Consider the following 72,089-nt stretch of genomic DNA (forward strand, 5'->3'; position numbering starts at 1 on the left):
CACCAGGCCTATTTTCCAAATGGCAGAAATTGGCTGGAGCTGAGTAAGAACTTCCCCCTTTAGATAAGATCTGTGCTCTACCATTTGCTGAAGACCTCCTCTGGCCCAATCCACTCATGTATGTTGTTGCCTGGGCCCCATGGGCATCTGAATTCCTGAATACATGCTGTTAAGACACACAATAGAAAAAGAAGTATAATTATTGAAGGGGGACAAAACTGTCATTACTAGTTTTGAATGAAGTGATGCCTTATCTGTAAAGAATCAACTGAAATACCACTGAAATGAAAAAGAATTCTGTAAGAGAGTCAGTCATAAAATCCATAAAAATTAATATAGCAAAATGACTAGGGGTTGGGAAGGAAAGAGAGTTTCGTCATGATCTGCAATAACAACAAATAACTTTGAACTGAATTAGCAAGAAATGTGCCGCATTTATGGCTCAAACCACAAAATACGGAAGGACATGAACAATGACTTCAACACAAGTTAAACAAACCATTTTCCTAATATTGTAAGGATATCCATTATTACCAAAATAACATACATGCAATGCAATGCCAATAAAGTCTAAGCATAACCTTTTTTTATGGGAAATTGGACCAAAAGAGTTTTAGCTATTCATCTGGAAGACTACCTAAGGATAACAAGTTAGCCAATAAAAATTTCAAAGAACATAATAATAAGGAAGCATCTGTCCAACAAATTATATGATAATCAAACACAGAAGATACAATTGTAGGAACAATCAACATAATAAGAACAAAATTGGTAGCATGGAATTGTATCCAAGTGTAAGCATAAAGGTACTAATTCAAATCAGCAGGTAAAGAGAATATTTTCAGCAAATAGTGTTAGGTTAACCATTTCGAAACAGTTAGCTACCTACCCCACATCACAAACAGACCTACGTTATCAATAGCACAGAAATTTAAATGTAAAAAAAACAAAACAAAACAAAAATGAAACGCATACCAGAACATTTAGGTGAGTTTTATATATTCTCAAGTAAGAAAGTAAAATTTTAAAATACTGAACAATTTGACAATATATACAATTTTAAAAATCTGCAAGGCAAAAGCATAGAAAAAGAAAAAGACAAATTTAAAAGAACATATGACACTCGAGAAACCCCTCAAAGATATAATTCTCACAAATAAATAAATATTTGCTAGATTAAAGAGGAAATGACTCCAAAGGCAATTCACACACACAAAGAAAGAAAGGCAGAGACAGAGATGGAGAAATATATACTAAAAGAATGGTCAAGAATCATGTGAAAACATTTAACCTCAATAGTAAATGATGAAATACAAATTAAAATAAAGAAATGGAATCTGAACTTAGCATGCTGATGATGGATGATAAAAGGCACAACAATATTATTTTAGTGAGAGTGTGGAAAAATAGGCTTTTTTTTATACACTGCTAATCAATTTACAAATTCATAAAACCTCCTTGAAGAGCAATGCAGCCATATATATATATGACATATGATATATATTTTTTAAAACATGTTTTTAATCCATAATTAGGAATTCCCATTTATCAGAATTTATCCTGATAATATTATCATGGATGTGCTCAAAGGTTTAGTGTGAAAAAGTCTCATGTCATCGCTGCCTCTGACAGGAAACAATTAGAAATGTTAGAGAAATGATTTAACAACAGAGAAATGGTTTAGCAACACCCAGGGCAGACAGGAAGTGTGAGAGCACTAGGCATCATCAGTTTAGATTGTGGCTGTGATGCACATTTTATAAGTATTTAGATTTCACCAGCAAGAGAAAGTACGCTGTATCACTCAAATAATGATGTGGAAGAACATTTGTCACATTAAAAAAAAAACAAAAAAACACACAAATAAACAAACAAAAAAACTATACAATGTCAGGCAAAAATTTACAAAATGGCATATATATAGAAAGATTCCATTTTAAATTATATATATAAACAATGAAAGAAAAGATGCCAGAAATATATCTCTGGCTAGTAAAATTAGATACAGTTATTTTTGCCTACTCTTATTCTCCAACAATCACAGAAGAGTCTAAGTATACTTTCCTTTTAAGTTTTTAAAACTGTTTTTATTGATTTTGTTGTTGTTTTTTGAGAGAGAGAGAAAGGAAGGGGGAGGGACAGAGAGATAGAAGCACCGATGAGAGAGAAAAACATCATCTATCAGCTGCCTCCTGCACACCCCTGACTGGGGATCAAACCCATAACACGGGCATGTGTCCTGATTGAGAGACAAACTAGTCACCTCAATGCTCAACCACTGAGCCACACCAGCTTGTCCTAAGTATAATTTCTTTAATAAAAGTTCACTGTTTTTTAAGGTAATGGTCAACACTGGTATGTCAAGGACAGTAATATCTGGAAAGTGTCCATGGCTAGGGTTAGGGTGCTGGTGACCAGGTGAAGGGTTAGAGACTTTTAAAATATATATATATTTTATTTATTTATTTATTTATTTGTTTGTTTATTTGTTTATTTATTTATTTATTTTACAGAGAGGAAGGGAAGGGGATAGAGAGTTAGAAACATCAAGAGAGAGAAACATTGATCAGCTGCCTCCTGCACACCTCCTACTGGGGATGTGCCCGCAACCACAGTACATGCCCTTGACCAGAATCAAACCTGGGACCCCTCAGTCTGCAGGCCGACACTCTATCCACTGAGCCACACTGTCAGGGCAGGGTTAGAGGCTTTTAAGAGAACAAGATACGTGTGTGTCAGGAGACTTGCATATGAATAAGTACTATAGAAAACACCCGAGTGACAGGAGGATGGTTTTCTTTTCTTTTCTACACTCTTTTCCATAGCCCACATTGGACAAGATTATGTTTGTTTGTGGCCAAAGGAAAAAATACAGCTGACCCCGAACAACACAGGTTTGAACTGTGCCAGTCCATTTACACACAGGTTTCTTTCAATAAATACTGTAAATATATTTTATCTTCCTTATGATGTTCTTAACATTTTATTTTCTCTAGCTAACTTTATTGTAAGAATACAGTATGTAATACATATAACTTAGAAAACATGTGTGAGTTGATTGTTTACGTTAGCAGTAAGGCTTCTAGTCAATGGTAGACCATTAGTCATTGAGTTTTTCGGGGCGTTATAGATGGATTTCTGACTGCATTGGGGGTTGGGAGGTCAGCACTCCTAATTCCCGCATTGCTCAAAGGTCAACTGTACACAACTAATTAACATTGAAAAAGTCTACTATGGCCGAAACCGGTTTGGCTCAGTGAATAGAGTGTTGGCCTCTGGACTGAAAGGTCCCGGGTTCAATTCTGATCAAGGGCATGTACCTTGGTTGCGGGCACATCCCTGGTAGGGGGTGTGCAAGAGGCAGCTGATTGATGTTTCTTTCTCATCCATGTTTCTAACTTTCTATTCCTCTCTGTAAAAATCAATTTAAAAATTTATATATATATATATATATATATATATATATATATATATATATATATATATATATATTTTTTTAAGCCTACCGTGGCTATAAATGTCACCAGGGTCTGGCACTGCCACTCACCACATTCCAACCCCTGTGCCCTGCAGGTTGCTGGGCACCAATGCCTGGAATTCAGTTGCTGCCTCTTTCCCACTGGTACTTACACAGGTTCTTAGCCTTTTCATTTTCAGTGAAAATACAGATAGATACCTTGTAGACATGATGATAGGAGAAGATTTATGAAATAATTTTTTAAAAAGCTTTCTTAAATAAAAAGCTTTTTATTTACTATAAAAGATTGATGCATTTTACTATATTAAGAACTTTTATTCATAAGTGATACCTCAAAGTGGGTAACAAAGGATCAGTGTTGAGAATATGGTAAGTACTCCTTTAACAAGAAAGTCACAACTTGAGGAAAATGGACCAAAAACCTGAACAGATATTTCTCAGAAGAAGAGAGATCTGTTTGGCCAAACACATAAACGAGATGCTCAGCATTATAGGTCACAATGCAAATCAGGACCATAAGGAGGTACTATTTCATGCATAATCAATCAAGAAAAATGAAAATGTCTGACATTAGCCAGTGTTGGAGAACCGATGGATCCATCGGTTCTCATACACATCATTGATGGAGTGCAGATTGGTACAACCTCTTCAGACAATAGCTTGGCGTGGTTGAACATACACATATGCTATTCCACGGAACAATTCCACGTGTAGGTATGTACTCAAGAGAAATGTTTGCACGTGTGTAAGACTAGGTTCAAGGATGTTCATAAAAGTACTGTTTACATGACCAGAAGGACCTGGTGATCTCTACCCGACTACCCTCTTTCCCCACAGGGACCTTTGCTGACCTTTCTTTCTCCATGCAAATCGCTCTTGGGATTTGAGGCTATGGGGCCAGCAGGAACCCACACAGAAGCACAGTGGAGAAATTGTGCCCCTGCTCAAGTGATTCAAAAGGAGTTTTTTTCTAGCATATATCCTGCAATCCCTCACTGGGTAGATACCCAAATGAAGAGAAATCAGCACCTCATCAGCGTCCCTATGTTCGTTGCAGCATTATTCACTGTAGCCAAGATGAGAAAACATTCTAAGTGTCCATCCAGGGATGAGCAAATAAAGAAATCATGGTGCATATACACAATGAAATATTATTCGGCCTTAGAAAAGAAAGAGACCCTGACATTTGCAACAACGTGGCTGGGCCTTCAGGGCATTGTGCTGAGTGAAATGAGCTAGACACAGAAAGAAAAGAGCTGCATGACCTCATTCATGAGTGGGATATAAAAAAGTTGAGTCCATAGAAGCAGAGACTAAACTAGTGGTCGGCAAACTCATTAGTCAACAGAGGCAAATATCAACAGTACAATGATTGAAATTTCTTTTGAGAGCCAAATTTTTTAAACTTAAACTTCTTCTAACGTCACTTCTTCAAAATAGACTCACCCAGGCCGTGGTATTTTGTGGAAGAGCCACACTTAAGGGGCCAAAGAGCTGCACGTGGCCCCTGAGCCGCAGTTTGCCAACCACGGGACTAAATGGTGGTTGTCAGGGGCAGGGAAGTGGGTGACATGGGGAGATACTGATCAAAGGCATAAAGTGGCAGCTCTGGCTGATGAATAAAGCTAGAGCCCTCATGTACAGCGCACACACACACACACACACACACACACAAGCACTGTATATTATCAAGAACCTGTGAGCAATCCAAATGACCAAAATAAAATATTATAGGATGAAATATAGAGGAGCCAAAACAAATGCGTGACAGCCACATGCGACAGTAGGATGAATCTTAACATTATTAGTCTTATCAATAAACATTCATGACATCTTTTCTATAAAGAACGAGACGCCCACACATTTTTGGAATGCATATAAGAAACAAATAGACTAGACAAAAAAGAAAGCAAGGAGATATTGAACAAAAACCAGGAGGAAGATCCACTTTGGCTTGGGAGAAGCAGGGAGATAGGGTGGGGGTGAACGTATATGGTTATATGTGAATTATAAACTTATTGGCAAGGTTCCAGTCCTTTGTGTGTGTGAGGGGGGTGGGGAGGGGGGGTGGAGATTGGTAGCTTCGTGAGTACTTTCTTGATTATTAAATATAAAGCTAAATAGATGAAAGCAGGTCATGCATGAGTCAACAGTGGGCATGTTTCATGACCTGAGGGTTAGAGTTACTCCAGTCCTATGCACTAGTGGTCCAATGAGAGAAACTCACGGTAAACAAACGCACAGGAAAGGAGACTGTTCATCAGAGGAACCTTGGAAGCAATGACAGATTGAAGAGTCAGTTTGAAGGGATAGATCCAAGGTTTGGAGCGCCAACTAAAAGCCACATACAAAGGTTTCCCCTAAAATGCTCCAAGGAAGAAGTTGCACAGACCTACCTGGAGAACGTCTTTTCGTTTACAAACATTTTCGTCCATTTCAAACGTATTCTCCAACACCACTCAGCGAGACCAGGGAGAGCCTGAAGATCTTCAACAACTGAGGGCCTGGGCTCCGCGGCGTTTCAAGATAACTAAGCTCTCTCGTCTGCAAAGACGGGTCTCACACTATCTTATTCCTACAAGGCATTAAATGTGAAATAAGGCCTTGCTTGGCAGCTTGCCACGAAGGATCCTTTTACAACTTCTGTAACCTATGCTCATGGCACCCAGAACTCTGTAATGCATATCACAGTGCTTTGAGGGCTTGGTCATTTCCAGGCAAGGAGTGCGTGTTTTGTAAATATACGTAATCTTTACTGTAATTCCATGATTATACAAATAGGAAAGCTGGCTCTGCTTTTCAGACTCTCTAGGATCTGGAAAAAAACAACCATCTGTAACTTCAACCTCTGGGCTGTGCAAAACTATTTTGGCACACAGTAGGCACTTCATGAATGTTGGTTGAGTAAACTGGCATTGTTTTCCAGATAATACTTTTGAAGACCCTGGGTTGCAAGAGGAAAACACCTGTCGAGTGAACATGCACTTTTCTACAGATCATATCTGATACAGCAAAACTAGATGCCTGATGCAGGAAGATTCGTTCAAGAATGGGCTTTCCTTTCCCTGGCTGCCGGCACTGCCTTTGCTTGGGCCCAGAGCTGCCTTTCTGCCTTCCCATGCTGCCCAGAGGTCTGGAGTGGCTGGGGCAGTATGGAACCCTGCGTCCTGCCCCCGGCAGCTCAGTGACTGTGCATGCAAATTAACCCACCATCTTTGTTGGGTTAATTTGAATACTCACTCCTGGTGGGCATCACGAAGGTATGCTCATTTTGCATCTTTCTCTCTTATTAGTGTAGATGTGACCTAAAAAGATGTCCTTCTGGGGCCCTGTCAAAAGAATAGTTGAAATTTGGGACTGTCTCTGAAATTAAGGACACAGCTATTATCATCAGTCACTGTGGCAAAGACACGCCTTCAAAGTGTATACAGAATCCAGGGAGTCAGAAAATAACACACATACACCCTGCCACCCAGATTTAGCAACAGTGACCGAGAGATTACAAAATTAATAAAACCAAAACCCTCCTCAAGGAAGGACCATCTTGTTAAACCACTTTGACGTGTATGTTGACTCTGTTAACCAAAGGTCAGCAACAGGAACAGACAGCTGGGAAAATGGAGGAATGAATGCAGACCTTTCCCATGAGGTTATCAGTCAGAAGTAGGCTTTGGTGAGAGACTATAGCAAGAGGAAGATGAGTCACATTTCCGGCCCACTCAGGGCTTATTATCTGAGAGGAGAAAACTCGCACGTACTTTGCAAAAGATCATAACCAAGTCTGTGCATAAACACGTGATCACACTTTCCCAACTGAGGTCGTTACATTACAAAGAAGAAGAAAAAAGCCACAACAGTAAAACTCTGGGCTCCCCCTCCCCTCATTGCTGCTCTTTCTCCTGTCAGTCCCACTTGCCATCCATGCACATGTGTGTTCATTTCCCCCTACATGAACTTGCTCCCTGGTTTGTTCGTTTCCAAGTATTAAGTCATTTCACCTGTGTGTGTGTTCGTAGTTTGCCTGCACGGCCCCTCAGCCAGGCTCTTCCTTGAGCTGTTGGCTTGACCTGACTTGTATTTGCTGTAATATGAAGGCACCAGAGGCATAAACAGACTTCTCCTGGCTCCCGGCTTCCTGGGAGAGGGTGGGGCCCACACAGTAAAGGCGCTTCTTTAATCCTCGGCTCTCCAGTATTCAGGCCCCCTCCCCACCCCCGCCCTAAATTGGTTGCCAACCTATGTTTTATGCGCCTTTCCCGACTGGCTCCATTCAGTAAAAATAAACCCACCTACCAACGCACCCTCGGGGAGCTCGGGATCAGCATGTCAGTATTAGATGATATGACATCGTGGGTCCTTCAGGCATGTCCCCTCTGTCTGTGTTTGCACCCCAAAAACAAAGCCACAGAGGCGGAAGGAGGGGGTAAATCACAATGAACATAGGTTGGCGGGAGTCCCCCCCTTAAAACTGTTAGTATAATTTACATACAATAAGTGACACATACTTCAAGCGTAGGCTCTGAGGGCTTTTGGCATCTGTGTATGTTGTGAAACAGTCCCCGTGGAATTTCTAATATTCCTACCAACGCCAAACCAGTTACCTTGGGAGTATGGCCAGTTTTTTTTCTTCAACTTGGGAGCCCTTTAGGTTGTAAGGGAAATTTGACCTCACCTAGAAACCTAGGGCTTATCCTGGGGCCACTGATGGTATTTAAGATAGCAATAGTACACGCTCATCTCTCCCTTCCCCCCCAGCTCCCAACCTCCTCTTCCGCATGGGAAAAAAAAAAAATCTCTGCAATCAACAGAAGACTTGCGACTTGCAGTCAGTCTGACTCACCCTCAGTCCTGGGACGGCATACTCAGGCTCTGATAAGAGGCAGTCAATCTGTCCTCTCTTTGTTTATAATGAGTCATGTTGGAAGTCAGCTACTTTTTTTTTCTCCCCCCTGTCACGGTTAGGCAAGAATCAGAGGCAGACACTTCCCCATTCAAAGTGCAGTCACCTTGTGTCCGGGCCCCCGGAGCTAGGTCGGGAGCTGCGACTCCAGGGAGACGCCTACCGGCGGAGACGGGCAGCGCCACGCCTTGGCGCTGAGACCTGCCTGCCAGCCTTTCTTCCAGCGCCTCAAGGACAGATCTCAGGGAGTGCAGATTGGCAAGAAGAATGGAAGAAGCAGCTGACATTTTTTGTGTGCATCCTGTCCCCTCTTCCCCTTGATTATTAGTGACAGAATGGGGCGTGAGTCACAACTTTCAGGTTATGCCCACACTGGAGCAATGAAACAGCTTAATTGCTTCAATGATGAACCTTCTGCAGCTGCAACCGCCCCCGTGGTGGAGCTCTGGGCTGTGAGCCAGCAGCGCTCTGCGGTACAGATTGTGAAGGCCCGGGTTTAAAAAGCCGCAGTTGCGATTCTTTCAGCCAATGCTGCCTTGGCACCAAGGCGACAGTCCTCACACACACACACACACACACACACACACACACACACACACACGTCCTGATGAGAGCATGGGGGATGTTTCCACCAGCATCAATGTCACCATCAAGCCAACACAAAGTAGAGTCATCTGCTTGTTTCAAGGTATTATGGCAAAGGGCTGTTTTGAAAACAAATCACCATAGCAACGTGGCCACCCCAGCTATAGTAAGCTCAGGACAACCAAAATAAAAACCCTCACCAAGTCTTAGGATTGGCTAGTGACTTTCAGTTTCCAGAAAACATTAGCCAGCACATATTTCGGTTTCATAAAATTGCTGAAAGTGACGCTTTACATAATAATAAAACTCTACGGGGCCGGGCTCCAAACAGAGGGGATTCAGGCCATGCCCTCTGCGGGCTCAAACACAGGCAGGCCTCACTGCCAAACGGCAGCATCGCGGTGTGCAAACAGAGGCCCCAGAAGAAGGCTCCGTGTACTTGATTGTTCTCTAGATGCTGGTTTTAAGCAGAGACACGTCAATACAGAAACAGGTTTTCTGTGGAGGTGGAAGGAAGACAAGCAAAACCCCTTTTTTTCCCCTCCACCCCCAACACTGGGTTTTGGTTCCATTAATTATCTGTTCTCTCTCTAGCATCTTCCTTCACTCTCCCCTCTCTGTTCCTTCCTTCTGACCACCAGTAGGCAGAACCACCTTTGACGTGCTGCTCACCCCATCTCACCCCTTCTCTTTTTCTGCTTCGGCTGTCTCAGGGCTTCCCAGGCCTCAGCGAGGCATTTGCCTGAGGGCTTCCCGGACCCCCAGCCAGGGTGACCTGAGCTCTCTGCAGTTCTGTGCCCTGAGGCCACCCGTGTTCATGCTGTTCGACTCTTAAGCCTGTGACTCACTCCCTCGAAACTCTCACTCTCCCCTGTTTTGATCCTGGTTGTCGCATGATTCAGATTCTTCTTCTAATAGTCTGTCTCCTCCATCTTCTCACCTAAACCTTGGCACGTTCTGAAATTCTGTCTCATTTGTACTTCTTTGCTCTTTACATCATCTGATGTCTTCGATTCTCACTTCTATTCGGATGCCTACTTCGTCTTCACTTGAGACGGTCTGCCTGGTGATGGGTGATCTCGCAAACAACTTGATAAAAGTGGAACTTCATCGTCTTCCCAACACGATCAGGTCCTTCTCCAGACGCTGCTTCTGTGAGCAACTCCATCATCTCCTGAGCCTGGGCTTACCTTCTCCCTGTCATTTAGACTCTTCAGAGGGGTGTATTTTCGTTACCACTTCCCACAGGCTGTCCTTTGATACGTCTTTAATTTACATCCTTCTTTCCATTTTCAGAGCTATGGTCTATAGTCTCGGTCCTGGCCCTCGTCACCTGTCGCTTAGAGTGTGGCCGCAGTTTCCAATATGGTCCTTGCACCTCCAGTCCTTGCTTCCAGGTAGCAAAGGTTTGGTAGAAAGCAAGTAGGCTTCGGAGTTGGAGCCTATCTCTGCCATTTCCTTGAGCTGTGGCTTTATTTTTTAATCTCTCCTTATCTGTAGAGCAGGTGTAATCCCTACTTGGGGAGGGGTGTGTGAGGGTTTAAGGGGGAAACACATCTAAAATAGCTGGCTCAGGATCGATTCCTTTCCGTTTCAAAAGCACTACTGCCAGATGGAAATGTTAAAACAGACTTCTTGATTCCTTATTCAGACATTCATTTTTCTACCGAAATAAGAACAAACTCCCCAAGCCTAGCACTAAAGAGATTCCTACCGCCTGGCGCATGTACTGCTCCCGTTCTGTCGTTCAGGATTCTTTCTTAAACACCGCCATTCTAGTTCCCATCTGTCTCTTTCTAACTCTCTGATCTTGGGCTGAAGGACTTGGCCTACATCTCTGTCTGATAAAATACTAGCTCTTCTTCTTTTTTCGAAAAATATATTTTATTGATTTTTTACAGAGAGGAAGAGAGAGGGATGGAGAGCTAGAAACATCGATGAGAGAGAAACACTGATCAGCTGCCTCCTGCACACACACACCCCCCCCCACTGGGGATGTGCCCACAACCAAGTTACATGCCCTTGACTGGAATTGAACCTGGGACCCCTCAGTCCGCAGGCCAACGCTCTATCCACTGAGCCAAACCAGTTTTGGCTACTAACTCTTCTTTAGGTCAAGATTCCAGTCAAGATTCATCTTAAAGCCTACCTTCTCCCAAGGCCATTCCTGGTTCCTACAAGTGGACACATCATCTTCCTCTGACCTCCAGGGCACGTACACCTACCTCTTGGAGGCATTTATTATTATTATTATTATTATTATTATTATTATTATTCCACTTGCTCACATTCTTCCTGTGGCGTGTCTTCACGGCAAGACTGAACACCCCTTGATGTCAGGGACCATGTCAGCCTCAGGCCCAGAGAGCCCTCTGCCCTGTGCGATGACTGCCGTATGCCAAACACAAACCTGCAATTCACACTCCCCTCCGTCTATGAAACCATCTTTCCCCCGAAGCTTCTGCTGAGTGTCAACCTTCCCAGAAACTACACAGGGAAGCACATCTCTTAGTGAGAGTCATTCTCTCACCACCACCAAATTCCTGAGCTCATAATTACAGAAAAGTATCCCCAAATACCATCATCTCAAATATATGGCGCCATCATTTCATTGGACACAGTTTACTTACTAGTTTCCTGAATCCCTTGGTTGGAATCACAAGCCGGTTTTGTTGACCTGTCTCCTGGGCCCTGAGGGAGCAACATTCTTTTGATGAACGAACATCGTCATCAGGCAAATCGACCCTTGAGAACATCTAAACTTACTTTTCTTTCTGATACATGTGTCAGTGTCTTTAATACAGATCATCAATGGTACACAGAAAAAAATCAAACTCAGATGATTCAGTTGTGCTTCTGAAAATAAAAAGAAAAAAAGAAACAGGGGTCCATAGAATCAGTTTCTTAAAATGAGTCCATATTTCTTAAGTATTTGATCAATTTATAGTTTTTAGGATTGAGATCTTTATAGTCTTTCATATTGAGTTTCAAAGTATCATCTTTAAAATATGCAGGTTTATGTTATCCATCTTGTAGTTTACAAGGTTTAACTTTAGGATGAATGAGGCTGGAAATATATGAGAGCTCCTGTTGCCAATACCATTTGCAAAGTATAATTTTCAAGAAGTGCATTGACTCATACAAACAGAAAGAAAAAAAAAGTCAACGATTTTATTCCATTCGATTAACGAGGAAACCATAAGATGTTAAGACTGATTCAAAAGAATATTCAAGGACATAGAGATTGGTAGTTGTTCAAAGGAATGCAGAAATAAAAATACAAAAACTGTTTCATATCCCTTCAGGCTACGGCTTTTGCGATGCTACTGGACAAGAACCCGCCCTCGGAAGGGAGAGCGTCCCTATGAGACCTTCCTTAGGCTGAAATGGCTAAAGCGAAGAAGCGAAGACCGTTATTTTATGTGGAGAAGTTTTTGAGCATTCCCAGACCTGAATTTGACAGGCACGTAATATCTCACTTTGTTTAACACGATCAAGACACTTAATTATGCCCAGTTTTCCGATAAGAGTAACACCCTGACCCGCTCTCTCAGGCTTTTCCTGACACCTTAAGGCCTCCTCTTGCTGACGGATGTGCAGAGTGGATCCAGACGAAGATCAGAGGCTCCCAGACACCGTTCAACGCTGTCTGGCTGAGTGGGCTCCTGGGGGAAGGAGCTGACGGGCTGCTCTCACTGCTTGGGGTGCTGGCTGCCTCAGGGAGAGCTTGCTGCGAAATAATGCTAAATGCTATTTTTGTTTTTGCCTTTTTCTGTAAAAGTGAAAATCCTCGGGTACTAGGAAGGTCTTTTGTAAAAGCGAAGTGGCGTATTGTGAACTTTCCCAAAGTGTATGCCTGTATTGCTATCAGGTTTTCTACAGGTTAGTCTGTCTATTCTTACAAAGTTGCACAATAGCCTTCCTGATCAGTCAGCGTGAGGTTTATACCCTAGAAAATCAAAGTCCCCCGGAAGCACAGAGAGGGTGCTCAGAGTTCACTTTGACCTCTTGCCAAGTTTTGCATACTTGCTCCTGACACTATTATAATAACTAAGAGCTGTAAGAAAATGGCCCTGGCCAGTTTGGCTCCGTGGATAGAGCATCGGCCTAGGGACTGAAGGGTCCCAGGTTCAATTCCAGTCAAGGGCATGTACCTTGGCTGCCGGAACATCCCCAGTTGGGGGGTATGCAGGAGGCAGCTGATGGATGTTTCTAACTCTCTATCCCTCTCCCTTCTTCTCTGTAAAAAATCAGTAAGATATATATATATATATATATATATATATATATATATATATATATATATATTTTAAAAAGAGAGGTGCATGAAAACAAACCAATCTGCTTTTCCCATGACTACCTACAATTAGATATATAAACCTGGATGCTAACCAATCTCCCATTCTCCTCCCACCGCTCACCACTGTTTCATCAGGAACTCTGGAGTCAGACCCTAGGGTTCCATCGTTACAATGTTAGGTAAATTACTTAGCATCTCTATGCCTCAGTTTCAGAGTAAAACATTATTTATTTATTTATTGTTTTTTTCCAATGATCGCTCGTATGTATATATGCGTCCTCTGTCGTCAGTACAGGACGCTGCTCTCCCGCGTACATCACCCCCACGTGTGTGCACTCACAGGGGCTGGAAACATTTTAAATAGTAGTATCCTTACAGCTTTGCTATGAGGATTAAATGAAATAACGTACATTACTACTATAAAGAAAGGGTTAATTGTTCTAGTATGATCTTTATTATGACATTACAACATTTTGAGAAATAGCCTGTCTCACCCCTTGTTAAAAAGGGATTTGGTTCTACATTTTATAGCAGAAGCAAAATAATTAAATCACAGTAATGAGCCAATTAGTTAACTAATAATTAACTTGTTATGGGATTAATAGATTCTACATGTGTCAAAGGATAATTCACTTCTTTCAACTTTGACGTTCAAGGAACAAAAATGTATGAGTCAGTGGTGGCAGGAAATTAATCTCTGTTAAGAGGACCAGGCATTGTGCTCACCACATAGTCATTATATGTCAACAAATGAGTATTTTCAGGAGGAGAATAGTTCTGTTTTTTTTCTTCCTTAAGTAGAATTGCTAAAAAATAATAATAAATAAACGCCAAAAGAAAAACATGCTGAAGCCTTAGAAAATGGATTGACCAAGCATGTCACACACAATAGCAGTGGTTCAAAGAGCAGTTCAGCTTTAATCATTTATTCTACAGAACAAAAAAGAAACCAAACTAAATACTCTCTGAATCACAAATTATATTACTAACACAATGATATATATAATGCACTGGGAAATTTATGCCCTTTCAGTATGTATTGTTATTTTTACTTTACCCACAGGGTGCTAAGGAAAATACTGAATAAATACACATTTTATTAAAAACACACAAACTCTGTTACAAATTGATATAAATCACTTGTGTCTCCATCCCACCCCAATGTTGGCTTCCCTACCCGTAAATCAAATCACAGTCCCGTAAGCCATGAAAAACCTGTGGATAAAGACAGTAAATGAAGTACTGAAGTTGAGAATCAAACAGGAAAGAGTTGTAATTCAAAATACACCGCGCAATAATTAAGAAAAAAAAATGACAACTCGTGCAGAAGCCTGGATACATTTTTATATATTATACTTAAGCCCGAGAAAAGAATTTTCCTACAAAGTTGGTTTTTAAGAGGACATTTCTAGTTTCAACTAAACACCAAAGAGAAGGGAATTTCCCTAAAGGGCTTTCTGAGCCAAAGGAAAATCAAATTATGCTTGAAAAACAAAAGCAAAGACTAATGTCTGCCACTTTGCCCCCACCCGTTACTTCGGATCTGCTTCAGTGCAGGCGTTCCTGTTCAAGGCCATTTATTGATTTTACGCTCTCCACACAACCAAATCTAGATTAACCCTCCATGTTCCCAATGGGTTCACGAATGGGACCAACGTTATTTTTAGTCCCCCATGCGCTGGGAAACTGCTTTCTGGCTGCACGAAAACATACGTAGACATATGAAGCCTCAGATGGAAGAAACAGATTGAAGAAACAGCAACTTATTGTCAAAGGACATTATTTACGGCCACTATTAACAATGATTTCTTCTTGTATGATTTTAAGGAAACTCAGCGGCACAACGATGTAAGCAAATCAACGTATCACACTGATTTCATATGCTCAAGTTTTTATGTAGAAAACGTCAAGTAAAATAATGCCGAGCTCAAGTTTTTAAAAAGCTAAGTGTAAGTTCATATGTATACTGGATATCTCTGACTTTCAAAGAAAGAGGCAGAGCTAACAAAATGATGCTAGAATATAAAGTGTTATTGGAATTTTTCAACTGTGCATGTCTAGTTCCTTTGCCACGGATTGTAAACATTTTAAAAAATATTTGATAAAAGTAAACACATGATGGTTCCCACAACTAAAGACACATTTAAAATACATACAAGTAAGTTTGGGAGAGTACACGGCAGGGAGAGTCATTAGACACTATCACTGGTAAGTCAAATATACACAAGGCGATGCACCTGTTTTCAAATGTCCACTCGGTACAATGGCCAGTAACAGAACTTGAGAGTCAGGGGCCACTGCTTTCTAAATACAATGAACACTGTTACCTCAGTTGTACTAATAACTAGAATTGTTTAAAATGGAAGCTTTAAGAGATTATTTTTGGAAATTTAACTTGTAATAAAACCCTTATCAAAGAATGTGCTATGTCAGGTTTTTCCTTTTATGTAACAAAAGAACAATAAAAGGCAGATGGAATGTAAGAGAAGAAATCATAAAATAGAAATTACATACCTCAAGATAAAGTGATGGAATGGGGTGAATAAAAATGATAGTAACCATGATTATTTGAGGTGGCACGGCTAGTTTTGACGCTCCTTTTAATTATGATTTTAATGTAAAATACATGTGTATCTCACATTTTTGCTTTCTGTTCTCAAGGGTATATTTTAAACCCTATTTTAAACAAAATTAGTAGCCCAAATCTTTCATCTACCTTAAACTAATTTTTGTTTTTTGTCCTCTTCTCTCCAAATCTCTCAATAGAGTTCTACAATAACCAATAGGACTCTTTGATGCCCCTCAATTCATTTGTGCAGTATCCTTGCAAAATCCACATATACTTTAACTGTATTAACATTCATTAACATACCAAGAAACCGAGGAATCAGTGAGGTTCCGTTTAGAGAGGGCATTTACCACTGTATCCTCGGAGTTGAGACTTAATGTAACAAACAAAAACATGGCCGACCTAAAGAAACATTACTCTCTGGGACATGGCTAGTGGAACTGATGTCTACATCAGCCCTTGAGGTAGAAATTTTACTACTCATTCTTAAATATGTGAAATACTTAAGTTAATAATGTTTAAATATAAAGTTTAAAAACTGCACAAAGATGTTATGAATGGCCCTTATATACACCTTAAAAGTCAAATAAATCAGGTTTACAATGAGATTGTTTTCTTTATGAATTTTTAAAAAATGTTTTTTATTGTTTTGTGTGTTTTTTTTGAGAGAGGAAGGAAGAGGGAGAGAGAGAAAAACATCACTCGGTTGCCTCCCACACACACCTTGACTGGGGGTCAAATGGGCAACCTTTCAGTGCACAGGATGATACTCAACCAACTCATAAGCCATATCGGCCAGGGCTCTTTATAATGTTTTAAATACATATATATATATTTATTTAGAATTTTATATAATCTACAAATTGATTTTCCAGTTACTTACAGTCCTTTTAACTCAAGGAAGGAAAACGAAACTCTTTAGGACGTTAACTATCAGTAAAAACAGAATTCTAGGCGTTCCTCATCAACACTATAAAATTCTGTAAATAGGTAATTCATTTTATGTTTTAAAAATACTTGTTTGGAACAACTGAGGGCTTCATCTGTATCTATTCAGGTGACTAGAAAACGAACCGGTCAGGTTTAGAGGTGGTTGTCTTAAATTAGGAGGCCGCCCCCATGAGTTTTCTCAGAGGCAGACAGGTGACAGAAGGAGGTCTGAGGAAGATGTGGGGAGAAGCTGGTCAGGAATGGCAAAGAAATGTTTCCTTCTCAGAGTTCCCGGGCCTCTGCAGACAGAGGGTGAAAACACGATCGCGGGCTTTGTCAGTCTGTGCAGGACACGTCAACTTCAGCTTGTCTCAAACGTGGCCTTCTGCAAGCTTATAGAACCTTTACCTGATCCTGATACTCTGTATTTAAAAACTGAACACACGCACCCAGGCATGGACGGACAGCGCAGGGAGGGAGGGAGAGCTGGCACGAGAACGTTAAAAAGGTGCTTAAATGCAAAGCTCAGGGAGAAACCTTGGCTTCTGACCCACTGAACTAGGAAACACAGCACAAACATTAAAAACAAGGGGAGAGAATGAAAGACTGAGCTAATAATTCATAATGACCTATTGCAGCTGGCAGAGAGCAGTCGAAAAGCACAGTCACGGATGGGTAAGTAAACAGCCACCATTGTTCATTTCTTCCCTTTCCCTTTGGATAGGATCTCTGCGTAAGAGGTGTGAATGAAGTCATAAAGCTGCTTCGCATTCGCGGCGTTCCCCAGAACACTAGCGAGCTCGTCTTGTGACAGGCTGGCTAATTCCGCAATGCTCTTCACGTGGTTCATCAAGGAGCGACAGTTTTTGGCATTCACCCCGGGCATCTTCAACAAGAAGTCCTGGGGTCCAGGGTTATACTTGTCTGACTCGGGGAGGGTTCCAGAATCTGCTGTGATGGCCATGGCTGTCGCCGCATCGGGCTGCGGCTTATTCTGTTTCAGCTCCTCGAACAGCTCGGCGGTGGCATGGGGGGACGGGCACCAGAGGATCCGGAGTTTGGGGAAGTGCAGGGTGAGCAGAGTGAGCTTGGAGCTAACGTCGTTGCTGGAGATCTCCTGATGGAAGGCACCTCGGGCGATGAGGGAGAAAGGCTTGCTGGGGTCAAACTCAATCAGCAGCACTGGCCGCTTGTAGTAGCGGGACATGGAGACGCACTGGCTGTAGAGGCGGCCGTTGTTTAGAGAGCCGATCAAGTCACTGATGCTCTTGCGTTCCACACACATTTCCGGAGTCAGAATGTAGTCTCCGACCTCTAAGGTCACCGGCTCAATGTCAATGCCCCGACGATGGATCAGAGATGGAAGTTCACTTCGAAACTCACGCATGTCCACCACTATAGTTTGCTGGACACTTTTCTGTTCTTGGCCACCTATTAAGAAAAAAGTAGCATTTTTATTTATTTATTTATTTATTTATTTATTTATTTATTTTAAATATATATTTTATTGATTTTTTTATAACGCATGTCCACCACTATAGTTTGCTGGACACTTTTCTGTTCTTGGCCACCTATTAAGAAAAAAGTAGCATTTTTATTTATTTATTTATTTATTTATTTATTTATTTATTTATTTATTTTAAATATATATTTTATTGATTTTTTTATAGAGAGGAAGAGAGAGGAATAGAGAGCCAGGTAGAGAGCCAGAAACATCGATGAGAGAGAAACATCGATGAGAGAGAAACATCAGCCAGCTGCCTCTTGCACCCAAGGTACATCCCTTGACCTGAATTGAACCCGGGACTTCTCAGTCCGCAGGCCAACCTGGCTGATCTCAGCTGCTGCCATGGGGAAATGGGATAAGGGGACATGGGATGAGGGGAAATGGGATGGGGAAGTGGGGTGAGGGGAAGTGGGGTGAGGGGAAGTGGGATGAGGGGAAGTGGGATGGGGAAGAGGGTGAGGGGAAGTGGGATGAGGGGAAATGGGGTGAGGGGAAATGGGATGAGGGGAAATGAGGTGAGGGAGAATGGGATGAGGGGAAGTGGGGTGAGGGGAAGTGGGATGAGGGGAAGTGGGGATGGGGAAGAGGGTGAGGGGAAGTGGGATGAGGGGAAATGGGATGAGGGGAAGTGGGATGGGGAAGTGGGATGAGGGGAAGTGGGATGGGGAAGTGGGGTGAGGGGAAGTGGGATGGGGAAGTGGGATGAGGGGAAGTGGGATGAGGGGAAATGGGATGGGGAAGTGGGGTGAGGGGAAGTGGGAGGGGAAGTGGGGTGAGGGGAAGTGGGATGAGGGGAAGGGGGATGAGGGGAAATGGGGTGAGGGGAAGTGGGGTGAGGGGAAGTGGGATGAGGGGAAGTGGGATGAGGGGAAGTGGGATGAGGGGAAATGGGGTGAGGGGAAATGGGATGGGGAAGTGGGGTGAAGGGAAATGGGATGGGGAAGTGGGGTGAGGGGAAATGGGATGAGGGGAAGTGGGGTGAGGGGAAGTGGGATGGGGAAGTGGGATGAGGGGAAGTGGGATGAGGGGAAGTGGGGTGAGGGGAAGTGGGATGGGGAAGTGGGGTGAGGGGAAGTGGGATGGGGAAGTGGGGTGAGGGGAAGTGGGATGGGGAAGTGGGGTGAGGGGAAATGGGATGGGGAAGTGGGGTGAGGGGAAGTGGGATGGGGAAGTGGGGTGAGGGGAAGTGGGGTGAGGGGAAATGGGATGGGGAAGTGGGATGAGGGGAAGTGGGATGGGGGCGTGGAGGGAAGTGGGGTGAGGGCCGTGGGTGCGGGGAAATGGGATGGGGGAAGTGGGGTGAGGGAGTGGGCTTGGGGGCGTGGGATGAGGGAAGTGGGGAGAGGGGTGGGTGGGGGGCGTGGGGTGGGGGGTGGGGTGAGGGGAAGTGGGGTGAGGGGAAGTGGGATGTGGGGAATTATTCCTGGATCAGGGTGCGCTTGGAGTCCAGCACGTCTTGGTGGTGTGCTGCAGTATGGATACTGCACAGTAATGAGAATACACGCCCCTGGGATCTGGAGAAGCTTCAAGAAGCAATAAACAACCCCAGAAAGACAAGTGGGAATGTACCTAAACAACTCCTGCCTATTTATCTCTGGTTAAACCGGCTCCTTCCAGTTAAGATAAGAACCTAATCACCATTTACAAAAATTTCTTTGCAAAAATACATTGAGTCTCAACCAACCACATTGAAAAGCAGTGCTGGAACTTAACTAATTTCCAAGCTGGGGTGCAGCAACTACACCCCTGTATTTTACAGACGAGGAGCCTTAGATTCAGGAAGGACACAGGGTTAATAAATGGCAGAGTGGAGACCAGGGTTTGGGAGCAGACATCATCTTTACGTGTTGAGAAAACCAAGTCTCGGCATAGAAACTCTGGGACCTCACAGCCTCCTTCAGAGGCAGCGGGAGGGCAGGCCTCACCTGCTTTCCGAGTGTCGGCGGGATCCCCTGCGGACACGGAGCCTCTCACCAGGTCCAGGTTTGATTCACTTCTGCCTTCCCTTTCTTCCGGGACAACCATGCTAGCCTTTTCCCTGCGAGAGAAAAACACTTTACACATTTGGAATTAATTTACAAATTCCAGACTTTAATCTTTTGTAAATTATAATATTGAAAATGACCAACGTGACTGTAGTGGTAAAAAAAGAATACAAGAAATACTTTAGAAGTCAATATGCCCAGACAAGTGATGGGCAAGAAAAGGATTTTTTGGTTGGATACTACTTCCAATTTTCCAGAGTTAAAACAGCTGCTGTTTATTTTCTATTTTATATGTTCTTTAACCACTTTCAGACATGAAATAAACATGTAAAAACACTGCAGATAAATTACTGAAACTTTAATAAAAAATATGCTAATGCTATTGAGCATTAAAAATAATTTAAATAATTTGTATTCCAACTAGAGGCCCTGCGCATGACATTTGTGCACTGGAGGGTGTGGTCCCTGAGCTCGGCCTGCACTCTCTCACAGACATCCCTAAGGGGCCCACCTGCCAATTTATAGCCAGACATCCTCCAAGGGTGCTCAGCACTGCTGTGGAGGCAGGAGAGGCTCCTGCCACTGCCATTGTGCTCTCCGACCAAGAGCCCGGCTTCTGTGGGAGCACACTGACCATCAGGGGGCAGCTCCTGCACTGAGCGTCTGCCCCATGGTGGTCAGTGTGCGTCTTAGTGACTGGTCGTTCCACGATTCGGTCGATTTGCATATTAGGGTCTTAGTATATAGGATAAGTCATCATAAATAGGGATGGTTAAAAATCAATGGTTTTAGAAAATGAAAACATACATGATAGAACTCTGATTTTAAAAAACTCCACTAAACACTCAATTTTAAAGGAAAAAATCAGGGTTGATTCAAGAAAGCAAATTTCCAACTGAGATTTAAACAAAAAAATCAGCATCTTAGCACTGATTCACTCACTGGTGAATTTATTTAAAAATATTTATGAGTGTGCCTATGTGCTGTGCTAAGAACTCTAGATGCAAATATAGTTACACGATAATTCTTGTCTTCAAGGTAGCTCAGTACCTTATACTGCACATTCATAACAAAGGTTTGTAATCAGGAACTATAATCATTAACGAAAGAAAAAGTACATTATATTCTTTTTCTTTCGTTAATGATTATATTCCCCCCCCCCCCGCCCCTTTCTATTTCAGAGAGGAAGGGAGAGGGAGAGAGAGATAGAAACATCTATAATGAGAATGATTGATCGGCTGCCTCCTGCACACCCCCTGCTGGGGAATGAGCTCACAACCAGGACATGTGTCCTTGACTGGAACTGAACCCAGGACCCCTCAGTTGGGAGGCTGATGCTCTATCCACTGAGCCAATCTGGCCAGGGCCTTGAAACAGCAAGTACTGCTTGTCCAATTAGTACAAGGTATGGCAGACAAGAAGAACAGGGCTATTCTCTTTCCTTGTAGGGCTTGCAACTGAACTGAGGAAACAAAGGAACCATGAGAGATGGGGGACATGGAACAAACTGCACTAAAAGAGACTAGGGTAAGGTGAAACAGAAGAGGAATCTTCAACGTTAACTAATAATTTCAACAAGGGTTACACAGCAAAGACTTTCCAATGGAAGGAAAGAAACCAGATGGACCAATTCTCCAACCACTCTGGATAACAAAGGAAATTTTATAGCAGAGTAGCAATAAATGATACCACTAAAGAATATTGTAATTTTAATTTCCATACTATTTGAAATGACATACAAATGCACAGTTATAATCACTACATCATTTTAGACGCAAAGTGTTAGACAGTAGTTCCCGTTCAATTTTCCCTCCTTATCCTCAATACCAGTGCCAAGTGCTGCCTGCTGGAAAATTCTTTGCAGTGACAATGGCTCTGGCAGCCGCTCATTACTATTTCATTGTATCTACTAGGATTTAGTTGAGGACAAAGGACCAATCATTCAAAAAAAAAATTATTGCTCTTAAATTTCTTTTTCTTTCATATTTGGGTTAACAATGAGGATTTTCTCTCTCTATTTCGATTCTTTCTCTGGCTAAGCTGCATTATCACCCATGGGAGCACTCCCATCTCCCGATCGATTTGTAATCTGTGAATGGTGGGACAGCATGATGCAAAGCAGACTCTGGAGAATCTTTATTTCCTGGATTTGAAATCACTTTTTGGCTGTATGGTCTTAGGCAAGTCATTTAATGGCTCAGTGCTTCGGTTTCATCTGTAAAATGGGGATAATAAAACCTATCTCAAAAAACTATTATAAGGATTACACATTTTATGTAAGGCACTCAGAACAGTGCCTAGCACATAATTAGTACCATAAAAAAGGCTAGCTGTTATTTTAAGTGCACTTTTCTTTGTTTAATCTGTTTTTATTGATTTTAGTGAGTGAGGACGGAAGAGGGAGAGAAAAATCAATGAAAGAGAAACACTGATAGGCTGCATCTTGCATGCCCCCTCCTGCACAATCAGAGCATGTGCCCTAACAGGGAATCTAACCAGCAACCTTTTAGTGCACAGGAAAATGCCCAATCACTGAGTCATACTGGGCAGACCTAAGTGTACTTTTCTTATAATGTGGTAACTTTATCCCATAATTATCTATGATTATGATAAAAAACTAAAGATTACTTTTAAGTGATTCCACAACTGTTTGAATTAATCTATACTAATAAAAAGGCAATATGCGATGAAACTGGTTTGGCTCAGTGGATAGAGCGTCAGCCTGTGGACTGAAGGGTCCCGGGTTCAATTCTGATCAAGGGCATGTACCTTGGTTGTGGGCACATCCCCAGTAGGGGGTGTACAAGAGGCAGCTGATCAAAGTTTCTCTCTCATTGATGTTTCTAACTTTCTATCCATCTCCCTTCCTCTCTGTAAAAAGTCAATTAAAAAATATATTTAAAAAAAAAGGCAATATGCAAATTGGTCAGGATGCCCTCACAGTAATGACAGAACAGCAGGCTGCATGAGGTGACAAGGCCAGCAGGGGAGTTAGTGAGGGATGACCAAATGACTGAACAGCAAGCTTTGTGGGGTGACCAGGCTGGCGGGGGGACAATGAGGAGTGACCAGGCCAACGGGGGGGGCAGTTGGGGGTGACCAGGCTGGCAGGGGGGCCATGAGGAGCAACTAGGCTGGCAGGGAGGCAGTTGGGGTGACCAGGTTGGCAGGTGGGGCAGTTGGGGACGACCAGGCCTGCAGGGGCGAGGGCAGTTAGGATCAACCAGGCCAGCAGAATTGGGCAGTGAGGGGTGACCAGTTCAGCAGAGGGGGAACAGCTGGGGGCAACCAAACTGGCAGAAGGGGTAGTTGGGGGCGACCAGGCCAGCAGGGAGAGCAGTTAGGGACGAATAGGCCGGCAGAGGGGCACAGTGAAGGATGGCCAGGCTGGCAGAGAAGGGGCAGTTAGAGGTGACCAGGCCAGCAGGTGGGGGTGGGGGAGCAGTTGAAGGCAACCAGGCCAGCAGAGGGGCCAGTTAGAAACAATCAGGCAGGCAGGCAGGTGAGCAGTTAGGAGCCAGTGGTCCCGAATTGTGAGAGGGAAGTCTGACTGCCGGTTTAGGCTCGATCTCAAATTGGGCCTAAACCGGCAGTTGGACATCCCCCGAGGGGTCCCGGCTTGGCTGAGGGACCCCTCTCCCCCACATGAACTTCATGTACCGGGCCTCTAGTATTGTTAAGTAAAAGAGCTAGTTTACCATTAAGTATTATAACGTAACTGCAAACTGGATTTGAGAAAAATTATACTCCTGAAACCAGCTGTGAAGAAAATATTGTCTTTTCACATTAATTTAACAGAAATTTGCCATAATTATATTCAGTCCCTTGCTTTTAGCATTTACATAATTATCCAAGTTACTCTCTATGACAGATACAAAATAATTTAAAAATTCAGATTCCTACTTCCATTTAATCTAAAATACTGGAGTTTCTTATTTTCCCTTCAACATCTTCAATGATATGTGAATTGCTTGTACATGGCAATGCAGGGAGGAGGCAATGAACTGAAATCTCTTCCAATGGGCCTTTACTCAAGCCCTCATGTTAACCCATTTCATGATCGTATTTTCTAGCTGTAATATTTCAGATAATCTTGCCCCTTCCTTTGAAAAGCAGTGACCTTTCCAAAACTATGTGTACTCAGAATGTTATTACTAATTTTCCTATCCAGGGAGCATTTTATTATGCAATCTTTTTTTCTCTTTACTCATCTGTAATCTACTGATCTTCAGTCCCATCAAACCATCTCTTCATCATCAGCTCACTTGCTTGATTCATTCTTCTCTGGTTATTTTAAATAGTTGTACTGCTTTTATTCTTACATCACCCGTGAAGGAGGTCCTGGCAAAAGCACATTAACTGACTCTGACATTAAATTTTTCTCCAAATGCCGAAACTGGTTTGGCTCAGTGGATAGAGCCTCGGTCTGTGGACTGAAAGGTCCCAGGTTCGATTCCGGTCAAGGGCATGTACCTTGGTTGCGGGCACATTCCCAGTAGGGGGTGTGCAGGAGGCAGCTGGTCAATGATTCTCTCGTTTTTAGCTCTCTATCTCTCTCCCTTCCTCTCTGTAAAAAATTAATAAAAAATATATTAAAAATAATTTTTCTCCAACTACAGGTTCAGTGCAAGTGCTCTTTCAGCAATGCACCTTACAAATATTTTGCTTTTCAAAACAAATACTTCTCAAATTACCCAGGAGTATCGGGAAAGTAAATATTTTAAGACTCTAAATAGTATAACTCTGATTGCTATTTAATATGGGAAGATCTAACTAATCGTAAGTAGACAATCACCATTGAGAGAGTTTAGAAAATTATGCCAGACCTTAGATAAAATTACTAATACATTAACATCTGCTATGGAGACTATTGTATAGATGAAAATGTCGGAAACAGTCGACATTCCGGGTTTTGCTGAGTAAGATTTCCAGTAAGTGCCAGGTTTATTTATCCACACCTCATCACTGAGCCCTCTGATCTACAGGATTACTTACATAAACCAGGAGTGACCTGGGATCCCCAATACCATGCTACAATCCGCTAAGTACTCTTCTCCCTGATGTACCAGAGAAGAGACAGCCTCTTGAAGGAAGCCTGGAGCATAAAACTCACCTCCTGAGTACCTTCCTCCCCACGTCCAACCAGGCTCCTCAGGCTCCAGCACTGGGCACGAAAACTGTGAACTCAGCAGGCTTGGGCTGCTCAAACCCTGCACATTCCTAAGAAAGGCCTGTCTCCTGGGGACTGGCCCGTGGCCAGCTTCTGGGAGATAAGCTCTGAGCCCCTGGAGTATTCTGCCTGGTATTTGTATGCCTGAGGCCTGGGGCCGCACAGCACCAGTTGGATTAGATGCTTTATGCATAAATGTGTTTTTGCTCCAGGGTTGGGTAGAGTCTGTCAGGTTGGTACTCTGTGTCTGTGTGACTGACCCTCAGTAAAGATGCTCAGGCCGGGCCCCTGTTGACAACACTGCGCGTACTGTCATGCACTGCTGCTGGGAGAGTTAAGCTCCGCTAGGTGACCCCACTGGGAGAGGACACTCAGAAGCCTGTGCCTGGATCTTCCCGGGCTTTATCCCAGGTGCTCTTTCCCTTGGCTGATTTTAATGGGCATCCTGTTGTTGTAATAAACCATAATTGTGAGAAACCAGCCTGTTTTTATTCTCGTGGGTCCTTCTAGCTAGCGAATCACTGAGCTTAGGGTAGTCTTGGGGATCCTCGACATGAACACCAACGTGAGTAACCTAATCTGAATATTTTAGCTTTATGTGCTCATTTGTAACTTGGTGGCACTTACTTTAATCACAGAAGCCTTAGGCAAAGGATGTTGTAAAAAGAGCGAAGGAGTGTTTAGACGCCCACATCCAGGATCACCAATTCTCTGATTCCATCTCCTAAATATCTCTACGTCTGTGCCCCTCTCTTCATCAACTGGGTCTTGGCGACCACCTTACCAGACAATTGCAGAAGCTTTCTGACTACTTTCCCTGCTCCATCCATTCCTCAGTTGGATGCCAGGGACAGCCTTTAAAAGCATACTTAGAACTCTTCAATGGTGTCTTATTGCCTTCAGAGTCAAGTCTTAAATCCTTTAATAGCCTTCTTGCACCTCTGAACCTTCAAACACACCCTCGGTCCACACAACCCCCTTATCCACCTCGTCTACCAACAACTAGCACACATTCATGTATCAGCTTAAATACCACTTCTGCGGCAAAGGTGTCCCTAGTCCCCTCACTGGGTTAGATTTTTTTGACACACTCTCTTATTACACCCATCTCTTTTATCTTTACAACCAGCAGCACTCTGCACATGTCAATTTATTATAATATTCATTGCATGCTTCATTACTTAATGTTTGTCTTTCCCACTAGAGGACAAGTTCTTGGAAGGCAGAGGCATTTTCTGCACCACTGCTGTAACTTAAGCATTAATGTAAGCACAGGGCTTGACACATAATAGGTGTTCAATAAATATCTGTTGACTGAATCTGAGGAAAGTAAAGCTATAGAAGATAGAGAGGCACCAAAAACTTTGGACCAAGAACAGATAGCTTATATAATACCTTGTTTGTCATAACTCTTTCTGAGATACTTTTTAAAAAAACATACACCCGCCCCCTCTCCCAAACACATACCGTATAAACCATTCCACAGAACATGTTAATAGAAAACATATTTCCATAGGCTGAAAGGACTGACTAATAATTGTATGACTAGAAGCTGGAAGACTCCACGAATAAGCCATGTCACAATAGCAGAGGAGGGGAAAGATATATCCATGTAGTATGCTGAGCCCCTCCATGGGGACATAACAGCACTGATTCACTCAACGCTTCTAGACAAACTGAGTATGTGATTATTTTATGCATATACTGAGAGTCCGTAGCCAGTGTTGAAGGATGCTTGTCGACTCTGAAATTTTGCCTAGGGCCCTGGCAGGCTAGCTACCACTAAAAATGGTCTCTGCCTTCTCTTTGCCATTGATATACTGCCCATGTCTGAGGCCTGGGAGATGGCTATGGCCCAGTTATTCTCAGCTCAGGTCATAATCTCTTCTGGTCTAACCTTTTATCTGCCTCAGCTCCAGGATGTCCTGTCCAGCCCTGCCCTGGCTTCTGAGGCCCCTAAGGCAGTGGTCGGCAAACTCATTAGTCAACAGATCCAAATATCAACACTACAATGATTGAAATTTATTTTAAGAGCCAAATTTTTTAAAGTTAAACTTCTTCTAACGCCACTTCTTCAAAATAGACTCGCCCAGGCCATGGTATTTTGTGGAAGAGCCACACTCAAGGGGCCAAAGAGCCGCAAGTGGCTCACGAGCCGCAGTTTGCCAACCACAGCCTTAGGGATCATCTTCCCTACGGCCGTGGTCGGCAAGCCACTGCCCAAGGCCATGATGGGCAAACTGCGGCTCGCGAGCCACATGTAGCTCTTTGGCTCCTTGAGTGTGGCTCTTCCACAAAATACCATGGCCTGCGCGAGTCTATTTTGAAGAAGTGGCATTAGAAGAAGTTTAAGTTTAAAAAATTTGGCTCTCAAAAGAAATTTCAATCGTTGTACTGTTGATATTTGGATCTGTTGACTAATGAGTTTGCTGACCACTGCCCTAAGGGATCATCTGATCCATTTTCCCTCACCACGCTGTGATCTCCTTGAAATGTCCCTGGTGGGAGCTTCTCAGATTTCTCAAACACTACCAGGGGTGAGAGGTAGCCATCCAGTTTGTGAATATCTCACTTAGAAACATTTTCCTTATATTAAATTAAGAAGCTTTTTCTATTTAGATGTACAGCTTTAAAGGACACTCATTCTCAAAAGCATACACTTAGGTTCAGAAAAAGATCACACCTTTTCAAAAGTATTTTCAGAGAGCGATCTGATCTAAACTGACCTGGATGTAAAAGTATTTCCCAGTAAATAGTCAAGCACTCACGCACCACAGACAATGCAAATTGTACAGGGATTAAAAAAATAATAATTCAAAGGAATGGGAGAAATCTTGTGCATGGGGGAGAAGAAGAGAAAGTTTTTTGAACATATATCTTTGAAAAGCAGTGTTTTAGTTATATTTCTGGTGTTTCAGGTTATATTTCTTTACAGGCAGAAAGGTCAGTTTTCTCACATTCCTAATATCCTATTAAAGCACTGAAAAGCAATTAGAGGTTGATTTACCTTGATGTGATTCTCCCCCTCTTCTCTCCATCCTCCCAGAGGGCTCTAAGACATTACCCCACCCAGAACAGCCTTTCCAATAGAGTTCGTGCTTTCATACTGTCCATGCATTACCTGATAAGTTTTTCAAAAGCTTCCTTTTCTTTCCGCAAAGCAGTGAGATAGCGCTGTTCCTCGGTCGAACCTCCGTATATGAGAAAGTAAACCCTGCAAATTAGGACAGAACTCTTTTAGGTTGCAAAGACCTAACTTGTAATCCCTGAAAGGGAGCACATAGCATTTGAAATCAGCAACCCGAAGTGCTCAAATAATAAATATTTAACTAAGGATAAAAGTTCCATTTATCACACTGAAATTCATCTCCCTGAACCCCACCTGCTACAGGTCTCACTGCCACATGGGTCATTTTCTTTTGCCAAAGGAAGAATGGAGTTTAGGCAAACAGTGAAAGAGAATGAGAGGGATAGGATAATTCTCTCCTTATAACTACAAACAAACCAGAAAACACAAAATCTCAGTGGCTTCTCTATCTTCAATGCTTCTTTGCATCTCTGCCAAACAAGCATTTAAAATGCTGGGCAGTAGTTATGAAAAAGCAGCTTATGGAAGTTTATGTTAGTGAAAAATAAACAAATGAGATCTATATGAACTTTATCTTCACAAGTAATTTCTCAGTTCTTTTTTCTTCATGTCTTAACAGAACCGAGTTATCGCACATTTTATATAAGCACACAGACACTGAAGACACATGGATTACATCAGGGTCCTCAAGAAATAACTCGATATATGCTTTTCTTTTAGAAAGATCTGCTTTTCTATCTTGCTTGTTGCTATGAAGATGAATTAAGCACCTTTTTCTGTCCCTTCCCTGCACCTTCTATCAGAGATATTTCCCTTTTTCAGCTTTCGATTTTTCTTTTAGACTTCATCTTCCTAGATTCTTTGAAATGTGAACAGGGAAGAGACCACTGGACAGTGAGTCCAGAGACCTTAGTTCTTCCAGGAATGTGCCACGTGGCCGAAAGAAGTCGTTCACCATCTCTGGGGCTTTGGTTTCCCACTGACAGAGTGAGCAGTTGAATTCCCAAGTTCCTTCTGATTCTGATATTTTGTTTGCAAATATCACACTATTTTATTTTCAGGCAACAAAGAGCAGACAAGCTATCTACAAAGTTGATCAATGGCAAAGTATGAAAAACTTACCAGCCTATAATTATTTTACCAGCTTCATCTAATCTCTTCCTTCTACATTATTTCTGATCCACTTCCTCCATTCATCTCTACTGTGAAAGGCTGCATTCGTTAAACTTGCTAGAAAAAAACCTCTTTGGCCTGTTTTTGGTTCAGACTGTGTTCAGGATATTAATTTTGTGGTTTATTTCCTCTCAGATAACTGGAGAGCCAGAACACTATATTCTTTGGGAGGCATCATTTTCTCATCTGATATTTCTGTAGATTGTTCACTTGATATTTCTTGAAACTCAAGAAAACTTGGCACAATAATTCCTCAAATACTTTAGTTTTATGTGAATGTAACTCAGTCACTTCTTAAAATTTATAAGAAAGACATTTTAGCCAAACCGGTTTGGCTCAGTGGATAGAGCGTCGGCCTGCGGACTGAAAGGTCCCAGGTTCGATTCCGGTCAAGGGCATGTACCTTGGTTGCAGGCACATCCCCAGTAGGGGGTGTGCAGGAGGCAGCTGATCGATGACTCTCTCTCATCGATGTTCCTAACTCTCTATCCCTCTCCCTTCCTCTCTGTAAAAAAATCAATAAAATATATTTTAAAAAAAAAAGACATTTTAGAAGATTGAAATTATTTAGCTGAGTCATAGTGATGATAATTTTGGGGAGAAGTGAGGATATAAATTTCCTAGACTTGTTTAAATAGAGCACCCCATGAGGTACAAACCAGTGCATAAAGAATATGCAACGTAACGACAGAGCAGCAAGTAATGAGATCACAAGCAGTCCTCTGGACTCACTGTTATGCTACACTGGAAATCCTTCCTATGCAAACTCCCAGATTCGTCAGAAAGCAAACTAAGGTTTCATCCAATGTAACCAACACATAACAGCAGAATGTGAAAGACAAGAAAACCCACACGCAACAGGTATAGTTGCGGTGCTAAATCCTAAAGAACTTGTGAATTTGAAGCCTTAAAGACGCAGTTCACACTCCACACTCTTTGTCACTTGCCTGAGAGGTTTCCCGGGCCTACTTGCCCTGTAAATTTCGAGCTGACGCACGAAGGTTAGCTCTGCGTCATACAGAACCACGTATCTTGGCTCTACTTCGTGGAGTACCCTCGTCAGAGCATAGGGGTCGCTACAACCCAGAAGTGGGTGGATGATGGTGAGGGGGTCTTTCAGAATCCCATAAGCGGCATCTGAGGACAAGTTTAAATCAAACTCCTCGTGCTGGATGTCTCCTAAGCAGCTCTCTGGGCTGCTGCACAGGTCTCTAGGGTATCCTTCTTTGCTGTCCCCTTCCTCTTCAAGGTCTTCAGGTTTCTCCATCATCTGAGTTAACGTTAACTTTCGCTTTTTCTTTTTGAGAGCCCTCTCTTTGGCAGGAGCTCTTTCTTTGTTTTGGGGGTCTTTGGGTCTCTTGTTAGATTTCCCAGTTCTCTTTGCTCCTTCCTCCTTTCTGAAAGTCACCCACACTTCTTCAGCTTTGCCGTCCTTCTCGAAGGCTTTCCGGTAGAGTCTCAGCAAGAAGGCCTCTGCTCCCATGGTGATGTACTCTCTAAGCTGGGAACACGTTCGGTCGTCACTTGCACAAATCAGTACTTGACCTAAAATTAGAAAACAACATTATGTCACTCTTCCCCATGGGTCCCCTCACCAGTTTCCTCACAAGGAAGACACGTTTTATCTCTTGGTGCTAAATTTGTTTAAAAGGGGTCTTGGATGCAGGATCATGTAAAACTTTTAAGTAAAATTGAAGCCAGAAATATTTAATCTCATGAAAGTATAGCCATTGTAAAATGGAGGCTTCTAAAAAGTTCTTTTAAATTAGTAATTCCCAGAGGATCTTATACACCAAAATAAATTCCAAGTGGATTTCAGAGTCAAATGTTAAAGATTAAATTTTATATATATATATATATATATATATATATATATATATATATATATATGATTCTTTTTCACCTGTCTGGCTACAGATGATTTTCTAGGCTTAAAAGCAACAGAAAAAAATCTCAGGAAGATCAATATCTATAAGTTAAAACTGACTCTATAAGAATAAAACACTGTGCATTAAAAAACAAAAGACAAAGAAAGAATGTTATGCAACAGTGATAAATGTTAGTATCTTTACTGTGTAAAAAGATGATATAAACTAAGGACATAGCCTAAGTTGGCAAAGAAAACTAAGACAGAAGAGGAAATGCATTTGAGAAAATACTGAGCCTATCAAACATCAAATCTTAAAACAAGATAACATTTTTCTCCAATCAAATTGACAAATTATACATATACTAGAAGCTTGAGGCATGGCATTAGTGCACTGTGGTGGGGGTGGGGGTGGGGTTGGGGGTGGCCTTCCTCAGCTCAGCCTGTGCCCTCTTGCTGGCGAGCTTGGCTTCTGGTTGAGCTACACTCCCTCTGTGGGAGGCGCACTGACCACCAGGGGGAAGCTCCTGCGTTGAGAGTCCTCCCCCTGGTGGTCAGTGCATGTCATAGCAACTGGTTGTTCTACCATTGGGTCTATTTGCATATTAGCCTTTTATTATATAGGATATGCACATATATATATATATATATATATATATATATATATATACACACACACACACAAATAGACAGACACTCTAGTCATTGTTACCTAAGTGAAAAAGAAATAAACTCTTATACTGTTAGAAGAAACAGAAGTTGACAAACTTTTTGTAAATCAATATGATAATATGACTCAAGATCTTTAAAAATGTTAGTATTATTTGACTCATCAATTCTATATCCAGAAATTTCATCTACATATGATTTATCAAAGTGAAATAGAAGATACAGGAAAAGAAGGCTGGAAGGAAAAGTGCCAAAGTTAAAAACATTGTTAATAAACGTCATTGTTAATAACATGGCTGTCAGATACAATTTTTTGCCTTCTCCTTTTTCTGTATTTTTTTTTTTTTTTTTTTTTTTTTTTTTTTTTAGTTGAGCATGTGGGCCTTTGGTCTTAAATCCAGCACTGTAAGTTATGGAATAATATCACCAACACACTTACTAATAAAAGGATTGTGTGCTTGCCTTTATTGTTTTGCAGAATTTCAGACTCAATTAGTTTAAAAATCTAGTTTTCTTTTACCTTCTGTTTGGCTTTATTTTTTTTTTAATTTAGCTCAGGCTTAGTCTATGTTAATCTAGTATACTCATGTTTGAAGAAAGCAGCCCTGAAAGTTGGAATTTTTGTGAGGCTGAGTCCATGTCACTCCATATACTAGTCTAGGCTTCCCTGAAAAGATACTTGCTGAGAAAATAAAACACAAGTCCCTTTAGCTTTCTCCTCGGGGATTCCAGATTTTAAGCCTGGTAAATGCATATATGGAGACTAGCTGTGTCTTTAAATAGAATTCCTGAGAACCCGACCAGTAAAAGAACCTGCTTTCATGAATACACGGTGACTTAGCCTGGAGAAAGTCAGAGATAGGGGGTTGCTGCTAGATTTCTGTGTTCATTTGGCATTTATTCTTCTACATTTTATAAACACAGTAGTAAGCTGATTTTAAAGAGCTAATAAAAAAGACACATTGGTTTGGTTTTTGAAAGCAGATGTCAGCACCTCCTTTTCCTACCTGGACCACCCAGGGCTTCACTCTCTGAATTTTCTGCTTCGATTTCTTTCAGTACTTCAGTCAGCGCTTCCCACTTTGGGTTGCTTTCTAGGACCAGCTCCTTTTTTGTTTCTGTACAGAAATAAAAGATAATCTCATTCTATGTGATCATTTTTACCCACGAAGTGTTACGAAGATTTTCAAATCAATAGATAACACAAGCATCACTTCATAAGCCCATTCCTTTGAGCTTCCTCCATAATGCCAGGGAGAATCTGTTTCTTTGAAAGAAAAGAGTCTCTTCGTGGTTTAAATCAAAGGCACTTCAAATCAACATTAATTCAAGTTTAATAATGCCTTGCTAGAAAGTGATATTCATGGTCACTAATTAAGAGATAAGTCTGTGTTAGTTGTCAGTTGTGATGCTATATATGACCTGTTATACAGAACAATCAATAGAAAGTTACAGTATTCCGTTTCTAAAATCCCCATGATTTTCACAATCCTGAACATAAAATTGAAGTAGACAACAGTCAAATTTTTATTTCACAACACTAATATGTTTAATTAAGTTTTAAGATAGATATTTGAACTAGAAAGTAAGCATTAACCTTATCCCATGCCTTAAGAAACCAATGATTTTTGTTATTGAGCTATATGAGTTCTTTACATATTTTGGATATTTGCCCCTTGTCAAATATATCATTTACAAATATCTTCTCCCATTCAGTTGGTTGCCTTTTGTTCTGCTGATGGTTTCATCTATGCAGAAACTTTTTAGTTTGGTGTTGGTTGAGAGTATCATGCTTAGTACAATAAGTCAGATGGAAAAGGACAAGAATCATATGATTTCACTCACACATGGGATATAAAACAAAAGAACAAACAAACTTATAGACACAGACAACAGTATGGTGGTTATCAGAGGGGCAAGAGGTCTAATATATGATGATAAAAGAAGACTACACAATGCAGTATACAGATGATGTATTATATTATAGAATTGTACACCTGAAACTTATATGGTATTATTAACCAACATTACCCAAATAAATTTAATTTTAAAAACATAATGATATTAATTACATTGAAATAAAATCTGTATTTGCCTCATTCTAGTATATTTATGTTCTCTAAAAACTAAAGGGATGTTAAAATGTTCCACTAATACTTTAAGTGCCTCAACTAGTAATTATTCTGAAGTTAAAATGAAAATCTGTACTTCTTATGCAGCAGTAAGAATACACTCTTGATACTTGGCATTTGTTACTTTGAATTCTTTGATAAAGGATTCTAAGGATTTTCCAGGGTGAATACTTTTTCCTTTTGTTTGTTTTTTCCCCATGGTGAATACTTTTAACATACTTTACATATAACCTACACTTAACAGACATGTACACATTTTCACATGACCAAAAAAGATTTAAAATTTCAATGTAACTTGATAAGCAATTCCACACTAAATACTGAAATAAAAGACACATTTAAAAACCCAAGCCTACAAGATACCTTGTTCTTCTTTAATCTCCACTTTTTCGGACATTTTGCCTTTTTTACTCATTTTGGCATCCGGAACACGATAAACCCTTGCTCGAGCATTTACAAACATCGAGGTGCTGGAGTCAAGAAACAGCCAACCTAATATAAAGAGTTAAAAACACACATACACACAAAAAAAACACACCTTAAAATTTTAAAGAATCTCTGATGGTCCCATGATCTATATATACACTCTGCTGCCATCTTGTTCTCTGACCTACACCTTCCCTTCTCCTATGGCCTCTGTCACCATTTGGTTAGACCAGTGGTTTTCAAAGTGTGGCCTTTAGGCTCTCAGGGAACCCCAACATATTTTCAGGGGGTCTACCTTCATAATAATACAACTATTCTCATTATAATACTAATTGATTTGACTTTTTCCCACTGCACTGACATTGCCTATGATGGTGCAAAAGAGTTAGTACGTAATACTGCTGATGCCTAAGCACTATCAAGGCAGTGGAACAAAAGTGTACAGTCCATCAATGTATTCTTCATTTCAATGCATTTGCAGTTTATCACTCAAGAATGTCCCTGATGAAGCAGTAAAAATTGTGAATCCTATTAAGTCTTGGCCTCAGAGGCCCATGGACCATACTTTGAGAATCACCCGCCTCGGCCACAACAGTGAGGGAAAGATGTGACTGATAGCAGAGCATGACAGTGCCCAGTCATATGTGCATGCTATGTTTCCTTACAATCAGCTCATCTTTGGTCTTTAGCACTCTAGCTGATGAAACTCATACTGCCTTACTGTTTCTGCATGGAAAATGAATTTTAAATTCTTAACTAACCTTCCAGAATGCAAGTTATTTCTAAGTTGGGAACTGCTTGTATTATACAAATTTTTTTCTAGAAATAAAATTGCCCAGAATGGATAATGAATATTTATTATTTTAGAGAACAGAAGTTAAGTAGGTGGAAACATTAGCTATCAATAAAACCTATATCTTTGCGCTAGGAATGTAAAATGTAATCTGAAGCTTTAGCATATCAAGTAGGTGAATATAGCACTCCCCATACCTGATTCCTCAACAAAACCCAGTACTATATTCAAATCAGCTTCTGGAAGAATATTAGTATTTTTATTTCCTACCTGAATTTTGACCAAAAGCCTTCTCTGTTGCTCTCAAGGATTCCAGAAGATTAAGAAATGTGATGCAATCATACTGAGAAAGATATTGCAGTAAAGTTCGTAATATCTTCAAATCCTGAACCAAGGATTTGGTCTTGGCTCCAAGCTGGTGCCACAAAGGATCCAGATAATGGCGGATTGTCTAAAATAAGAATAAGAATTAGTATTGCTAAAATATGTTCATATAGCTGTTATTAATACAGATTATACTTTCAAAATATCATCCCCTATATACCTAAAAAATGGTTAAAATGATGTTATATGTTTTATCACAATAAAAATATCCAAAATAATATCATGTAAGGAAGTGGATAGAAATTTCAGTTCATAAGATTCTAAAAATAATGTTTAATTTTTCAAATACAATCCATAGTGCCTCATCAGTAGAATCTTTATAATCAGATAGAGTCAATTCATAATTATCCATATGTACAATTTTAGTCAGAAAAGGCCTGATAAACATCAGATAATCAATGATTTATTTTTAAGAAGAGTCAAAGCATGCAGCTCAGACATTCAATTTCTGCCAAGTTCAGCTGTGACCTTATCCTGGATTGATACAGTTGTGGGGTCCAGTGGGACAATGGAGCAGAGGGCATAAGCCAGGGAAACTACATGGCATTAAATTAAATAACTGTACCTTAATTTGTTGGTGCAAAAGATCTTAGCTCTTTATTTTTTTTAATTGTGATTCATGGATGGGCAAATAGTGTTAAATACTGACTAAACTGTTAAGTTGACTAAATTGTTAAATTAACAAACGGACTAAATTTGAATATTTTTTAAAAATATATTTTTATTGATTTCGAGAAGAAGGGAGAGGGAGAGAGAGATAGAAACATCAATGAGGAGAGAGAATCATTGATTGGCTGCCTCCCGCTCACCCCACACTGGGGATCAAGCCCACAGTCCGGACGCTCTAACCAGACAACAAATTTCACATTCCCCAATAAAGAAAACTCATCCAAATTATTTTTACTCTAAACAAGAGATTATACATTCTGAAGCAGTCTCATGTAAAACTCTTCTACCTGTAGATAGCCGAATGCTGTCATTTAAGAGCACAAAGATTATTTATGCTCCTCTTAATTATATTTAAAATGAGATCATCGCTGCAAAATCAGAATTGTGCTTATATGTCAATCCACATATTTTACTACAAATGACTACTTTCCAGTAAACCGAAGATGCTATCTGTACTTTATTAATTATAAACAACAGCAAATTCCTATGAAGAACACTGCAAATGTTAAAATAACTGGCATTCTTTAAAATTAAAACATAACAAACTGTGCTTAAAAAGGAAAAGAAATAGAGTACCTTGTCAAAGGGTTTTCCAATAGCGTTTTCTAAAGACAAATCTTCGACTTCCAGCGATGGGTTATGACATTTTAGTTCCTTTAGACATGCATTTAAAATGTCCAGTATAGCAGTCTGTATGGCAAGCATGGCAGGTGTCATAGAAACATGGATTTCTACGACTTCAGGTTTGTGCTGTTCTAAAAACGAGTTTACCGCTACATGGAACCTAAAGGGACAAATATATTTCAAATATTTTTCTAGAGTTTCAACGGCTATGTTTCTGGTCTCGGATCAACTTTATAATGTTTTTTAAATTTTTTATTTTTAGTGCAAGTAAGAAACAAACAAAATAGAAAGTACAATGACAATGTTTTCAGAAATACTTTTAACCTTCATAAATGAAAATTCTTCAAAGAAAGCAAGGGTCAGCAAACTATGGTCTGGGCTAACTCCTGGGCCTATTTTTTAAAAATATGTTTTCATTAATTTTTAGGGAGAGGCAGGGAAAGGGAGAGAGAAACGTTACTATGAGAGAGAAACATTGATGGGTTGCCTCCTCTATGCACTGTGACTGGGAACTAAACCCAAAACCTGGGCATGTGTCCTGACCAGGAATCGAACGGGCGACCTTTTGGTGCACTGGATGATGCTCAAACAACTGAGCCACGGCATGAATTTCTACGATAGCAGCCAGGCCTGGGCCTATTTTTATAAACAGTCTTCCTGGGACACAGCCATGCCCACGGTTCATGTATTGTCTATGGCTACTTTCATGCTAGGACAGCAGAGCTGAATAACTAACAGACTGCCTGGCCCACAAAACTTCAATCGTTACCAACTGGCCCCTTCCGGGAAAAGTTTGCCAATACCCAAAATATGGCATAATCAAGAAACAAAAAAGAAAACAACTACTCTTGAATACCATAAAGTGTAACCAAACTACCTATTAGCATAGGTTGCAAACTGTTTGAAAACTGAAGCCTTCTGTCCTTCCTAGAAATTTACTGAAATTCTTCAAGGTCTTTGGGCATGATTTCCCTGATGGCTTATTTTCTAAGTGGAAGTGGGCCAATAAACATGCAGTCTACCTGCAGCTACTGTGCATATGAGTCTCGAGCTCTCTTGGAGTTTTATTAAGTGGATGAGAAAGGATAGCATGGCTGCATTTGGATGGCTTTGACGGGCTACCAGAAAAATAATTACCAAATCTCTTTCTCCTTTAAAAAGAATCACAAAGGTGGTGACCATATATTATTTATATTTAGATGCACTCGTTATGAACCTGACTAGCATGTATCAAGTCCAATTACAGTAAGTATTACAATGCATTAAAGTGCAAAGTGAAATGACAGCAGAGTCTCTCAGCCATTGATCCCATGATGCTACGTACCTGGGCCACAGATAGAGCTTCCTTACGAAAAGGTTCCTCATCACTCTTTCCACGTGACAGAAACCGGTATCGAAGGCAACAGCGTTGTCCGTGAAAGCTTTAATAAAGCCTCGCTTGTTTTTCTGGCGAAAGAGGCGCAAGATGAACGCTTCTTGACAAGACTCGATTATTCTGTGAGCTCTATACACCAAGATGCCTGAAGGGGGAAATTAGAATTTCAGTTACAGGAAGACGCAGTTTTCAGGCTCAGTTTCAGTCACTTACTCATCACATTTTTCTTGAGTGCCTACTTGAGCATGGGCAAGCACTGCGCTAGGCTGGGAGTATAGTCTCAGAGAAAATACGTAGTCCTTATGTCACTTCTATTCACAATATAAATAAGTAAAATAGTCAGTCGGTTATAAGGTGATAAGAGCTGGAGAGAAAAAAATAAATCAGAGGAGGGGGAGCATGTGTGAAAGGTGTGGTTTGAAATTTTAGATAGGGTGGCCTCACTGAGGTCACGTGAGTGAAGGCAGATGAGGAGATGAGCCTTGCAGACTCTGTGGGCCAAGAGACCTCCAGATGGAGGTGATTATACGAGCAAAGGCCCTGGGGTAGGCTGTGTCTGGCACAGTGGAAGCATTTCTGAAAGCTAAGTGGGTTCCTAATTCTCCTTTTATTGTGAATGAGATGTTGACTACACAAGATTGCTGCATTTCAGAAGTTTCGGCAATATCTGCATCGCCTATTAAAATAATTCAATTTTCAGAATCAGAGTGTTCAATTGAGAGCTAAATTAGCCCAGTTAAAATAAACACTTTTAATGAGTATGTTTAATACATACATTTTTTTCTTTTTTTGATGTGGATGTGGTGATAACACCTCTGAATCACAAAAAACACAGACAATTATACATGTTTCCTTATTTATAAAACAAGCACTGAACCAGATGACCTTCCATATATATAATATATATAATTTTGTTGTGGTATGATTAGTGATAAATTAGGGACAGACATGAGATGGTAAAAGAACGCATAGACATAATTTCTGGGTCGAAAACTCAATTATTCTATGATGATTCTCAGCCTTGTACAATAGATGCAAACCAAGCCTGTTATATATACTGTTATATATATTTGCTATAAATGCACTTGCATATTTTTGTCCCAGTTGTCATCACTTCTAGTTTCTAGAAAATGCCACCAATTGCAATATATGACCCTTCAATTCAGATCCTACTATTTTAGTGTTTAAATTCTGGATCACAGTGGATGGAGGTAACATTTATTTGCCTAAGCAAATTGTTTTTCAAATATGGTAAAAATTAATAGTATTATTTAAGAATTTGTAAACAAAGGATTTTCAATCACTCCAGTACATGTTCATAATTAATTTACTACTCAGAAAGAAAAAGATTCTGTACCTAGTAGATGGGTTTTTCCAAGTACCCTACTGGGCCACATTTGCCGGCCTGAATTGAAATATTATATAAAATTAAAAATGATTTCTAAAGAAAAGGTGAACCTCAATTTAAGAAAATGTTGTGCTTTACCAGGCTGTCATTTTTTTGAAGCCCAATAGAGGAAGGAGAAAAGAACTAATATCCAAGGCCCTGGGGTTAGGCACTTTTACAGAGTTTTATTTAATTTAAACCTCACAATAATTCTATGAGGTAGGCATTATTATGAGACCAGGAAAGGGAAGAGACTTAATTAAGGTCTTCCAACAAGTAATGGGAGACCAAAGATTCCAAATCCCAGTTTTTCCTAACAAGTGAACCATTTGAGAACCCCACATTTTATAAAAAGAAATAAAAACAACACAAGCTGGTCATATTTCTGGGGCAATTCTAATCCCACAAAAGCGTACTGAATTTTTTTGTGCTCCAATAACATCTTGTATCTCATCTCATATTGTGCTGTAAATATTTTTTTACATCGTTCTCCTCCACTAAACTGCCTGAGGACAGGAACATTCACAACACACAGTAGTCACAGAATGCTTCCTATGTGCCATGCACAATGCTAAGAATTTTACATAGGGTATCTCATTTCACCCTGACAATAACCCTAGAAGGAAAGTATTATTACTGCCTCCGATTTACAGATAAGTTACTGGGTCATACAGAAATTAACTTTTAATTAGAAAGTGCGTATAAGCTCTACTTTGGACATTTATTGGACTCAGATTGCTTAAGTAGGTTGCACTATTATTGAAAGAGCAATACTGACATCTGGTGGTGGTTTCAAGATTTTTTTTTTCATTTTATCAACCTAAAAAATAAAGACCAATAAAACTTATAGGAAAGGTGCAAACAGTAAAAGACTTCGTGATCTATCAAGATTTCTGATTATAAAATGCCAATACACTTTTTTATATTATTCATTAAGTGTTTTTCACATACCAGGCCCTAATACTAAGCAATTAAGAAATGAGAACACTGGGACTCATGAAAAAGAAATTAATGAAAAATTAAGTAAGTTGCTTGTATGTAGTGGCATTACCAAAGTCAGGTGATTCTGACTGCACGGTCTGTGCCACAGCTTATAACAATCAGCTCACCATGAACCATAAAAAGAATGCATTCTTATGTTTATTCATTAAATATTTTTTGAGGGTCTCCTAGGTTCAGAGCAATAGGATGGACAAAACGGGAAAGTACAACTATGACTTTCGTAAGCCTCTCTCCCCTCCAAAAGTTCACAGTACACCCATGCATCATTCACCCAACAAATGTGTGTTTAGTACCTACTGTGTACCAGTTACTTAGTACCTACTGTGTACCAGTTACTTGGAGCCTGGGACAAACAAGTTGTTCCTTGTGCCTATAAAGCACATGTGTCAAACACAAGGCCCGCGGGCCAAATCCATCCCGCCAGGCCTTGCAATGTGGCCCGCACCGCGCTGTCATCACTGCACTCTGCTGCGTTTCCATCACAATGACAGTTTATGACTGTTCAGTAAACCATTCGGCCCGCGATTTAGGCTGGATTTAGATTTTGGCCCCTTTTCTGATTGAGTTCAACACCCCTAAAAGCTTGTTCTCTCATGAGCCAGACAGACAAATAAGCAAACATTTTATGGTGTTTTGAATGCTATGAGAAGCATGGGATAACCTGTGGTCACAGAGGTAGAGCTTCTAAATTAGTTTTGGGGAAATCAGAAAAGGTTTCTTAAAAAAAATAAGTAATAATAATAATAATAATAGTTCCTTTTCTATATTAATTTTAGCTAAAAAACCGTTCTTCTCAAAATAATTAAGCAACTATTTGGTCTAATTCACATCACGGGGAAAAAGTACTCCTTAAAGAGGAAAAACAAATATTTTAGGAAATATACAAAGAACATTTATAAACATTTCAAGTCCGATTAGGTTCTAAAAGCAAATGCCATCCAAGTACCATTTTATTTACTGAACATGAGCTTAGAAAACAAGGAAAAGTCAATCTTACATTTATTGGTTTACTTATTCGGGCCACAAACATTTACTGAGCATCTGTAATGTGTCAGATATTATGCTAATGGCTAAAAGGACAATGTTGAGAAAATACACAATGCTACTCACAAGGTTCTCACTTAGGGTAGTTTAGCAGAGGGGACACACACACACACACACAAAAGGCAAATTTACATATGACAAACTTTCAAATTCTTACCCGTAATTAAATCTGAAGGTATTCTATCAGTCAAAAAATCAACCACGAGTATCCTGCTGGTTGCAAAGATCACACCTCCTTGCGTGTAAACCTCATAGCGACCGTTGCTGGCGATCTCATTGGTCACCCGGCGGGGGAGGTGCTCCACCCCTTCTATCTTCAGCTGATTGATAAAATACTCCTAAGCCAAAGGAAACCTCATTAGTGGGCTGTTTCACACAAGGGGTAGCTTTCAGGAGGTTGCAGGGACTTGTCTTTCGAATGATGGGCAGCTTCCCCCAGAGATAAGGAACTTACATGAACTTACATTAATCATGCACACACACACACACACACACACACCAAGTCACTACTTGATGTTGATCAACCAGCCAGACTGCACTTCACTAGGGTTTTATTTTTGTTTTGAGGCTTACACAAAGGAATCATTGCAGTTGTTATTAGCATTTTAATAATAATTGTAAAAAGGCTTTCAAGGACTTGTATGCATGCATATAAGCATAACCAGTGGACGAAAAACTCTGGGGAGGAAGGGCAAGTATGGGAATGGGAGGGGGTGGGGATTGGTAAGGTAAGTACACATATAAAACCTTAATTTAAAAAGTGAGGGGGGGGGGAAGGCTTTCAACCCCTGAGTTGAAAAGACATCTGCTACCTAGAAAAAAAAAATATTTCCCACCAAAGCCAGGTTTGTACCAGCGAGAGGATATCGAGGGGTATCTCCTGGGGGGCAATGTGTGCATTAGTAGTTCTGTCAAGATCCTCCCAGAAGGAATCTCATCGTGTCATTGGGGCCCTCGGCCTGCACACCTTCAGCTCAGCACCACCTTCACTGGGGCCTGGGAGTGGGGCGGGGCGGGGCTCAGGCCTCTGTCAGGCACAGGCCAAGCCTAGGTGGATGGCACAGGAGCCCTGCCCTCAAGGAGACTGTGGTCGCTCTTCCCAGCTGACACGTCCCTCCTGCCACCTGCTCTGTCTCCGGCTCATCAGCCTTGTCAGACCAGGCCCTGTCACCTCTCAACACCCCCAGGACAACACCCCAGCACAGGTGTACCCCCCACAATCCCAGGTTCCCTTCCCCAACATCCCCAACTTCCAGCTCCCTCCCTTCCCCTGTGGTCCCACGCCCTCCTCCCACAGCTCTGGTGAACCTCAGTCCCTCCCCTTCCCTTCAAGGTTCTCTCCCAGCATCAGCATCCTTCACGTCCCCCCATGACGCTCAGAGATTCCTCCATCCCCATTCCCAACCCTTTCCCCAATCCTACTCCTCTGACCCCAGCAAATCCTTTACGTAGGGGATCCCATCATTATTCCTATCCTCCCAAGGGGCCTCCCCTACTCCTGTCAGAGCCCCTCCGTCCCGCTCACTGTCCTCGGTCAGGGACCTGCCTCTGTCCCCGGGCCCCTCATTCAACGCCTCCCCATCCCGGCGTCCGGGGCCTGCGCCGCCCTCAGCGGCCTCGCCTCCGCGCCGGGGCCGCATCCCCTCGCTGGGGTCCCCCTCGCTCCCGGGGTCCCTCAGCCCGGCGCCGGCGGCCGCACCTCCTCGGCCGGCTGCGTGTTGAGCACCAGCACCAGGCAGGCCGGGTGGCAGTGCAGCCGGAGGAAGTGGTAGAGGAGCCTGTCGGCGCCGAGCCCGCGGGCGCACACCACCAGCCCGTCCGCGTCCAGCAGCTCCAGCACCAGCTGCCGCTCGTACTCCAGCAGCGGCGCCATCGCCGTGGGTCGCGCCGACAGTCCCCGCTCCATGGGCGCCCTTCCGGGCCGCGGCCGAGCGCGGGCGAAGAGAGCCGAGCCCGAGGGGACGAGCGTCAGCCGAGCTCCGCCGAAGAGGAGCCGAGGCCCGGGCGAGCGTCTCCCGAAGGAAGCCGAAGAGAGCCGAGCCCGAGAGGACGAGCGCTGGCCGAAGGGGAACCGAGGCCGCGACGAGAATCTTCCGAAAGAAGCCGAAGAGAGCCGAGCTCCAGAACGCGAGCGTCAGCCGAGCTCCGCCCAAGAGGAACTGAGACCAAGCCGTGCGTCTTCCGAATGAAGCCGAAGAGGCCAAGCCGAGCCGAGCCGAGCCGAGCCGAAACACAGACCACGAGAAGCCGAGCGGAGCGAAGATCCATAGAGTCACAGGGCGGTGCTAGTAGTCCAGACTGGTGCCCGCTATGAAAAGCCTCTTCCCCGGAGCCTTCAGTCATTCCACCTCGTCTGGTACTTCGGATTTGAAAGTCCGGCATCCTAGACCTGGACCTAGAAAACAAACTACCAAAAAGTAGAAGAGGAAAATGAAATTCAAGGAGTTTAAATCCCAGACTCTTCCATTGAGAAAGTTACTTGTCAATCTCCCAAGTGTTCTTGTTCTTTAAGAATGTTTTGAGTTAAGTAGAACAGCTTACTCATTTCAGGGCTCTTGTTTCTCTCGGAAGGTCTCGAATACAATAAGCAATTTAAAATAAAGTCTCAACCACGTGTTCCACAGCAGCCCTGTACCACCTTCCACTAGAGGGACACCTTTGATAGTTTTTGTTCTATATCTAGAAATGCCTGATAATCTAATGAAAAGAATTGTTCTATGTAGAAATGCCCCCCCACCTTCATTATTAGAAAATCGAAAATATAAGTAAGCCAAAATAAAAATTAGATGTGATTCTATAGTCCAGAAATAACCTCTGTAACATGAAATGTATACTTTTAATATATACTGGGTGTCCCAAAATATGTATACACACTTTAACAGTTGATAGCTCAATTTTGAAAATGAAATGCTTTTAAACAAACACTGCCTTTATAATTATTCAAAGTGTGTTCATACATTTTTGGGACACCCTATATACAAATATATACACACTCTTTCACCACACAAAATTCTCTTTTTGATATAAGAAGTAGCCCTGATTTAAGTTTGTCACTAACATTTGACAAACCTCTGAACATGGTGTTTAATATCCTTTCACAAAATCCTTTCACAGGGTGAGATTTTTGTAATGAGGAGGTCTGGTACTTATTTCCTTAATCCTTATTAGTAAATAGTTTGTTTTTCCAACCAATGATTTATGGCAACAATTCAATGTCAACAGGAATCCACAAGTTGGTGTGTGGTGAGGAAGGAAACGTTATTCAGTGCACCATTCATGCTCTGCTCCACTCCAGTCCCATTAACTCTGGATTGCAGAGATGTCTTTGGTGGTTCAGCTCCAGCCAGGGAAACACAATCACCACTGGTGAAAGAGACAGTGTATGGGCTGACCGGGGGTAGAGACTTTTACAGAAAGAAGTCTCTACCCCCGGTCTCTGATTAGTCAATTCTCATGCAAATGAGGTCTGTAAATTCTCACAGTTTGATTGGTCCAAAAAGCGCTGTTCTGATTGGTCAGAATGGAGCCTCTCTGATTGGTCTGTGAAGGTGCTAATGATATAGCTGAGAAACACTGAATGACAGGGAAAGTCTAAGTCCTATTGGTCAAAATATGATTCTTTATAAAGATTGACTGAGAAGTTAGGAACACAGTGTAGGCAGTGTGGGAGGCAGGCCCCTTAGTGCAGGCTTCTCCCTGAATTGTGATTTTCATAGGAGGCCCCTGTTTAGAAACAGCTGTTAGGCTCTCTTTTTAAATTTGAGCCCAGTGAGCCACCTACTAAGCTCTTCTTAGTACGTATCTTCTTTCTCCAGTTGACCGTTTCCACTCCCTCTGCCCCAGTGTTATAGATAATATTTCACTGCACAACTTTATGCATAAATTCATCCATGCCCTAAGATACACTTTAGAAATGGATAATTACTAAGCTAAAGAGAAAAGACATTCATAAGGATTTTCATTACATTCACAGTGCCACGTTTCCTTCTAAGGAGCCTGTACCAATTCACATTCACACCAGCAATGAGAGAGGTATCGATCTCTCCAGTTCTACAAGTGAGAAAAATGAAGGTTCAGGGAAGATATGTAACTGGGGCAAGACCACCAAAGTAGTTAGCACACTACTTAGATTTAGGTCAGGACATGGTAAGCTAAGTCAGGACTCAACACATAGAAGATGCTGTGAAATGACAATGCTGAAAGTCAGACCTGACTCCTAAACTGTGGTAGACAGAATAATAATGGCTTCCCAAAGATACCCACATCCCAATTCCTGGAATCTGTGATTATGCCCTTTACATGGCAATTAGGGCCTTGAGGTTGTGATTAAGATAAAGATTTCAAAATGGGGAGATTATTTTAGGTTATCAAGATGGGCCCAGTGTAATCACAGGGAAGGAGGGAAACAAGAGGGTCAGAGAAGGAGATGTGATAATGGAAGCAGAGGTTGGAATGATGTGGAAGAGTCACACGCCAAGGAATGCAGCCCTTAGGAGTTGGCAAAGGCAAGGCAATGAATTCTTCCCTTTAGGGTCCAAAAGGAACGCAGCCCTGCCAACCCATTGTGGGCATCTGACCTCCAGAACCAAGAGATAATAAATTTGTGTTGTTTTAAGCCACCACATGTCTGGTAACTTGTTACAGCAGCAGCAGAAAACTAATACACAAGCATTCACAATTTCTATTACAGTGAGCTCTAAAAATGAAGTCCCCAACTGATCAAAACAAAGATAGGAGTACATGGTAAAGTAATTTTGGAGGATGATTGGCCAATACATATAGGAATTTAAAAATATATGTGTAGGTACATATATATACATGAAGATATATTCATCCTATGAGTGCTTATTGGGCATCCCCTACGTGTCAGAGATTGCACTAAGTGCTGGGGGTTTATCAATGAGCAAAGCAGGCAAAACCTTTGCCACCATAAGACTTCTATGCTAATGGGGAGCTTGTGTATAAATGTAATGATGTTTATTCATTTCATCATGTTGTGAGCTACCATTGTTTCTCAGGAAATTAGGAGGCATTGGGAGGTATTTTTACTAGGAGACTAGTCAAAAATTTCTTCATGCATCCCTTAAAAGTGGGATATCATGCAATCAATAAAAGCTATATGTGGCAAGATACACAATATATATACACCGAAAAAAGCATTTGAAAAAACAAGAATGCGTAGTATCTTCCCATTTGTCTAAAAACATCAACAAATAAACAATACTTTCTGTGACTGCATAGAAAAGCTATTAATAAAAGCAGTTATTTCTGGGACGTTGAAATGAATGGTTGGTATCAGGGTAAGACCTTTATATCTCAGTTCATTCTCTTCTGTTTGACTTTCTTATAATGAACTTATATTGCTTATATAATAAAAACAAAAGAAAAATTTCCAGGGTGCTATATAAATATTTCATCATCACTAAAATATATTGCCTGGTGAATTCTACATATAATACATGTGCGGTGGGTAATAATGCCGAAAGTTGGTATCTGGGTAGCGATTTTTGTAGATTCTAACAGATTGTGTCTAGACATTTTAGTTTTGTCCATGGGGAGGATGAAGGGACTAGCCCCCTCCCCCCACTTGCCATGTAGCTGTTATAATAATTCCCCAAATCTTTCTTTCATTTTTTTGATAATCTGATCACCAGAGTCATATTCCTTTCAAGTCACTTTGCAAGTTTCAGGTGAGCCCAGGAGGACACAGGGCAGGCTGTCATGTTTGGCCTTTGGCACTGGGCTGAAAGTGAGATTAAGCATTATTTTCCTCCTGACCTGAGATAGAGCCCAGCACGCCTCCATACCCTTAGCTTGGCTGCCATAGGAGGCCATCGTAATTTCTCTTAGCCATCTGAGTGTGTCTTCAACAATGTACACACACATGTTGACTAATTATAAAGGCAGTGTTTATTAAAACATGTTTCATTTTCAAAATTGAGCTATCAACGGTCAAAGTGTGTATATATTTTGGGGGGACACCCCATATCTATGTTAATGCCTAGTAGATCCAGAGGCTGGAGAGAGGATAAAGAGCTAACATTTTCTGGGATTAACTCCTCTCCTAAGCCTTAGAGTTTGCTTGTATGCTTTAAGGGTTCAAGCGCTCAGCTTGGTTGTCTACTAGCTGTGTGATCTCATGCAAGTTACTTAACCTCCCTGTGCCTGAGTTGCCTCATCTTTCAAATGGGGCTGATAATATGACCAACCGCATGGGTTTGTTGTAGATTAATTGAGATGAAGAATATAGCAGGATATGGCTAGTCCACCAGTTTTAATTCAGAAACATAATGACAACTGCTTAACATGATCCAACCTATTCTATCGATAGAATATGAGGCACATGTGCCTCTGAGATGGAAACCAAACATCCCTCCTTACTTCTTTTTTAAAAATATGTTTTTATTGATTTCAGGGAGGAAGGGAAAGGGAGAGAGATAGAAACATCAATGATGAGAGATAATCATTAATCGGCTGCCTTCTGCACCCCTACTGGAGATCGAGCCCACAACTCAGGGATGTGCCCTGACTGGGAATCGAACCATGGCCTCCTGATTTATAGGTTGATACTTAACCACTGAGCCAGGCCAAATAGGCCCTACTTACTTCTAAGGAGCCTTTGATGCCTGGATCCTTCCTGCCCTCTAATAAGGAGAAAATAGTTTGTGATTGTGAGTCATTTGAGCTCTGATTTTAAAATGTCTTAAAGATGATTGTGAGAGGAAAAGAGGGAATTAGGAGGTGTTATGTGGAGGACTAACAAGAGTGTGGGTTAAGAATTTGAAGGAAGGCCTGGGTGTGGAGAATGAGAAGTAAGCAAGGAGGTTTCTGTGGGCCTGGAAAGTGCCCTGACCAGCTCTCAGGGAAGATGTCTTACCTCAGTGATTGGCAAACTGCAGCTTGTGAACCACATGCAGCTCTTTGGCCCCTTGAGTGTGGCTCTTCCACAAAATACCACGTGTGGGCGCGCACATACAGTGCGGTTGAAATTGTGTGGCCCATGTGCAGAAGTAAGTATTTGGTCTGGGCAAGTCTATTTTGAAGAAGTGGCTCTAATGCCAAGCCACACTCAAAGGGCCAAAGAGCTGCATGTGGCTCTCGAGCTGCAGTTTGCCGACCACTGTCTTACCGTCTATAGGGATGTCGAACTCAATCAGAGAAGGGGCCAAAATCTAAAATCCAGCCTAAATCGCGGGCCGAATGGTTTACTGAACAGTCATAAACTGTCATTGTGATGGAAACGCAGCGGAGTGCAGTGATGACAGCGCGGTGCGGGCCACATTGCAAGGCCTGGCGGGACGGATTTGGCCCGCGGGCCTTGTGTTTGACACATGTGGGACTCTAGAAGGACAGGACTGAGAAAGAGGCCGAGGCCACATGTCACAGTCTCCCTTGCCTAAGAACTTCCTTACCCTTACTGCCATCGCAGATGCCTAATATTTGAATGCCATCCTGAATCAGTTAAGCTTGAACTTGTGTCTCGGATGGTCCCCACCCTTAAACATACATTCAGAATACTTTTGGATCAATTTCTCGTGATGGCAGTTGGAGTTTTGTGTCTATTGGTTGCTAAGGTATTTGTTAAAGACTACTGTGAATTCAGCAACACTTGCATGTATCGATAGATTTGGGACTTATTCACCCCAGCGGCCTCTACAAACATTTGCAAAGCTTTGCTATATAACTTTGGGAAGTTTCTTACTGATTCTATCTGCTCGCAATGGTTGGTACACACAGGACTGGAGAAGCAGTTGCAATGTCTGCAGAGTTCTCCCAGGATCTGACATCCATAGGCAATCCACTGGTGTGTATCACTTACATTAATTCTCTGAAAATGCAGTCGCTGGTGTGTTAGTATAATACCAATTCTGTATCACAAGTCCACTGGGAGAAGTAGTATTTAGTTAACTAATTATTCCTCATGGAGGCAGAGGGAATTGAATCATTAAAGGAATCTTTTCTCTTGGAAGTAAGGCATTTTGATGACTGTAATAAAAATAAAAATGCTTTCACTGTTTGACAAGACATCCACCATTAACAGAAAAGGAAAAACCAGCAAGAATGAAACTCAACATGAAAACTAATTAGCTGCCCCTCTTTGCAATGACAAATAGGCTGTTCTGGAAATGATAGTGGTTCTTATGGAGTAGGCAATTAACCTTTTGTGGGGATTTACGAGCAGCCCAAGGATGCTCTTCTATGGGGAAAATAATACCTAAGTCAGACAAGCTCTGTGGAGTGTGTTTTCCCCTTATTTATGGAGTTAGGGGGACATTTCTTTTCCTCTACTGCATCCTCTTAGAATGTCTTTGGTGAAGGGGCAGCGAACAGGACCAGCTACATAATTTGTGGGGACCAGTGCAAAATGAAAACGCAGGGCATCTTGATAAAAAAAAATTATAGAGAATTTCCAGATGGCAACAGCAGAGCAATCAACCAAACGTAGGGCCCTTCTGTGCATGGGGCCCTGTGTGACTGTACAAGCCTGGGAACTGGTCCTGGCAAAGAGCTTTGACCTTGCAAATGATAATGTTCTCCAAGTTATCAGTCTTTGTCCGTAGGCATCGATGATGCTGTTGTTATAAATTGATGTAAAAATATTTCTCTCTTTTCCACATCCAGTATGGCTAGAGAGTGGATCCAGTTCCTGAGTACAGGAGGCAGGGATTGAGAAATAAAAGAAAGGAAGACAAGACACAAAATGGAAGGAAAAAGCTGGGAACCGGGTGGGACTGCTGCCCTCTTCTCCTGGAGAGACAGTGACCCAGAGCTGATACAGCGTGTTTATTTTATACCCCCAAATACCAGGAAGTTTCACCAAAAGTCAATACAAAGGAGATTATTTGCATTCTTTTTTTTAATTTTTTTCCTTATTTTTTTTTTATTAAATTATTATCTGTGTACATATCTTACCATTGCCCTTCCTCCCATATATACCCTCCCTCCCCAGAGTTTTGTGTCCATTGGTTGTACTTATATGCATGCATACAAGTCCTTCGGTTGATCTCTTATCTTCCCCAGATCTCCCTACCCTCCCTGCTGTAATTTGACAGTCTGCTTGTTGCTTTACTGTCTCTATATCTATCTTTTGGTTCATCAGTTTATAATGTTCTTGAGTAGGCTGAGCATTCCTGGTGCTTGGCTGGATTTTCATATCAAAACCCACTATGGGACACCTGGGCTGAAATGAAGGTCAAGCTGATTGACCTTCCTTTTTGGCAAAGCTTGTTCCCAGGGCGTGGCTTTGCCTGTCTCCTTGGGTTTAGCTGACAATTTAAAGAAATGCCCATGTGCCTTCCCAGGCGCTCTCTACAATAAATATTTGCCTGATTTTGGAATTAGAAGCTCTTGTGGAGGAGGGCAGAGTTGGTGGTGACGGGGGTCATTTCTTTGGGCATCTTATTCACAAGGAGATTTAAATGTAGAAGTCTGATGTTTTCTCTAACTTTAGTTCTATCTACAGTTTTGTAGAAGCACAGATAGGAGAAGAAGCACAGGTGGAAGAAGACATTAAATTTGGGTGTAATGATTGGACCACATTGCTTGTAGTGACCTGTAACTTAATATTAAAAGGATACAAATAATATCACTTTAATTGTAGGACCTTGTCATCGAGGTGGAGTATGCACACAGGATTAAATTTATAAATTATAAGATATCATCCCAAGCATACTTGCAATGATACTATGATTATAAAAAATAGCTGAAGTAATAATATTTTGCTGCAACCCCTGTCCCTAAACCTTGTGTCTTCTCATTAATCAGAAAGAGTTGCTTTTGTTAAGTAAAAAAAGCAAAGTGCAGCCGAAACCGGTTTGGCTCAGTGGATAGAGCGTCGCTCTGCAGACTGAAAGGTCCCAGGTTCGATTCCGGTCAAGGGCATGTACATTGGTTGTGGGCACATCCCCGGTAGGTTTCTAGCTCTCTATCTCTCTCCCTTCCTCTTCTCTGTAAAACATCAATAAAATATATTAAAAAAAGAAAAAAAAAAGAAAGCAGAGTGCTGTGTAAAATAACTTTTTATGATGTATGCTTGCCTATACATAAAGATCCTGGCAGTATCTATAAGAAGCAAAGACTGTTGGTTTTCTGCTGGAAGAAATTGAACAAATGGGAGTGAGAAGAAGAGAAAAAAATTCCCCCCATTGTTTATCTTTTATTTTTTTTGAATCATATATTTAAGAATGTATTAAAAATTAAACAAACTTAACATTTAAAAATGGAATTCAATTAAAAAAGATACCAATGATTATATATTGTATTACATCTTGGGTTAAAGGCTCTAAGTTGTTAAATAAATATATCTAAATTATAGCCTATTTGAAAAAATGTTCTTTTAATTTTTTTATGGTCTGGTCCTTTCTTCAGCTTTCAGATGCTTGATTTGGAGTTTGCTACTTATATTTTCCTAAGAAATGCCTTGGGGTAAAACCTTCCTCCATAAAAAAGAGATTTAGGAAATTCAAAGTTGGCTTATTTCAAAAGTGGGATTGATAATTATTTAACGTAGATCTAATCATTGCCCAGTTTGACCTTCACAGGAAAGTATGACATATAGCTTCGACATTTAGCACAGAAATTACATTTAGAAGCAAGACAACTGCTAGGAATGACAGAAAGGAGAAAATAGTACAATAGTTTCTGTATCATTTCTGTGGGAGAATTGAGGCTGTGGAAAAGCTTATTTGTGGGAATTACTCTAAGATAAAGGAATCAAAAGGTTAGTTCTTTACCCAATCTGGAGAAACAAAAGTAAATGGCATTCTTTCTCTTTTATCTCCTCTGCCACTTTCAGATAAGTTCTTGATTTTTCAACAAGAATTTTATCAAAGAATATGTGGGTCAGTTGGCGCAGTGGATGCTGTGGGGTGCCACCCAGGTCCCCATCCCCACGGTCTGTTCACAGCCAGTACATTCATTGTCCTGACTGCTGGAAATTCTGGAGGCCAGCATTTCTCATCCGAGTCTCCCTGCGGCTTGCTTTCAGCCGAAGGGGACCATCTTGCCCAAGGTCACTTCTTCCTGGGCCCAGCTGTGTGTGAGTGGCATGGGCCTGTTTGGTGGTTGTCAGAACTCCACATGGGTTCCTTGGCCTATGGAATAAAAACTGTCATAGAGGGAGCAGGCCATCAGCAAAAAGTGACCTCCCCTTCACTCCAGCCATGAAGTAAATAAAAGCCCATAGTGCAGAGATAGCCATACCCATCATATCTCACTTAATTCACTGGTCTGTCCCCTGCAAAGTCAGGTGAATCATGGTGGTTGAGACTGAATATTGCAAACTCAACACCGTAGCCCTGACTGCTTTTGAAACCTACCAGCCAACTCTTGGACATTCTTCCACCAATAGGTGCTGCCCAGGTCTCCTGCCTTTGATCTGGGTTGGACTGCCTGGATGAGTAGAAATGTGGCAGAAGTGACGATGCCGTGAGACTTCCAAGCTCAGATTAGTAAGGGCCAAGCTAGAGTCTGGGACATGCTACTCTGGGAGCCTTCAGTTGCCATGTAACAAAGTGTGTGTGTGTGTGTGTGTGTGTTTGTGTGTTTGTGTGTGTGTGTGTGTGTGTGAGAGAGAGAGAGAGAGAGAGAGAGAGAGAGAGAGAGAGAGAGAGAGAGAGAGGAGGTTTTGAGATTAGACATTTCTGTCCTAAGGCTTTTTGAGAGAGAGAGAGAGATTGAGACTAGACATTTCAGTTGTTGGCTTTTTGCGCTTTCCCATCCCAGAGGACAGACATGTGAGAGAAAAAAAACCTTTGCAATGACCCCAGCCCATCACCAACTAACTGTAAGCACACGGGAGATGCTGAGTGAGAATTGCTTAGCTGAGCCCAGCTGGCCTTGAGAATTGGAGCAAAATAAACGTGTTGTTTTAAGGCGCTGTTGCTGGTTGTTGCGCTGCCATAGATAACTGGAGCACAGCTGCCTGCCCGATGCAGTTCCTTTAGAAAGTCTGTAGCAGTGTGTCTGTGGGTGTACTCACCGTGGCCAAAGGAGCCCCAGCCAAAGCATTTCAGCCGAATGGACTGGCAACCACAGGCTCTGAAACCAGACAGGCCTGCTTTGGCGTCTTACCAACTATGTGCCTGCGGGCAAATTTCTTGAGCCTCAGATTTTTTTCATCTATAAAATGGGCATACAGAAATGAAAGGCAACTCATGAGAATGTTTGGAGATTAACTGAGCTAACCTGACACATAGTCAGAGCTCAGTAAGTATCAGGAGAAGGATATTTTTAAATGAAGTGAATTCTTGCAAGAACAGAGCAATTTGGTGAGTGGACATCTCAAGAGACAGTACCTAGGTAATTTTGTTACTGTGAGCTGCAGCTTCAAAGAATTATATTTCATATCAAATTGTCACCACTCTGAGGAAACATATTTCTCTTCCAAGTTTTTTATTCACACAATTTGTTCCTAGCATCTGTTGAATATTAAAATATTATTAAAACTAGATGCCCAATGCATGAAAATTTATGCACTGGAGGGAGGGTCCCTCAGCTTGGCCTGCCCCCTCTGGCGATCAGAGGAGGGTGATACTCCATCACACCTCTGCTGCTGCCACTGCCAGCAGCACAAGTCTTGGCCAGCCCTGGTTACTTGAGCCTTGGGCAGCCCTGGGCAGCTGGGCAGCTGCCATCTAAGGCTTGACTGTGCCTCCAGCCAGCAGTGGGTGGCTGGGAGGCTGAGGGGACTTGGGGACTCCGAAGGCAGGCACAGGGAGTGGTTGAACCCACCTGGGGGTGGGCCCAACTGTGCTGTGTGCCTGCCACCCCAGCAGGGCTGAGGGGACTGGGCACCACCATCTTGTGGCTGTGGGCCCCGCCATTTTTGAGGGCATGGCAGTCAATTAGGATATTCCCTCTTTATTAGATAGGGTTAAGTAAAGAAAATACATTAGAATGAAACTTTTTTCTTTATTCTTTTTCCAGCAAAATGACTATGGTTCCAAAGAAAGAAGATTGAAATTAAATAAGTTGAAACTATTATACAATGAATATTAACTCTTTGGGTGAACTTATTTTGAGTGAGCAATAAATCCAAGGGAAAGAACTGAAGGTAGATATAGAGATCCGATTGAGCTTAAATGTAGATGCATTTTTAGCAGTCAGAACCAAAGTCGCCTAGTAAACTAGAGGTGCTTCAAAAAATGGGAGAATACATCAAGTTTAGAATATGTTTAAATTATGTTTTAACACAATTCTTGGAACATTATATTTGTAAACACTACATTTGCAGATTTTTTTTTTTTTTTTTTTTAAAGAGGAAAGAGGTAAAGACTGCATGGAGAAAAAATACATGGCAGATAAATTAAAATCTGCAAAGGACACAATTGTCTATTAAAAGGTCATCTATTGCAGAAAATGCAACCAGTAAATGGGAGATATGCTAACAAATTTTTTCCCAAAACTAAGAGGCTGAGGATAAAGACATGAATATCAACTTAAGAAAAGATAAAAGGAGAGAGAGAGAGAAAGAGAGAGAGAGAGAGAGAGAAGAGAGAGAGAGAGAGAGAGAGAGAGAGAGAGAGAGAGAGAGGGAGAGAGATGATCAGGGAGAATGGCACGTTCAAATTAACAGTAGGTCATCAGGCTCAAGACCCAGAAGAGCCAATCATGGAGAAGAAGTCCAGAGGTATCTGTTGGAGACTTCCCTCTTACTTGGGAGAAGGTACTTCTTTTTGTTCATTCAAGCCTTCAATTGATTGGATTAGGCCCGCCTACATTATGGAAGGCAATCTGTTTTACTCCATTTATTAAAATGTTAAGCTCATATAAAAACACTATACCCTTGTAGGGACTTCCACAATAATGACCAAATATCAGGGAACTAATTCATTAAATTAAAAAAATAAATTTTAATTGAGGTTTCCCCAATAGCCTACCTAAATTTTGACATTTTAATCTTAATTTATCATATTTAGGGTGTTAATAACATAAAGCAATTGGATATTTAAAAATCTGTTTAGTGAAGAACTCTCAAAAAAAGCAATACTTATTCATTGTTGTCCTGCCTTTCTTAGGATCTGTGAATTTTAAGTGCATCAGCACCAGAAATTTATGAATATACAAGTATCTATGCTCACACATCAGGTTTAGCAAGTCCTTTTGTAAAAGCGAAATAATTTCATATAGGATGTATGCCGCTTTCCAAATGTTGTTTATTGCTAAGTGTTCCTATAGAGAAATGTGAGAGTGTCTATTTTTGTAGTCTTAGAGGCACATACGTTTTGGGTGCTGGGAGTGAGAAACACCTGCTGGTGTAGAAAGAGCCAGAGACACTCTATTTTGACTTCAGACCAGCTATCGAGATTTGACAAGAGCACCTGTGCTGAGAATTAGTCAGTTTATGCTCTGCGGGGGAGAGGGGATGCGAGAGAGAGAGAGAGAGAGAGAGAGAGAGAGAAAATGGAAGAGAGAGAGGTCAATTTGTTGTTCCAATTATTTACCAATTTATTAGTTGATTTTTGTATGTGCCCTGACCTTGGCGTATCGGGAGACACTCTAACCAACTGAGCTATCCAGCCAGGGCCAGCCCATAATCTACTAAGATCTGCGTCTTAAACCAGGTTCCCTAGAATCAGCCCCGGGGATGAGGGTCCCTGTGAGTATCAGCCAGGGTTCTTTCCGAGAAGAGACCCATAGGAGGGATATGGAATAGGGGTTTTTTAGAGGGTTGAAAAGTACAACAACTGAGAAATTATAATCAGGTGCATTTTCTTCTAAGTCTCTCATACCTCTTTCTTGTTGTAATGGAAAGATCAAGGAACATGCTACACAGTACAGAGTGGGTGTTCAAAAAGTACATTTCCTTATACAGCCAAAGCAAGATCTAGGCACAACCATTAACTAGATTGATGGCTCCCAGAATTTTATTTTATAGATGGACACAGTAACTTAAAAAAAATGAAGAAAGTTATGGGTGGCTGCCAACTTTTTATTTTGCCAAATGAAGGCATTAGATAAACAATTCCTAACTATGATCAGCATCAATTCACAAAAGTAATGACATTTTAAAGCCAAAAAACTGTAGGAAGGCCATTCATTATTGTTAACTTGGCAACTATGAAGAACCAAATTGTCAATTTAGTTTTATAATAACATATTCCTTGTTTGTTTCTTTATACAACAGGTCAGCAAACATTGTCATGGGCAGCCATTGGTATACAGGTACATTTTGAAGAACAACTGAACTGAGTAGTAACTGAATGGTTTCCTCTCTTTCATTTATGTGCATATCTTATTCCTCGCTGCATCTGATTTCGCTAATAATTACTACACAGAAATAAATGTCAATCTGAAAAAAAAAATTCCTGATTTTCAATTTTTTATTTTTTTAACTCCAAAATTTTCTCCTATCTGATCCATACTGGGAAGCTAAGTTGAAGTCTCTTGTTGGTGATATAAATTAAAATCTCATAACTTAGTTGGAGGGAAAAAAATTAGCCTGCCCCACATCTCTTTTATTTATTATTGATCAGACCTGTTTTCAACGTTTCTTTGTTTCTGGGCATTCTCAGAGAATCTGGATAAATGACTTCCCTCTTGCCTTTTCCCCAGGGCCTTGTTATTCTTTTAAAGCTCCTATTACATCAGCACCAAGTAAATACAGCATGATGTATGACTTTAGGTTGTTTTCAAGCAGCGCAATTGTAACAGTGGAAAATTATAACCCACCTCACCATTCCTTTGACATTGTTTCTATAAATGCTGACTCCGACGTATATGCAGCTTGTAGAAAAGCAGCATGCTTGTATAAGAACCCTATGACTAACTTCAAAGATACAGACTGTGACCTTCAAACATAGAACCAAGCCGACAAAGAGCCAGGATGACCCACACTAGACATCACTTGACCAATTTCAAGGTCAATGGACTGTGCTGGCCTCTATATAGAGAACTTTTCAACCTCTTCCCCCTTAATTTCTTTGTCCTGCTTTCCCTCTCCCTCCTTATAAAAACCTCTGCCTGCGCTGCAATGTGGAGATGGGTTGTGTGATGGGAGTCCTCTAGCTCCTCGGGTGACTGTCACTTAAATACTACCACTTTCCTTGTTCACCAGCTTCTGCCTCACCAGTCTGGTTTTCTCGGTGCAGGCCGCTGAACCTTGGTTCCGGTCACATGATTGACAGTCCAGTTGACTTGGTTAAAAGGGAGCAGCCAAGGCCATTCATTTTTAAAGGTTACCTTGTTGATTACTGATTACTTGTTCTTTAGGGATTTACACGCATCTGCTGGCTTTTGATCTCTGGAAAGATGAGATAAACGATGGTAGGTGTATGCCTGAAGTTCAGGATGTCGTGAAGTCCTACAGGGAACTTTGGGTTTATTCTGAAAACAATAGCTGCATTTGCACATCCTCATTACTAAAAAAGAGAGTGTTTTTCCTGACAGTTTGGGGAGCAATCTCTGAGAGCCACTCTCATTGGACACTGAAACATTCTGGCTAGAGGAATAGATTCATGCTGATTGGCTAGACTCAGTCACATGTCTACTCCTGGACTAATTATCTAGGGCCAGAGACAGCAAATGGCAGTCCCAGGGCAACCTGCTTATGTTTTAATAAAGTTTCATTGGAACACAGTCACACCCATTCATTTGCGAGTGTTGCCTATGGCTGCATTGATGCTAAAATGGCAGACATGAGTAGTCATAACAGAGCCTGTGTGGCTCACAAAAGTGAAACTATTTATTGTCTGGATCTTTACTGAAAAAGTTTTTCAGCTCCAGAATCAGGGGTGTATTAGTTTTCTCAGGCTGTCAAAACAAAAGCATCGTCTTTATTGTCTTATGATTCTGGGGGTTGGAAGTATGAGATGTCAGTAGGTTTTGTGTGAGGCCTCTCTCCTTGGACGGTTGAGTTCTCCTTGTGTCTCCACATGTTTTCCCTTTCCATGTCTGTGTCCAACTGCCTTCATTATAAGGACAGCAGTCATATTGGTTTAGGAACCACACTAATGACCTAATTTTAAATTAATTACTTCTTTAAAGACCTTATCTTCAAATACAGTCACATTCTGAGGTTCTAAGGGTTAGGCCTTTAACATATGAATTTGGGGAGGGGGCACAATTTAGCCCAAAACAAGAATAATATGGGCTTTGGTTGGCTATGGTTGGGTTACATGATCCACAGTGAGGGAAGGGCTGAGAGCGAGGGGAGATTATTGTTAAGTGGAAACCAGATTCTTATCTTCAAAATGCAGAAGAACGGGGGCTGTGCAGAAAAAAAATTATTGACTGGTATGTTATCATTGGTTTGAAACCTTGAGAAGAGAAAAACACAGGTGTTAACTGGAAAGAGCTCTGAAGAAAAAAAAAAAAAATCATGTTTGGCTGTGGGTGAACTGACCTGCTTTATGAATCAAAATACTATGTTAGTGGAAAAATATATATAGTATACAACTATGTTTGAATGCAAAATAAAACCAAAAGCCATAAACACAAAAACCTATTTTATTTCTTTGCAACACAATTTCGAGCTATTGTTTGTGGAAACCCAGGCATTGAAGATCAAAGGAAAATAAAAAATGTGCAAATACAAGATAACAAGATAAAGTGCACACAGATTGTGGATTTACATTAATTGCATGGATCGCCGCCAGGACCAAAAGCCCACGTTAGCAAGTTAGCAATAGTTCTTACAATGGTAGACTTGGAGGGGCAGGCTGCCCAAAAAGAAAAAAATCAGGCAAAAGGTACACTGTGTTATGTCTGGGAAAGGAATTTTTGGGCCAAAAAGCCAGAAAGGGAAGAATAAGAATGACTCAGTTCCCAGTGGGTTGTTTTCTTCACAGTCTCTAAGAAGAAAATGACCCAAATAAATTAGGAATGAGCCAGTTTAATGTTTCTCAAAGTGTGGTCCCAGGTCATCAGCATAAGCCTCCCTTGGGCCTGTTAGAAGTACAGATCTTCAGGCTTACTCCAGAATGAGCAAGTCACGACCTCCAGGGATGAGCCCAGCAATCTGTGTTTTAACAAACCAACCCGTGACTCCGATGCATGCCAAGGTTTGAGAACCACTGAGCCAGTGAGTTCATTCACATTTGGAATGAAATCTTTTAAAGCCAGGATTGCTGCTTCAGTTAGAATAAGGTTCAGCAGATGCATAGAAAAGAAAACCAAATAACTCGGGATTAGAGAAGAGAGGTGTTCCAATCAACTGGCCAGGGCTGGTATTCTTTCTTTTTTAAGAAAATAGTAGCTCTCCTCCCCACTTTCCCAGGAAGATTTGATAAAGATTTGAATAGAGAAATCTGGATAAAAGTTCAGGGAGATAATTGCAGACCTGAGTTAGGCTAAGCCAGATCAGGAGCAGAGAAGATGGCACCTGAAGGATTTAGCCTTGTGAAAGGACCATGTTTGTAGGTGGTTTTTCTTTGGCAACTCAAAGAAAAGCCCTAGCCCTGGCCGGGGTTGCTAAGTGGTTAGAGCTTCACCCTGCACACACCTGAGGGTCTTGGGTTCAATTCCCAGTCAAGGGCACATTCTTGGGTTGCTGATTCTTTCTCTGGCCTGGTTGGGGCACATGTGGGAGGCAACCAATCTACTTCTCTCACACAGACATTATGTCTTCCTCTCTTCCCCTCTCTCCCCTCTCCTCTCTCTGAAAACCAATGGAAAAAATACCCTCAGGCAAGGGTTAAGAATAAGAAAAAAGAAAAGAAAATCCCCCAAAGCGAGGACTTGAAACTTTTCCTTCCTTTGTCAAAATTTCCTTCTGCAGCTGACCTGGGTCTTCAATAAGGAATGTCACAAGACAGTAACTGCATTCTGTGGGGGTGACCTGTGGGCTAATGAAGGACAGTGAACCTTAAGGGGAAGAGAAGTCTTTCAGAGAGGACAGATTTAAGAGTGATAATTGTGCACCCATGTACTTGCGGCCCAAGTGTGTAACATGTACCTCCCGTGGTACAAGAGACAATTTGAGATGGTGCACAGAAGCAACATCAACAGCCTCTGAAATAAATGAGCTCGATGGAATCAGCTGAAATGCATACCCTTTGTCCTCCCACCTTCCCTCCTTTTTTTTCTGCCTGGTACGTGGATATGGCATCTGGAGCTCTATCAGCCATTTTTTGACCACGAGGCAACATTGAGGATAGTTGCCATATGCTGAGGATAACACTGTAGAAAGAAAACAGAAGCTTAATTACATGATGTGCATCTCCTTCCAGCCTTGTTCTGTACACCCCTGGGCTTCATTTACGTGTGGGAAAATAACCCCTGAGTTTGTTTAAGCCACTGTTATCTTTTAGGGATTTGTCACTAGCTGCTGAATGCAATTCCTCGCTGATGCGGGGACATTTGTCACTGTCTCCATGATGTGCTTGTAGGCACATTAATCACTGTTGTCACTAATGTGAAAAATGGCAGGGTTTTTATTAAAGGGGAAGTAGACACTAAAATTAAGCTAGTGATATCAATAACAAGTATTCGTGGCGTGCTCTGAAGTTAGCTGCAACATGCCTTTACCCTGATAGAAGTCGACACTTCGAGCTGCAGCCATGATCTTGGTAGCAACCACAGGACCAGTGCTCTGATTGACTGGCTGTTTGAGAGGTCATGCAAACATGGGTAAACTGGTAGTAATGTTCCTGCTGCATTTGAGAGTCTTCCGTGCATCAAATAAGATGATTTCTTTAAACGAAAATGATTCATGTCAACGAGAGATCCAAGTCACCCGGGTGCTTGAGTGGATGTGTACAACAAAGGGACTGGGAGTAAAAATGTGTGGCAGGCTTCATCTTTCCATAGAGCAGTAGAGGTGAGCTCAGATGACAACGTTGGGAGGAAATGAATGAGGGGACTTTGCTTTACTTCTGGTAAAGGGCATCTCATGCATTCTAACAGGGTCGCTATTGCCTGCAAGGGGACAAATGCTGGTTTTTGGAGGTGTATAATAAATCTTATGCTTTTTATATATAATGCACAGATATAAACAGTATGAAAACTGTTTATATCATGGCGGGAGGGGAGACTAGAAAAATAAAAAGCCTGAGGGGGGTTGACAATAAAAATAAGATTGAGAAACACTGGTGTATCTAGCGTGATGGATTATATTAGTGGCCCCAGTTCTTCAATCCTTCACCCCATTTCTTGTCTTTGGGTTCAGGGTGTCATTTGTTTTGGCCAGTGGGATGCTAGAGTGTGTCATGTGAGTGGAGGTTTGCAATGTGCTTGTAGAGTAGGACTTACTCTCTTGCATTCTAGTGGCGAGGAAACCATGGCTCCTTCAGTTTGGGGCCCTGGAATAACCCTAAGCTGAAGGAACTCAGTGCTTGGAGCCAAGGCGCCTGCTAATTGCAGCCTAGATCAGCCAACCCATCTGATCAACAGTCCCAGGAACACAGGAGAACAAATCCTCATTTTGTAAACCACTGGGGTTGGGGTGGGGAGTATTTGTTACGCAGCATTATTAAGGCAATGATAGCCTGATCTGGTGTTCCCTCACAGTGGAGTCCTGCTTCCTGAAACAATCAGTTACGCTTTTTAGAATTTGGGCCTCATTGCAACAGAATTAGCCAAGTTCTGCTTTAAACTTGACAGAACCATCCTCTCCCACGTACAACTGGCCTGGCGGTATTTTAGCCTCTCCTCCTCACTCTGGTCTGGATTTTCCACTAGAGGAAGCCACGAATTAGACTGAAGTGGGCTGCAATTTCATTGGGATGCTTGGTGGGTGCTTTGTGGCCTTTGCTGGCTTCTTATTTCCCGTTGGATGTTTGAACTCCTGCTGTTATTTGGTGTGATTGCCATCTTTACTGGGATGCAGGCAGGATGCCTTTTCCTCTCTGTCTTCAACTGTGTAACAATCTCAAGACTCGGCTCAGGGTAGATAAATTAGTCCTGCTGCAGATGTTTTTGAGGCTTTTATACCCTGCAAACAACCACATTATTTCATCTTTGATGAATTATTTAAAAAAATGTTTTCAAAGGAATCACTAATGCATTGGTTTCTAACAGGAGTTACTGTTCATCACAAAATTTTATGGCTTTAAAATATTTTGTGTGTGATAGAGAAAAATGGCATTAAAATAGATTATATTTAAGAATGTTATTAGTGAATAGTCAAATGAATGAATGTATTTAAATCCTAACCAATAAAATGCAAAAACATGATATATTGATTTTGCATATCTCTCTAAGCATGATTACATAAAAGAAAATTCTAAATTAAATTCAAAATCACAATAACTCTAATTTATGGCTGGATTATGTCTGGGTAACAACAGCATGAAGTTATATATATATTAAAAAAGGATGGCATTTGCACACCACCAATAAATTTTAAAGATATAAATATAAAACCATAAATAAGCTTAACTTCATGTTCCTGAATTTTTATATTGTCAGGAGCCAAACTCTTCTCATATTCTAAAGCACATGTGTCAAACACAAGGCCCGCGGGCCAAATCCGTCCCGCCAGGCCTTGCAATGTGGCCCACACTGCGCTGTCATCACTGCACTCCCCTGCGTTTCCATCACAATGACAGTTTATGACTGTTCAGTAAACCATTCGGCCCGCGATTTAGGCTGGATTTTAGATTTTGGCCCCTTCTCTGATTAAGTTCGCCATTGAGGCTTCCCTTTCAGTAAGGTGTAGGAGAACCTCATTTGTTTTTGAAGTCAGGTGATGGGGCTTTTATACCCTGCAGACAGTATTTCCCCAGTCTACCAGAGATCTCATTATTGTCTAATCCTTTACTATTAAAAGCAGGGCCTATGGGCCTGCAGCCTTGGCCTCGCCTGGGAATTGATAGAAATGCAAAATGTCGGGCCCTGCCCAGACTTTTTTGTATTAGAATCTGCATTTTAACACAACCCCAGGGGATTCCTGTGCATGGTTAGTGAGAAGCAACAGAATCTATCTTTATCACCTTGAGGTTCCTTCTATGCCCCTGGGTACAACCATCCTTATATAAGGATTTCTTTAAATGTCAACAAATGCTCAGCTACAGCCCTTGATTTGTAGGACCCTTAAAGAAGGAGGCAGAGAACTTGGACTTGGCCCCGCTTTCCCGAAGGAGATGAGCTACCTGGTGAAGAGAACGGCCCCTGGACAGTAAATTACTTTTTGTAGAGAACACTTGGCTGGAATGGACTGGGCGTGGAGTGGAGGCATCTGCATTGCAGTTACCACATAGGACTGTGCTGCCCACTGTGGGGCCCACCTTACCCTACAGGACTTGCTGCCCTGGGGAGAGGGTTGGCAGCACAGACCTACAGGGTCTCTAGGCTGAGGAGCTCTTAAAAGGCTGAACTTGAGACACTGGGCTAAACCTGAGCCTTTTGGCTTAAGATTCCATAAAACAAGACTTATCAAGAGTCTCATTTATTGAGCACTCACTATCTCCCAGGCACTGATTTATGCACATTATCTCATTCAATTAAAATCCTTCTGAAAAGTAGCTTTCACTATTACCATTTTATAAATGAGGAAACTGAGGCCCAGAGTGGTTGAGTGATTATTTCAGGAGCCATTGGCCCATAAGTGATAGGGTGGGATTTAAACTCAGGACTGTCTGACACCAAACCCAGACTCTTCTCATGCCATAAAGAACTAAGTACCTGTTCTTTTCCATGCAATGAGCTAGGGGTTAGAGCTTCAGGGTTTGTATCTAAGGTTGCCCAACCCCCCAAGACGATGGTCAAGAAAGAAGTGAAGTGCAGGCTGCCTTAAGGGTGGTCACAGTGCCTGGTGCCTTCCTCCCTCTGTCCCCACAGCAGTGGACTTCTCTTGTATGTGTGTCCAGATGTGGGAGTCCTAGAGGGCTTCCTGGACTCTACTCCCTAGAATTCATAATGCTGAGTATGTGGGCTACTCAGGGGCCTCAGACTCCACCAGCCATTGCTGCTTAGTCTTCTTGCCTCATGACTGGGAAAGAGAAATACAAGTAGGAATGGGCCCATCCTGTGCAGGCACAGAGGAGAAAGAAGAAGGGTCTAGGTGATTCCTACTTTTCTCATCACACCCTGTTGACTAGTCAAATGGGCTCCCCGGACTGTCTCAAGTTGTCCCCATCAATCACAGCAAGTCCTTCTCCCATGGGCTGGCATGAACAAAAGGGACAAAACTATTGGGGAAAGAGTCAGGTATCCTACTACCCCTAAGCATTGAGGCTTAAACACCCTCTCCTCCCCTGGCAGGACCCTTGAGGAGCAATGCCAAAGAATCTGGCGACATATTCTCTACCAAAAAGAGAAATGTTGGTTCTAGTTGGGAAGCAGGCAGTGCTCACTGGTGCTGGCTTGCAGGAGCCAATTGTATGCAGCCTTTCCCAACTCTGCATGTGGTGATGTCACATTGGTAGCCTGACATAGGCCACGGCAGGAGTGTTTACACCATGGCAATTGGCAAATACTACACACCAGGGCATATTATTCCCAGAGAGTAATTTTTAAACACTTAGCAGCACACCTCTGAATGCAGGTATGTACAGCCAGAAAAGATCCACAGAGTGGAGCCAGAGAGCAATTCATCAGTAAGTTATACTTAATATTCAGACTAAAGCCTCTCACAACGCACATGCAGCAAGAGAAATTTCTCAAATCGATTTCTAAGCTCTGTTTTGGCCTTCTGGTTTTTTTCCAAAAACAATTCCAGTGAATCTAGAATTTGTCATAAAGGGAACTGATGTGGATGATCCACTGGGCACTAAAAGAGATTAGACTATCACACTTGAACCTGACTCACAGTCCTCTGGGTGGCATGCTAACACAGAGATTGCTAGGTCTCTCATTTCCGAGTTTCTGATTCAGCAGGTCTGGACTGGGGCCTGAGAGTTTGCATTTCTAACATGGCCTCAGGTGGCACCGATGCTGCTGGTTCGGGGAACCACCCTTCACACTTTGAGAACCACTGGGTTAGTCGGGGACCAATTCTGAAGCATTTCAGTAAGAATGTGAGTGAGGCGAGGGATAGACTTAGAAGGAGGGGAGTGTTCTGAAAGAGTGAAGGAAACACCCCATTGCTTAAGCACCTACAAGGCACGGGGCACTGAGTGCAATGCATTTTACATCTGTCATTTCCTTTAACATCCTCCCTCATTAGTAAATGCACTCACAGAGAGGATGCCATGGAAACAAGAAAACAGAAGGTCAGGGAGTGTCCATTTACTCCACTGCAGGGAGCTGAGAAGGAAGGAAGCAAAGATAAAGCAGAAGAAATGAGAGTTTCTTCTTTCTCTCGATTCCCAAACTTGGGTAATTATGTCGTGATCTGAGATGGGCAACACACAGAGAAACAGCTGAAGAAGTGTGCCCGGCCTTGACTGTCAGCCAAAGGAACTGTGGCAGTCACAGTCTCCCAGGGCCTGCCTTGTCCCACTGTGCACATTTTCAGTCACTACTGCACTCAAACCTATGCCGTTCCATTTAATTTCCTAGGTACTGTAATTGTAAATGAAAAGCAATATTGCAACACATCCAATTATAACAAGATTTCTGTCCCCCAGGACTAACCAAAGAGAAAAAAATATATATTTACAGTTGTGAGGCACCATTAATCTTTGCATTTATAACTTCGAATGTGGAAGAACAGCGGTTTCAGGATGGGGAATGTTTCTCCCTCTCTTTCCTTTCTCCGGCGATGCACTTTATCAAGTCTTAGCGAGGCTTTTATTATAAGTTAGGGCCTGAAATATTGGTTTCATAAGCGCCTTGGCTAGGATCCACTGAATCAGATTTCTTTTTTGCTCTCCAACCCTGGGATCATCTATCTTTTCCGATGGGATGTCTCATTTGCATGAAACTTCTCATTGACAGTCAAAAGCAGTGTTTGTTTGGGGTGGGGGAGTGGATCAGCAAAGGGATAAACTGTCCTTGGAAACTGGGGAAATGAAGCATTTGCATTGCTTGTCTGTGTGACTGATTGCTGTTCTAGAATTATTAGAAATCTACTACAAGCCATTTTTTTCCCTCTTCCTTCTTATCTAGATGTTTTCTTCTATATTCTTTCTGCTAGTTTATGTACATCAATAATTATTACAATGTATTATCACTTAATACTTAATGTATTAATGCTTAGTAATACTTAATGTACTGGTTATCTTTTTGCTCTATAGCCATATTACAGTGAATTTGGCAACTTAAAACAATTGGTTATCTCCGTTTCTCTGGGTCAGGAGTTTGGACACGGCATAGCTGGGTCCTCTGGAAGACTACAATCAGGGTGTCAGCTGGGGCTGTGGTTTCATCTGACACTCAAGTGGGGAAGGATCTGTTTCCAAGCTCACTTGGTTGTTGGAAAATTTCAGTTCCTTGCTATGGGACTAAGGGCTTCAGTTTGATGTTCTTAGCTCATAGAGGCTGCCTCTAATTCCGCTTGACATGGAGCTTCTTAAGATTGTCTCTTTCTTTCTCAAAACCAACAAAGGAGAGAAAGACTCCAGCAGGACAGATGCTATAAGCTTATCTCACATATTCATGGATAGCCAGTCAGCTTGGCCATCTTCTCTTGGTTATAAGCAGGTCGTGGGGTATTTCTACACATAAGGGAGGGGAAAACACAAGGATGTGAACACCAGAAGGTGGGAGTTAGGGGGACCAACCTAAAAATTTGTCTGCTACAATTGCAGTCATCAATAATGATGATAATAAATAAATAATAATAACTATTATTATTTTCCACTCATTAACCTTTGAAGTATCATCACTCTCACTTTAACCATTGAGAAAAAAGGAGGGTAAGAGACTTGTCTAAATTTACACATCTTTTAAAAAATATACATATTTTTATTGATTTTTGAGAGAGGAAGGGAGAGGGATAAGGGATAGAAACATCGATGAGATGATTGGCTTCCTTCTGCACACCCCCCAGTGGGGATTGAGCCCACAATCAGGGCTTGTGCCCTGATTGGGAATTGAACTGTGACCTCCTGATTCATGGGCTGATGCTCAATCACTGAGCAACACTGGCTGGGTCACACACCTTTTAAGTAAGGAATTCTGCAGGGGCTGGAAAAGGTAGGACTTTCATAAACCAGAGAGTACTTGATATGCCTAAAGAGACAGCTTGTGGTCGGCCCCAGCTCATTCTTATTTTTCAGGTCATACTTAAAAGGAATTCACTTTTGGGGGCATTTTTTTAGAATGGAGAGGAAGGTACAGAGATTTCTCATATAGACCCTGCTCCCATGCACAGCCTCTCTCAGTATCAACATCACTCACCAGAGTGGAATGTTTTTTCACAAGGGTGAATCTACATTGACACATCATAATCACCTGAAGTCCATCATTTTCTTAAAGGTTCACTCATGGTGTTGTACATCCTATGGGTTTGGACGCAAGTAATGGCATACATTTCATTACTATACTAGTAATACTATACAGAGTATGTTCACTGCCCTAAAAAAAATCCCACAAAACCTCCCTAATTTTAAGGTTGGTTGTTGATTAAAAAAACAAAAAGGTTCTGGCTGAAACAAATACTAGTATAAGTGCAGGAGCAATCGTTTATTGGGCCACAATAAATGATTAAATGCAGGTTTACTGCCCTAGACTTAGCCTATTTATCAAGACTTTTTGGTTGTGAGTGACAGACACATTGAACATAGCTGAATCAGAAAAAGGAATATATTAATCTGTAACTGACAAGGGCAAGACTTCAGGCATGGCTATACCCAGGGCTCAGGTAATGTCATCAAAATTGTGTATCTCCACTCTAGCCAGTTTTGCTCAGTGAATAGATCACTGGCCTGCAGACCAAAGGGTCCTGGGTTCGATTCCAGTCAAGAGCATGTTCCTTGGTTGCAGGCTCCTTCCTGGCCTGGGCCCCTGGTTGGGGTTTGTGCAGGAGGCAACCCATCGATGTGTTTCTCTCACATCAATATTTCTCTCTGTCTTTCCCTCTCTCTGCCACACTCCCTAAAAATCAATGAAAAATATCCTCAGGTGAGGATTGAAAGAAGAAGAAGAAGAAGAAGAAGAAGAAGAAGAAGAAGAAGAAGAAGAAGAAGGAGAAGAAGAAGAAGGAGAAGGAGAAGAAGAAGAGATTATGCATCTCCTAATGACCCAATTAAAAAAATTGGTAAAAGTCTTGAATAGATCTCTATCCAGAGAAGATATATGGCCAAAAATCACATGAAAAAATGGCTAAGAAGCACATGAGAAGATGCTCAATGTCAGTCGGTATGAAAATGCAAATCAAAACTACAATAAAATGCAGCCTCACTAGAATGGTAATAATAGTCATTGTATAGCAAGTATTGGTGAGGATGTAGAGAAGTTGGGACCCTTGTGAATTGCAGGTGAGAATGGAAAATGGTGTAGCCTCCATGGAAAACAGCTTAGTGGCTCCTCAGAAAGAAAACATAGAATTATCATATGAACCACAATGTCCACTCCTAGGCACACTGGTATATCCCCAAATTGAAAACAGGAACTCAAACAGATACTGGTACACCAATGTTTATACACAAAATGTGGGAATGACTCATGTCCATTAATAAATGCATGGATAAATAAAAATGTGTTATAGACATACAATAGAATGCTATTTAGCCATAAAAGAAAGTTCTGATATATGTTACAACACAGACAATCCTTGAAAACATTAAGGTAAGTGAAGTAAGCCAGACATAAAAGGACAAGTATTGTATGAAATGCCTTAATTAGGCTAATCTACAGAGACAAAAAGTATGTTTGTAGTTATCAGGGGCTGGCGGGAGAGCTAGTGAATGGAGAATGGGTAGTAGCTTTCCTTTTGGGATAATAAAAACATTCTGGAACTTGCGATGGTGGCACAGTATTGTGAGTGTACTATAATAAATGCTTAACTGCATATTTTGAATGCTTAAAATGGTAAATTTTATGGTTATTTTACCACAGTAAAAATATATCTGTCTCTCTCTCTTGGCTTTTTTTCTGTGTTGGCTTCACCCAGCCAAGTGTTTCCACCAGGAATAAAACAACTGTCAGCAATTCTAAGCCCATGGCCTCTTCTTTTAGCAACTTCAGTGGGAAGAGGTTATTTCCCAACATTTTCAGCAAGTGTGGTGGGACTGCCTCTCTTTGGCTCTGATTGGCTGGGCTTGCTTCTCCAGCCCTTCTCAGAAGCAATCACGTGGCCAGGAGGATGGATATTTGAGTTGCTAATGGAGGAGTGAACACTACTTATGGGAACCAGAGGAAGAAGGGATTAACTTTGCTTGTGGAAAGGGTTGGAACAGGGCTCACCAGATGGAGAACTGGGGGAAGCAATTTCCAGGAATGAGGAAAATCGTGGACATGAAACAGGGATGTTTCCAGACAAAGCGGAGAGTCCACTGTGGGTGAGTCTTCGCTGCGCCACTTAAGAAGGGTCATATGGGTCATGTTAATACAAAGTGTCTCCTTTACCATAAGTTAACAGACAGATTTAAAAGCCTGGAGAACAGCCGAAACTGGTTTGGCTCAGTGGATAGAGCGTTGCCTGCGGACTGAAAGGTCCCAGGTTCGATTCTCCTCAAGGGCATGTACCTTGGTTGCGGGCACATTCCCAGTATGGGGTGGGCAAGAGGCAGCTGATTGATGTTTCTAACTCTCTATCCCTCTCCCTTCCTCTCTGTAAAAAATCAATAAAATATATTTAAAAAAAAATAAGAGCCTGGAGAGCAGAGGTTCTCTAGTGCTTGTGTGAGTGTCCTTCCTATCTCCACATTTCTAAATAATATGGTGGCTATTCCACTTTTTAATTTGTCATTTTGAAACATTAATCGCCAATTTTCTAGATTTATTATAGGTGAAACTTTGGGTCTCCGTAACCTTTTTGTCACCCTCCCCAAACATTATTTAATAACTTTAATTAAATCACCAGTCAAGCTTTAAAAATGGCTATGATGTAAAATCATTCACAAATACATTGGACTTGTGTGGGCATATTCCCCACTCCCGGAAAATAGTTGCCCTGCAAAATCCTATCAGTCAGTGGCATCCAGAGGAGTGCACACCTGCAGTGAGGTTGGCTCTGAGCTCTGTCCAGCTCCTGGGACAACAGACTCCTTGAAGTACCAGCTTTTGGCACTTTGCTTCCAACGAAACCATGCAGATCAAGTCAGAAGCTTCCTACGGGGTGGGGGGTGGGGGTGGGAGACCATGACAAAGGGCTTCCTTTCCCTGCTCCATCCCTCAAAAGCAAACTCATCCAACGCCCCACCTTCCATCTCTAAACGTGCACTCACTTGGAGCCATTTCAGGAAGGAGGCTGCTGGCTGTCCGCCCTCATCCCCTTAAGAGAGACTTGAATCAGGGTTTATTGGAATTCTCGAGGACTCTTGAGGCCAACCACATTGTCATCTCTCAGCATGTCTTCCTTCCTTCCCGCCTCCACGCGTCTCTCAGACCATGGAGGCTTGCTCTGCTGGACAGGCTTTCCTGACCCTCATGAACACATTCCGCCTTTTGAGAAATAGCTGCCTTCAAATGGAGCAGCCTGGGGGGCCTAATCATGGCCATCACTTTTCCCCTGCTTGGTTTAACTGGCAGGTGGGGCAGGCGGGGGAGGGGACACACTGGAAAGGCAGACAGGAGGTTAGGGCAGGATGTGAAAAACTGATTTCATAATTCTGTCCTGGCTCCCAGGATCTGGTCCCTCAGTGTAGCTACTGCACTGTGAATGAAGACAGAGACCACTGGCTGGAGAGAATGGAAGCCACTGGCTCTCTTAATACAGTTTGAGGCATTTGGGGCCACATGTTGAACCCCAAGCTGGGCTGGAAAGCTTCCTCAGACAGACAGCATGCATGGTTCACCAAGACTTTCATCTGAAACTTCTAAAACCCTGTCATGATCATGCCTATGGAATCCCAGGGGTCTCTATTTCTATTTCCCTACCCATAAGAAACAAGAAGAGCATAATCTTGAAGCATCCATCTTGTATGAAAACTGCTGTTTGAAATTTTAACCCTGCTATTTGGCTTCTGTAAATTTAACCTTTCCTAGAAAAGGTTATCAGTGCTGGCGCCAGGCCAGGCCTCTGGTTGAGGTCTTAAGGCCCCTGTACACACTGGCTCTTTAAGAACTTGCAAAAGTTCAATATTTGGGAGACAAAAAGGGTAGGA

General features: G+C 41.7%; 1 protein-coding gene across 1 annotated transcript; it reads right to left on the bottom strand.

Moving 5' to 3' along the window:
• Positions 1-14,152: 14,152 nt before the first annotated feature.
• On the bottom strand, positions 14,153-44,085 carry ERCC4 (ERCC excision repair 4, endonuclease catalytic subunit). Its single transcript, XM_036410301.2, has 11 exons — positions 43,757-44,085; positions 42,215-42,395; positions 38,574-38,769; positions 37,202-37,409; positions 35,843-36,023; positions 34,717-34,845; positions 33,229-33,339; positions 30,633-31,230; positions 28,546-28,638; positions 20,195-20,307; positions 14,153-18,193 (listed from the first exon to the last, which is right to left on the bottom strand). Exons 1-11 carry the CDS (start codon positions 43,961-43,963, stop codon positions 17,460-17,462), a joined length of 2,751 nt encoding a protein of 916 aa, XP_036266194.1. The 5' UTR covers positions 43,964-44,085; the 3' UTR covers positions 14,153-17,459.
• Positions 44,086-72,089: the final 28,004 nt, after the last annotated feature.

This window comes from Pipistrellus kuhlii, unplaced genomic scaffold (assembly GCF_014108245.1).
Source record: "Pipistrellus kuhlii isolate mPipKuh1 unplaced genomic scaffold, mPipKuh1.p scaffold_m20_p_4, whole genome shotgun sequence".
NCBI lineage: Eukaryota > Metazoa > Chordata > Mammalia > Chiroptera > Vespertilionidae > Pipistrellus > Pipistrellus kuhlii.

What these genes read in the sequence shown, in the direction of transcription:
- ERCC4 (XM_036410301.2), bottom strand. Translation starts at nt 43,963, where the DNA reads ATGGAGCGGGGACTGTCGGCGCGACCCACGGCGATGGCGCCGCTGCTG. An exon ending in ACCTTCAGATTTAATTACGG is followed by an intron (nt 38,770 to 42,214) that starts GTAAGAATTTGA and finishes TTCCCCCTTCAG; the next exon opens with GCATCTTGGTGTATAGAGCT. An exon ending in GGCTTTTGGTCAAAATTCAG is followed by an intron (nt 34,846 to 35,842) that starts GTAGGAAATAAA and finishes TCTTTATATTAG; the next exon opens with GTTGGCTGTTTCTTGACTCC.